General features: G+C 38.6%; 2 protein-coding genes and 1 long non-coding RNA gene across 3 annotated transcripts in view; 2 read left to right on the forward strand and 1 right to left on the reverse strand.

Moving 5' to 3' along the window:
• The first annotated feature begins 1430 nt into the window (after positions 1 to 1430).
• On the forward strand, positions 1431 to 25700 carry LOC139722684 (uncharacterized). The gene is made up of 16 exons (XM_071633978.1): positions 1431 to 1445; positions 1499 to 2758; positions 4221 to 4427; positions 9633 to 9763; positions 11849 to 11933; positions 12752 to 12919; positions 13253 to 13354; positions 14683 to 14854; positions 15410 to 15455; positions 18688 to 18774; positions 19860 to 19993; positions 20567 to 20774; positions 22187 to 22449; positions 23523 to 23660; positions 24581 to 24721; positions 25516 to 25700. Exons 1-16 carry the CDS (start codon positions 1431 to 1433, stop codon positions 25698 to 25700), a joined length of 3342 nt encoding a protein of 1113 aa, XP_071490079.1.
• Positions 25701 to 40056: 14356 nt separating this feature from the next.
• LOC139722719 (uncharacterized) lies at positions 40057 to 43535 on the forward strand. Its single transcript, XR_011710298.1, has 3 exons — positions 40057 to 40123; positions 42559 to 42669; positions 43481 to 43535. It is a non-coding gene; the product is annotated as an uncharacterized lncRNA (long non-coding RNA).
• Positions 43536 to 58211: 14676 nt separating this feature from the next.
• LOC139722720 (Krueppel-like factor 9) overlaps positions 58212 to 65509 on the reverse strand; it is a 10113-nt gene continuing 2815 nt past the window's right edge. Inside the window, exon 2 of the mRNA XM_071634010.1 lies at positions 58212 to 58845. Within this exon, the coding sequence (XP_071490111.1) occupies positions 58571 to 58845 (275 nt within the window). The 3' untranslated portion in view covers positions 58212 to 58570. The remainder of the gene's footprint in view (positions 58846 to 65509) is intronic.

The raw sequence follows: 65509 nt of genomic DNA on the forward strand, positions 1-65509 counted from the left end.
CATACAATGCTCTGTGAGGCTAATCCATAAAGTCCTGCATGTATTGAATGTCATTAGAATTCTAATACACAAAAATGTGCGCATCAGGAATTACCATGCTGTCCGGTAATACGTGTAACTGTATATCTGTGAACTCGGGATCTAAGAATTACATGTTCTCTCATACATGTAAAGTGGGAGTGGTATCTACTTTAAGGCGAATAATACGACTACGCCAGTGGCCCGATGTGCTTGATATCCACGGATTTCCAGGAGTTTCGGGAAGTGTACATCCGTGGAAAACATCAGTCAAGTCATCAAGCGTCGAGTCCGGGTCATGGGGGTCAATTGTCAGCTGACAGGGTCGAATGTGTCGGTCATATGACCCCCCAGTCCGGTTAAAGTTGCAGTCTCGGTCTGGTATGTTCGGTCGGTGAGAGAAAGGGAGAGTCAAAGCCGACTCTCCCAAAACCCAATCCCACTACACATGTATTTCATAGCAGGTTTCTCATTAACCCACAGACAAACACACACAAAAAAAGAGTTGGAAACCTGCAGCCCCATCTGACCCAAAACTATCATCCCTTTAGAGTTTAAAGACTGCTACATTTTCTAATTTAATGATTTATTCACGGTATACATTATAGGTAACTGGATAATACAATGGACAGCAGTTCTCCTCTCCCCTCCATACAGTATATATTCATTATCCTCTGTTTTATTTCTTTGATTTTGCTTATTATTGTATTCATTCTGTTTTTAATCTGCCGTTATTCTTCTTGCAGAGTTGCAGCAATTTACTGCAATGGTGATCTAAATTTAACAAGCTGTGCCTCTTTTACAGACCACCTTGTTTTCTGCATTTTCTTAGTCTTTTAAGCTTTGTTGCTTTGTTCATGAATTTGCTGACATTTTATTTATGAATATGAATGTACTATTTTATCCTACTGGAAGATAAAATAAACTTGAAACTTAAAATAATCACATGTTTGACTAACTATGTCTATAGCAGGGGTAGGACTTGAAGATGTGTAAACAATTCTCTTCCAGTCACTTGAAACTGCTACTTTTCTTCCTTTAAAGTGCAAATCCAGAATTATAAGAAACATATTATGACTTCACAAGCACCAAATACTTGTACATAGTTTCTGCACTTTTGAGTTTAAGTTTTTATGATTGAAGACTTATTTTGATTTTATCAACCTTCAGATCAAAGCATGACAGAAGTGTAGCTCCAGGGATCTGCACCAAAGAACAACTGAATTCAGCAGGCATGGAGCCACAGAAAAGAGGAAGGGGCCGACCAAAGAAAGTATGTGTGTCTGCAGAGAGGAATAATAGCCAGCATAGAGGAACGGAGCACCAGATAAAAGAGACAGCACCAAGAAGGAAGAGGGGTCGTCCACGAAAACTGCCAGCCCAACCATCACCCGAGGCAGAAAAGGTGACTGATGTCATATCACAGAGTGAGTATGCAGAAGAACCTTGTCAGAGCTCTAGAGATTGCGTCCCTGTCCAGTGTCACCAAACCTCGGTACCGGACGGATATGATGAACGTCCAGTAAAGCGGAAAAGAGGGAGGCCTCCAAAGTCTAAGCTCTTTTCAGAGCAAATATCCCAGAGTGACAATTTCAAAGGTATAGCCAGAGACAATGCAGATGGCAGTGATGAACCTGATCTTCATCCAGCCCAACCATCACTTGAGGCAGAAAAGGTGACTGATGTCATATCACAGAGTGAGTACGCAGAAGAACCTTGTCAGAGCTCTAGAGATTGTGTCCCTGTCCAGTGTCACCAAACCTCGGTACCGGATGGATATGATGAACGTCCAGTAAAGCGGAAAAGAGGGAGGCCTCCAAAGTCTAAGCTCTTTTCAGAGCAAATATCCCAGAGTGACAATTTTGAAGGTATAGCCAGAGACAATGCAGATGGCAGTGATGAACCTTATCTTCATCCAGCCCAACCATCACTCGAGGCAGAAAAGGTGACTGATGTCATATCACAGAGTGAGTACGCAGAAGAACCTTGTCAGAGCTCTAGAGATTGTGTCCCTGTCCAGTGTCACCAAACCTCGGTACTGGATGGATATGATGAACGTCCAGTAAAGCGGAAAAGAGGGAGGCCTCCAAAGTCTAAGCTCTTTTCAGAGCATATATCCCAGAGTGACAATTTTAAAGGTATAGCCAGAGACAGTACAGATGACAGTGATGAACCTGATCTTCGTGATGATGCAAGGTACCAGAAAAGAAAAGAAGATGGTGTCGAAGTAGCTGTCCATTGTAGAGGGGGGAGAGGTAGAGGGAGAGGAAGAGGGAGGGGGAGGGGAAGGGGCAGAGGAAGAGGAAGAGGAAGAGGGAGAGGCAGAGGCAGAACTTCAGGAAAATATAAAGAACAAGAAATCCCAGGAATATTGAGTGAGTCAATAGCAGGAAGGAGCAGAAGGAGACCAAAGTGGCTGATTGAGGATACAGGAGAAGATGACACTTTAGATGATGATGAGGAGGAGGTGATTGATGATTGGGAGGAAGATGACGCGAAAGTTTCCGTAAAACAGAAGACAAAAACATCACAAAAGAGGATCAGTTTGGGATATGACTATACAAAGAAGTTCTCCAGGTGTAATGTTAATGAGCAAGACTTCAAAGACTTTCAAAAGGAGATAGAAGAGTGGGAAAAGAGCTTTGCTGTCCATGGCTATGCAACATGTCCACTGTGCCAACTCCAGAGGAACTCCATGAAGGTCATTGTGAATCATTTCAAGAAGTGCAGGAGCATATCAGTAAGTTCTGTTAAGCCTATAATCTCCCTTTGTAGAGGCAAATACAAATTGAACTAGAAAAGCACTCTGAGAGTGCAGACCTCCGCCAAGCAGCTACTTTCCACCAATGATCTTGCTCTTCCCAAAGAGATTTTAAAAGCTCTTTGGGCTCTTCCATAGAGATCAGTGATTTCCACCCATAGGTATACATGCTGAAAAATTGCCCTTTTTCCCAATATAGAAGCCTTTGTTACGTCATAAACCCTCAGCTGCGCGGCGCGCCTCGCCCTAGCAGAAAGCAAGGCAGAAAGTGGAGCACACACTTTAGTGCGCGTATGTTTACCTCAGTTTTGCGCAGCTTGAGCTCCCAAGTTCATTGACCCTACTTGCTAAAATATCAAAAATCCTTCATAAATTTCCCCCAAATTCTCCAATCACTACCCAAATTTAATCATCTCTTACTTGTGTCATTCTCAACCTTTCCTGTAAGTTTCATTTACATCCGTGCTCAACTTTTTGAGTTATTTTGCACACAGACAAACTAACAAACAAACGGTAACGAAAACATAACCTCCTCCCTTGGCGGAGGTAACTAGATGTAGGAAGAGATAAATTGTTTGCAGTCATCTCTGCATTGTGTGAATCATGAATATTTCAGTGCAAATTCAAAATCACAAAAGTATTTAAGATATTTTGGTGATTTAAGTTGGTTCAACAGTTAATTTTCAATAATTCAATCCCAGAGTGTGTGATGATATTCATACATCTGTAAACATACTGAAGCGGCCAGAATGTCTGTCCTGCAGAGGAGACTTGTCATTACAAAGTAAATGTCCATTAATGACTTAAAATATGTTTCAAGCTGACCTAAGACGGGTCATGAATTTACTCAAGCTTTGACTCCCGTGCGAACTTAACTCGAACAGTATTGACTCGTAAGCAAACATGGAGTACAAATGTGGAAAAGTGAGTTTAACTAGCATACAGAAGCCCATTTTGATCACTATATTTCAGGAGCAGTGTTCATGTTATGTTCTGAGTGATCAAAGGTCAAGGTCAAACACTGTACTCTGGTGTAAAATGCCATTGTGATTCAGGGTTTCTGCCAGGAATTCACAATGGTTTTGATTGATATTGAGATTGACAGAATGGTGTACATGGTTAATATTGATTTGCACTGACATGAATGACAGTTTAAAGGTCATTATATTTTAGCTGGAGTTGTCTTTCCAGCCACAACTTAGATGGACAGTTCAGTTGGACTGTACTTTAGTGAGAAGAAATAAAGAAATACATTCTTGGAAAAATCAAGTTCAATATCCAAGGTCAGAGTTTAAATCAGTTCAACTTGAAAACATGTTCTGATGTGTTAGGTTGATGTAGTGTATCTATATTCAAAGAAACAATTGAACAAGCTCTTCTGTCAAAATAATGTTTTAACAATTTGTATTTTGTTTCCTTCCTATCATCTGACATCATGAAGTCTGAGGAAAGAGCAGAAATAAGTAATGACCAGTCTGAGAGCCATCGTGTGCGAGCTTTGTTGAAGACTCAGAAGCAGGTTGTCTGCCCAACAGAGGACTGCAAGCAGACTTTTGTCACTGTCTTTGGATACTTGTACCACATCAAGAGATGTGGGAAACAGGCTGAGAACAGACCCAAATTCATCTGTGACTTCTGTCCAGACAAGGTATTTTATAAGCATGGATATCATTTTGTAGCAAAGAAAAAAAAGACCAGAAGTTAAGAATGTGATTAAAAGCTGTTCTTAAATTCAATGATGTTTCAGCTCACCTTAACCAAAGGTGCAAGTGAGCTATTGTGGTCATTCATCCTCCAGCTTCCATAATGCATTGTTCTTAAACTTTCTACATTTTCATCTTCTTAAAAATCTCATCAAGGATTTTCAACAAACTTTGAACATATGAGTATCCCTAGGATGACAGGATCTAAATTTATTCAATATGAGCCCCAATGGGGGCCAACACCTCCTCCCCCCCCCCCCCCAAGGAATATCTAAAAGTGTTGTTCTCTGGAATCATAAGTGATAGAGCTAAGTTAATGCTGTGAGTAAGTAGATTGGTGACTGTCATATCTAAGTTTATTCAATATGAGCCCTAATGGGGACCAACACCTCCCCCCCCGTAAGGAATATCTGAAAGTCTTGTTCTCTGGAATCATAAAGTGATAGAGCTAAGTCAGTGAGCATTGAGTAAGTAGAGTGGTGACTGTCATTTCAAGTTTCTTCAATATGAGCCCCAATGGGGGCCAACACCTTCTCCCGAAGGAATATCTGAAAGTCTTGTTCTCTGGAATCATAAAATGATCGAGCTAAGTCAATGAGCATTGAGTAAGTAGATTAGTGACTGTCATTTCAAGTTTCTTCATGGCAGATCCAGAGGTGCACCCTCATCCCCCACCTCCATCCCTCCAGGACCTGTGTTTGTGTGTGTGTATTGGGGGGGGGGGGGGGCAAACTGGAACTAGGGCCCAGTTTTCAAATTTGTGTGTTCTTGAAACACATGGTCAAATTTGTCAACAGACTTACTTGGTAGGCTTTATTGCTAGTCTGGTGAAAGAATATATTTGTACAAATGAGCATCATGCCCCCCCCCCCCCCCCCCCACCCATAGTGACTACAGAGCCCTTAAACTAGAGAATCTTTGAAAAACAAAGTCTATAAAATCAGAAGTACTCTCAGTAGATATATTAGAAAATGTATTTTCAAATCTGACATAGGGGCCATTTTTCGCATTTTGATTCCCTTTTTTAAAATGCATAGTCAAATTATCTACAGGGGAAACTCGGTATAACGAACACTGCTATAACGAGATATCGGTTATTACGAGGAAATTTTCCCGGTCCCAAATTTCCTTCCACACAAGTCTATGTGAAATGCTACTCTTGTAGCGAGATCGGCTATAACGAAATAACTGCTATAACGAGATAATTTTTGTGATTTCCAAACAAAGAAAAACATAGCCAATCAAACCTGACATAGCGAGGTAAAGCAAAATGTCTTCGGGTAAAGCTTTACTTCGCCTGTGCTATCATGTTCCGAGATTGTAAAGCTCGATGCGCCAAAAACTGTCTTGTACACACATATTTTCTTCAGTTCACTCTACAGCTAGCACCGCATGTTGTACGTGTATACGAAATGTGTGTGTGTGTGATACATGCAGAAAATGTGGTGGGACGGAGCATGTATACATGACATCATCATGACGTTTAGCAAGTGTGAGGCAATCTGATGCTGTGATTGGCTTTCTACGTAGGGAATTCCCCATCTTCACACACATGCAGTCATAATGTACATACAGAATGTGTCACACACACAGACACACAGCATTGTGCAGACCATATTCAAGCTTTCCACACACAACACACACCCATACCATAACCACACACCAATCCACAGGCGATCTTCACACAATCGCAAGCTATATAGATTTACAAATTCAAACATCTACAATTAATATGAAAAACATTCTTGATATCGGATTTCATTGGCGAAAAAACATCTTTTTACCTATAAAGGTGAGTAAGTACCTCACACTCATTACCAAGTTAGCAGTATTGATTGAAAAATGATGGGTAGTCCCACATGTGCAAATTAATGTCTTTATGTTATGCTTTCTTTTATGCCTACTGATATAACGAGATATCGGCTATAACGAGGAAAACGACTCGGTCCCGACCATCTCGTTATATCGAGTTTCCACTGTACAAATATTCCAGGTATGATTGCCAATGTGATAGAACAAATGTAACCATGCATCACAAAACGAACAAAAAGTCGCACACACTGATTTTGTGTGAGGACTGAAAATAGGTAAAATGGGTCAACCTAGCCGATCTAGACTTTTTCATATTTTCTGAAAGAGCAAGTCTTCTTCTACATTATGCTAAAATTCGGGATCATAAAATGGGCAGGAAAGTGTGTTTTTAAGTAGTTTATCTCGAACATTTTTTGGTAGAATAGTGTGATTAGGTGGGGACTGTGTCTTTAGAGTCCCTGTTTCATTTCTTAAAAACCTTGTACACACTCTTCACTTTCAACTCTATAACTTTTGACAGGATGATGCTAGAGCTTGGAAAATTGGAATTGATTATGGACAGAATGTGTTGATAAGGCATGCTCAATTTCAATGTAATCTGATAATCCCTTCATTGTTGTTACTCCAGTGGTTTACATCTTGTTTTTTGTCGCATTCATCTCACAGCCAGCATGGCTTGGTAAAGATTAAGCGCTTGATTAGACACTGTACTTCCTCTTTTCTCAGTTCATACTTTTCCCGAGTGTGTGCTTTCTTTCCAATATTTAGATAGGTTAGGAAAGTCCATTTGATTTGAGTTATACATCATTTTAAAGCTTAAAGTCTGCTCTTTCGGAATATGCTCTTAACTAAAATTTCATGTCTGGTGACTTTTTGGCTGTTTTTTTTTTTTTGTGATGCAGGGTCACAAATGGAAGCCATATCCCCTGGACGCCACAAGGCCCCAAAGTTATATGTTCTTCTTACTTAATAGTCTACAAGAATGTGTGGAATGTAAACTGTTGATGATCAGATGATTGCTGGAGCCACTGGGTCTCTTATTTTATCTATTTATTTATATATATATTTTTAGATTACAACATTGTTCTGTGAATTACAGCTGTATGTGGTACATGCATTGTTTATATCACTACATTGTACATGTTTGAGAGATAATCGGTGACCAGCAAAATGTGGCAGTTTGTGGAGACATATACATATATGACTACTTCTACTTCTTTTTGGTTGAGGACTCTTTGCTATACCACTCTGTGACTCAGCTTTACCACATTATCTCTCCAGAAACTACTGATATTGATGTGAATGGCATACTTGGTACCCTAGTGACTGCATGGCCACAGCTGATGCAGTTTCCTGTGTTTGCCTGTCACCTGGTGTCTAATTTTGTTGAGAATATGTTCGTCTCTGAATGGGCATTATCATATGTACATGCATCAGTTGCAAATTAAGTGTTACCAGAGCTTTAACTCGGCTATCCAACAATGCTAGCAGACCTTTTTTTATGCCTCCGCCACGAAGTGGTGCCGGAGGCATTATGTTTTCGGGTCGTCCGTCCGTCCGTCCGTCTGTCTGTCCGTACGTCCGTCCTTTCGTCCGTCCGTAATGAATTTTGTGGACAGGGTAACTATCAAAACCTTTTGAGGTATCCTAATGAAACTTGGCATGTATGTGTATTAGGGGGTGAAGTTGTGCCTATCAACTTTTGGGTGCACATGCTCAAGGTCAAAGGTCAAAAGGTCAAGGTCAAATACATAAAATCTCACTATTTTCACCATATCTATGCAATGCCTGAAGATACTTTCTTGAAACTTAGTATATACATGTAGTAACCAATTGAGATTCTCTGGTGAAAGTTTGGGTCATGAGGTCAAAGGTCAAATGTCAAATGGTCAAGTAAAAATATTAAAACTTCACCTTTTTTTCTCTGTACCTTGGAAATTGTTCAAGGTATCTTCATGGAACATAGTATATATACATGTACTGACTGGCAGTGAATATCTAAAGAATTTAGGGTTCATGGGGTCAAAGGTCAGGGGTCAAAGGTCAAGGCAACACTTCAAAATTTTACTATTTCCCTCATGTTTATGCAATGCCAGCAGGATTTTTTTTTTACACTTGGTGTATGCATGTATAACCTAATAGAGATTCTCTGGAAATGTTTTTTCTTTTGTTTTTGCCTCAAACAAAGGTCAAAGATAAAAATGAAAGTGCTGAACTAAGTTTTTCCTCCATATCTCAGAAGTGGCTCAAGATATCTTGAAACGTACTACATATTTATGCATGTTCTGCCTGACAGTGATTATCTTATGAATTTTAGGGTCAAAGGCCAGATGAAAATGGTAGCAATTTACTATTCAATACAGAAATTGCACTTTTTCTCCATACCTTGAAAATTACTCAATGCATAAACGTATGAATGGGTCAAAGTCAAGTTAAAGTCCTTAATCCCCATATTAATGCTCTCCTATTCATCCAATTAAACCTAGGTCAAGGAAGGTAAACATTCAACACATTTGTGACAAACTTGTCCTTTTAATATTTTGCCAATTTTGTGAAAATGTAATCACACATTGTCCACATGTACTATCTAGACCTATTAGGAGAATCATGCATTATGGCGGAGGCATACCAGTCGCCATAGCGACATTTCTACTTTTTTTTTTGCGTAGCAGCCACCTCATGGTTCCATGACGTTTGCTCCTGTAACAATTGCTCCCATGAAATATCTGTATGCTACGTCAAACAAAATTTCTACCCACAAGCATTACCCTAACCCTAATCCTCACATCAACACTAAATATAAAACCTTATCACAATCCTAACCCTAACCATAAGTCCTTGGAGAAAATAAGACTGGAGCAATTGTCGCAGGAGCTAATGTTGTGTCACCCCTCATCACACACACAATAAGATCCCCAGTTCAAAGAAAAAGTAACCAAAATTAAAAGTTATATTCACACTGTAAACTTACTGTGAATACTTGCAACCTCTTTGCAATTGATTTACATGAGACACTGAATTGTAGATTCTAGCATTTGCTTATAATGAGGGTTAGTGTGCCGTTCTATCAACTTTGTTGTTAATGGCTCTGCATAACGTGGTATCTTTTCTTCAAGGTTATAAGTTGTCTTTTGAAATTACAACAAATGTTGTGTTATGGGCAGAAAATTTACTTCTCAAGAGCTGTTATGTGGAGTTGTAGGGAGATGATAATTTTTTAAAACAGAACAAAATCATAGGAGGTGTGATTGGTCACACTACTCTTTGTTTGCCAAAGTCTGTTCAGGAAATTTACTTGTATCATACTTCAACTCCTGCTTCTTTATTTTCCCCACTAGATATACAATTCCAAGCCTGGCCTGGCCATTCACATTCGGCTATACCACAGTGAACCACAGCCAAGCACAAGCACAAATGATCCTATGGCTGAGAGCTTTGATCCATGTCGACCCAGAAAGTCAGCCCTGAAGTAAGGTGCCATTAAGTTGTCTAGAATCAAGTAGGATTTACAATGCAATATGTGCAATATTCAACAAAAGTTGAATTTGTGAGGGGAAGTTTGTCTGATGCCTTTGTCAGATATGTTGTACAACTGTATATGAGCCCTGCGTGATACATACCAGTAGTTTGTTTGGAAACAATGTAATTTTGGTTATATCCTCACAAGAATGGATGATGTTTTCTTGTAAAGCTGCATGGAAGGATGACAGAAATTTGTGTCTATGTGTCTTTCTGTCTCTCTGCCACCCCTCTTTCACTTGTTTTCCTGCAAAACTTTTGTCCAAATATGTTTTAGAACCCTTCTATAAAGTTTCCAGTACTCAGCTAGTGTAATTAGGATAATGTTTACATTGGACTGTGATATTTCAGAATGTGTTTGTGGGGTTGTATCATAGTGTCGTTTGTTTTGTTTTTTTTTAAGAGAGCTGCAAACTAGTATTCAAGATAGATCATTAGAGATTCAGGTTGGAAAAATGGTTTGATATAAAATGTATAATACACAACAGGTAAATGTGTGTGTAAAATTGACACTGGAAATTTAATTGATTACAATTTGGCATGATACATGTAAGGTGAAAGTAGAAGCCAAGTAAATCTATATTATTTTTAAGTACAAGATGAAAAAGTGAGATGATTGGATAATCTCTATAGGGCAAGTTTTGGGCTTTCTATGCAGCCATTTCCACCAAGGAACAAATGTCAAAAGACTTTCTGGTGTCAAATTCAACTGAGTTGATTGTCATGCCTTATTATATCCTCCGAACAGAGTTCGGAGGATACTATGGATTTGGCCTTGTTGCGCCGCGTCCGCATCCGCGTCTGCGTCCGCCGCAGAGATTTTCTTGTGAGCGCTCTACTGGCTGCAGTTCTTCTTCGATCATCTTCAAATTTGGCATGAAGTTGTATTATGGTAAAATGAAGACGCCTATTGTTTTTAGTGATGGCGCCCTCGCTTGTTCCATCTTTATACATGAATAGGTAAATTTAACAGGGTCTGCTTGTGTGTGCGACACTGACCTTGTTTCTTGACCGATTTTTTTTCAAATTTTAGTCAAATCTATACACCTATACCTATTCATAATGCTGCCCTCACTGTTCCACCTTTTGTAGGGTCGAAGGTCACCCTGATCATGTCAAAATTTGCAAAAGTGCTTATTTATGCAATAACTTGATTGTTACTCAACGGATTTTATTCAGACTTCCCTTGCTTTGCTAAGGAGGTGTATGGGTGGTCATTCTACATGAAGGACACAACAGTTTGAGGTGACGGCGCCCTCAGTGTTCCGACTTGGATGCCAATGCTCATTTCTTGTGTGTGTGCTCTATCAGCCACATTTCTTATCAGATTTTCTTCAAATTTGGCAAAAAGGCGCATTGTAGTGAAATGAAGATGCCTGTATTGTTTTTGGTGGTGGCACCCTCGCTTGTTCCGCCTTTATACATGAAAAGGTAAATTTAACAGGGTCTGCTTGTGTGTGCGATGCTGGCTTTGTTTTTTGACCGATTTTTTTTTTCAAATTTGGTATGTAAATGTATCATAGTCAAATCTATACACCTACACCTATTGATAATGCTGCCCTCACTGTCCACCTTTTATAGGGTCAAAGGTCACCCTGATCATGTCATATTCCTTGTATGTGCTATATACTAGCCTCATTTCTCTTTGGATTTTATTGCATCCTGCGACAGTTGTCATATACAACATTCTGGCCTAAAAAGTAATCCAGATGGGGTATGGGAGACGGGTTCGGGGGATACATGTTTATGTAATCTGATGTCTGTAGTATTTGTACAAGAATTAGATCCTTTTAGAGTGCTGTGAAACAAAATTTTATAACGGAATGAATGATAGTCCACATTCAAAACATTATCAGTATGTGAATGATTTTTGTTAAGAAGGGTCAATTAAGATAAAGCATTTCAAACATTGCTGAAAAGGCCAGTCTGTGTTCTAAAGTTGTGTTTGCAGTGATTGCTATTGATCATACTATTGCACCATGACAGCACTTCACCTTGAGAATGGTAATTTCATGATTTCCTTTGCCTTCTTCAGGGCCATAGATAAAGTGAAGCGTCTGACAGATGACATCATGGACTCCAAAGATGGTCAAGACAGTCACAATAGAAAAGGCTTGCATGTGAGTTTGATAGTACACAGCTTCATGCTGTATATACCTTGATTGTTCTGAGGATGCTTAAAAGAAAATGCTATAATGGCTCTCATGATGATAACTATACACGGTATTATATGTATTTATTCATGTTGGTCATTTTAGTTCATATTTAGGCCACTCATATCATCTCACACAGAAGATTTTGTTGTGATTTTTTTTTTTTTTTTTTTTTTTTTTTTTTTTAGGAGAGGTAACTGTGCAAATATGGCTTCCAACTATGGAAGTCAATAAAAAGTGATTTTTCATGAAAATTACACTTTCCATCAACTTGATGCTGACATATGTTAGTGGTAGCACTTATTCCCCCTGCCTTGTGAAAGCGATTAGTCAAGTACTCTTTCATTTTGCTAGAAAAGTGAATTTTTTGTGGAATTCCTTTTATATTTTCTTTATAGTGTTGTCCACTCATACGTCATAACCTCTAGTAGTCTCCTCATCCAGCGGTTCCAACACCAAAACTTTAAAAATTCCTAACTTTTGCATCGATTGTCTGATTTTCCTCAAACTTTCACTGATGTGTTCTACTATTGTTAATGCTTTTACTAAATCCTCATTTCTCTTTGGGTTTGCATTCCCTTTAATTGCAATATTCTGTAAAATTATGTGCTTAAAGTCTGTTAGCCAATGAATGTATCTACCCTCAGAACAGAAAATGTTCTGTTTAAGTATCTCTCTCTGTCTGACTGGCAGGCCTCTTGCATAAGAGGCCAAAGATTATGCCATTTCTAAATAATCCCTGTTTGCAATACTTTCATACGCATGTCATTTGTATTTATATACAGGATCTTTATAGAGTAAGAAAGTCAGGATCTACTCCTTCCCGTGACTTGGTTGATAAATGGAATGAAGGCCTGAAGCAGAGCCCCCCAGAGCTGCCAAAGTGCCCCTTCTGTGCCAAATGTGTCAAGGCAGTCCTGATGATGACTGTTCACTACAAAGGATGCACACAGGTACTTTTTATCATCTCTCTGTCGTGAAGAGTTGGAGGCATTATGTTTTTTGGTTGTCCATCTGTCCAGCTGTCCATCCCACATCTCAATGTCATGATTTAAGAAAAAACACCTTTATTATTTTTTTGTAGCTTGTCTATATATGCATCATGATTAGATTATTATCTAAATCTGTGAAGTTCAACTTTTAAAGTTTATTGAATATCAGGTAAAGTGGCATTTTCAGCTGTTATTTAATCTAGGAGTGTTCAGTGGTTATGATTCTAATGTCTCGAGATGAAGATTGTTCTAATCCAGAACCTGTATCATTCCCTTTGCATGGCACTGTGACAGAATCCTCATCATGGAAAGAAGACATACACCTGCTCTGTGTGTGACACAGTACTGAAGACACTCCCTCAAATCAAGAAGCACATCATGCAGAAGCATAGCAAGGTAACAACGAATGTTTCCTCAACATTAATTGAAGCTTAACCCTTCCAACTCCATTACTCCCTTCAGTAATATCCTAGAAGACTGCTGCAATCCATCAGTTCCTTGGAAATATTGTAGATTTTGTTCTCTTTTCTTTTTTTTTTTTTTTTGGTCTTGTCGTCATCAATTAAATTGGGGTGTGTGAATTTCACTACATATCTTGTATTTGGAGAAAGACTAAATGGGACTGATTGAATTCATTTGTGCGCAGATCGAGGTACAACATTTACACAAATTTCATGTGAGAAGAAAAACAGGAACTTTAATTTCCTGAAATTTGATGCAAATTTAGGGTTTGGCAATAAATTTGGCAATTTCAGAGGCTTTTGATAATCCTGCAACTGAAACTTTTTCATATGGACAACAGGATGCACAAAATAAAAGAGATTTTTAAAGAAACTTGATCTTGTAATGTATAAAGACTTTACCAAACATGTGGTTTCTGGGACTTGAAATGTTTACAGTCATATTCAGGATTAAGCCAAGTGATCACCCTGAGAATGAACTTTTGGAATAAACTTTGGAGCAAATACTACATGTCTTATTCTGTTAGTTAGATCTATAAGATGATGAGTATGGTTTCATTGCAATATTTTTCTAGTTCCCATTGGTATATCAATGAAAGTTTTGAGCGTGTCTGCAAATGTATATTTTAGCATACCTTTCACAGTTTTTGCTCAATAGCTGTGGAGATGTAGCTGCATTATACCACACTCGTACACCTCTTTTGTTTGTTGCATTCCTTTTAATCATGATAAGTGAAACATGCATGAGACGTGGATGAGAGTAAATTGCATTTGTTTTTAATGATTGCTTATGCAATATGTTTACAGACCTGTAAACTTTGGGACTTATCCATAACGTGCAATATCCACACAGACTGTATTATAGTAGTGTCTGAAATGATTGTGACATTTTTACTTATGTGCAGAAGTCCATCTTTTTGAAATTTTCATTACCAAGAGTTAATGAAGTGTAATGTTCAATTCAAAATTTAACATTTCTTGTTTCATGCAAAATTGTGTCTTTTCATGTGTTAGCAATCAATCCTCTCAAAATATAAAGGTTTGATAAGTATCTGTGTTATTGTTTCATTTATTCAAAAAGATGTCACAGAATGTTGATAAAGCACCTTTACTAAAGAAAAGTCGAAATATGTGTAATTGAATTTATATTTTGTTTTATCAATATTCTGTCTTACTGTCTAAGTCAAGCTAAAAGCAAATGTAGCAAATGAAATACATCACACTTTCTATTTAGTTGCTTTTGACTTGCTGGTTGCTATTCAGGAGTATGAAGCACACACCACTAAAAAGAGTACTAAAGGTTCAGACTCTTCTTCAGGGGATGATTGGCAGGATGGGACTGAAGAAGATGAGGAGGAATACCAGGATGAGGATGAAGATGAAGAAGATGAAAACTATGGCATTTTCAAGGCCAAGGAACAGGGAAGAAGACCTGGTACATGTAACTACCAAAACTATGAAAAATTGTTATGCAGCTTTGTGTCATATTTTCATTCCGTATAGTGTCATCCTCTCTAAAGTCAGTTGACCCCACAGTAGCGTGTAAGGGAATATATAGAAATCGCTCTGAGGTCAAGTGGCCAAAGAAGGTCCACTACTTTGCCATGGTAACAGCAAGTTATGGCCCCAAAATCAGGGGCTTGTGGATCTAACTACTCCAGTTTTCAAGCAATTCTACAAACTTTGACACACAAGCAAAGCTCAATGTAATGTTGTGCAAGACACATTTAGCAATAGTAACAGAAAGTGCATTGCCATGGTAGCAGTACATTATGACCCTCTAAATCAGGTAAATCTACAGTTTGTAAATGATTCAGAAGGAATTTGACACACATGGTGATTGTGATATAAAGTTGCGCAAGACTTTTTTTTTCTTTTCTTTTTTTTTGACTAGAGTATTACTAGGAGCCATGTTGATGAAGTCATGTCTTTGTCCTAAACAGGTAATGTTTTCTTGATACCATGTCATGCATTGTTTCTCCTTTTGCAGCTTCTCATCGTAATCGCAGATCTTTGAAACAGACAGCATATTCATTGTAAGTGCTAAAGATTTCATCATGCATATTGAGATTGCTTTGAACTCAGTAAACTTTACTAACAATTGGTGGGATACTGAACCAGTTGAGCACTGCACACCATGAAGTAGAGAATGATAGAGGCTCTGAGGTACTAGGTATACAGGAATATCCTTACCATAACAATGTTCCTTGTAAATATTTGTCTAGGAATTTATATAGCGTAAGTACATGTATTGGGTATTTCTGAGCATCTTTTATGGCAACAAAGTATTGTAGCAGTAACCATTGCAAAGCTGTGAAAATTGTTCACAGCTTTTTTGACAGTGGCCCGTTGCATAAAACTTACCAAAACTTACTAAATTGTCATTGTCAGAAAACCACAAAACCTGCAATAACTTACCACCTCTGAAATCAATGTTTTATTATACCCCCACCCACACATAGTGGGTAGGGGGGGTACCCGTTATATAGGAATCACTCTGAGGTCGGGTGGCCGGTCCGTTGGTCGGGCGGTCGGGCGGGCGGGCGGTGGGCGGGCGGGCGGGCGGTTGGGCGGTCGGGCGGTCGGGCGGTCGGGCGGTCGGGCGGTCGGTCCGTTGCAAAATCTTGTGGGTCGAACTCCTCTCTCATTTTTTGAGCAATTGACCCCAAATTTGGCATGTTTAACCACTATCAAAGGTAGATGTGCAAGACACCTTTTTCGTTAGTATCGCATAATGCGTTGCCATGGCAACGGCTTATTTTCGTAAAAACTTGTGGATCGAACTACTCTCTCATTTTTTGAGCAATTAACCCCGAATTTAGCATGTGTGACCACTATCAAAGGGAGATGTGCAAGACACCTTTTTCGTTGATATTGCATAATGAGTTGCCATGGCAACGGCAAATTTTTAAAAAATCTTACAAAATGTTGTGGATCGAACTCCTCTCTCATTTTTTGAGCAATTGACCCCAAATTTGGCATGTGTGACTGCTATCAAAGGTAGATGTGCAAGACACCTTTTTCATTTGTATCGCATAATGCGTTGCCATGGCAACTGCATATTTTCATAAAAACTTGTGGATCGAACTACTTTCTCATTTTTTTGAGCAATTAACTTCAAATTTGGCATGTGTGACCGCTATCACAGGCAGATGTGCAAGACACCTTTTTCATGAGTATTTCATAATGCGTTGCCATGGCAACGGAAGATTTTCATAAAAATCTTACAAAATGTTGTGGATTGCACTTCTCTCTCAGTTTTGTAGCAATTCAGTTTGAATTTGGGATAAGCGATCAATGTAATGTATATTTGTGCAAAACACCTTTGATGTGTGTGGTAATAAATCTGTTGCCATGGCAACAGCAGTTTTTTTTAACCAATCATACAAAAATGTGTGGATTAGCTTAACTCCTTCAGTTTTCAAGCATTTGGCTTGAAAATTGGCACATGTGACCACGTAGATGTGCATACTTACTCTTTCGTCATTGTTGATCAATGTGTTGCCATGGTAACGGCAAAGTTTGAATGAAAATCATACGAAAATATTGTGGATTCAGTTAACTCCCTTAGTCTGAGAGCATTTGACTTGAAATTTGGCACACATGACCACTATAGTATATAGATGTGCAAACTTAATCTTTCGTCAGTGGTGAGCAATGCGTTGCCATGGTAACAGCTTTTTTTTAACCAAAAAACATACAAAAATATTGTGGATTCAGCTAACTTCCTTTAGTCTTCGAGCATTTAGCAAGAAATTTGGCACACATGACCACTGTGGTACGTAGATATGTAAACGTAATCTTTCGACACTGTCGATCAATGTGTTGCCATGGTAACAGCATATTTTTTATGAAAATCATACAAAAATATCGTGGATTCAGTTAACTCCCTCACTCTTTGAGCATTTGGCTTGAAATTTGGCACATGCAACCACTATAGCATATAGATGTGCAAACTTAATCTTTCGTCAGTGATGAACAATACGTTGCCATGGTAACAGCATCTTTTCACGAAAATGCATACAAAAATATTGTGGATTCAGCTAACTTCCTTTATTCTTCCAGCATTTAGCGAGAAATTTGGCACACATGACCACTGTGGTACGTAGATGTGTAAACGTAATCTTTCGACAGTGTCGATCAATGTGTTGCCATGGTAACAGCATATTTTTAATGAAAATCATGCAAAAATATCGTGGATTCAGTTAACTCCCTCTCTCTTTGAGCATTTGGCTTGAAATTTGGCACATGCAACCACTACAGCATAGAGATGTGCAAACTTAATCTTTTATCAGTGATGAACAATATGTTGCCATGGTAACAGCATCTTTTCACTAAAATGCATACAAAAATATTGTGGATTCAGGTAACTACCTCAGTCTTTGAGCATTTAGCTTGAAATTTGGCACACCTGACCACTGTGGTACGTAGATGTGCAAACTTAACCTTGTTGATCATTGTGTTGCCATGGTAACAGCATAGTTTGAATGAAAATCTTACAAAAATATTGTGGATTCAGGTAACTCCCACAGTCTTTGAGCATTTGGCTTGAAATTTGGCACATGCAACCATTATAGTACAGAAATATGCAAACTTCATATTTCATCATTGTTGAACAATGTGTTGCCATGGTAACAGTGCATTTTGAATGAAAATCATACAAACATTTCAATTCTCCTAACTCTCTCTGTTTAGAGCATTTTGGCTTCAAATTTGGCACATGTTACCCCTACATTACCTAGATGTGCAAAAAAATCTTTTGTCAGTGTGGAAAATGTGTTGCCATGGTAACAGTATATTTTGAATGAAAATGATACACTAATATTATGAATTCAACTAAGCCCCTCATCCTATTAGCATTTGGCTTGAAATTTGGCACATGTGACGGCTATGATATATAGTTGTGCAAACTTCATTTTTTTTCTTAATGTCCAACATTGTGTTGCTATGGTTTCACAATTTTTACTAAAAACCATAGATATCGTCAGTTTATTTATCTTGCTCACTCAGTTTTTGAGCACTCGACTTGAGATGTGGGACATGTGGCTAACTGTGAGCGATACATTTATTCACTGTTGAACAGTGCATTGCCATGGTAATTTTTTTTTTCATTAAAAAGTAAAAAAAATTAATAATCCTGGTAGAGCTAATTCCCTCAGTTGTGGGTGGGGGTATATTAATCACAATGAGTGATAGTTCTAGTTGAACTTATGATAGATTTTAAAATAGATATCAATTGAAGGATACACAATTATGCTTTTCTCACAGACACCAGGAGCGATTATGCAGTATGGATGAAGTATTGTTTCACAACGTGAGGAGTCAGATGACATCATGGCCACAGCTGTCTCCAAGGTAACCGTAGCCTTATCAACATTTGTGGCAGATTTAATACTCATGGCTTTGGCAAAAGTTATCTTATACACACATCCCAGCGGTGAGTTTTTCTTCTCAAGTGTACTGAATTTTTTTTTCCCGTAGATGAGACATCTTAAAATTCTGTGTCATGTGATTTGAGACCATGAAGATTAAATGCCAGAAGTCATCTCCTCCTTCCATTTCTTCTGGCTCATGCTGTTCATGATACAATCATTGCCATGTGTACCGCCGTTCTCTGTGCCCATCTGTAATGGATTGTCCTTCCTTTCCCTCCACTCCCACCAAGTGGCTCTCCATTATCAGGCTGTCCTCTTTCTGGCCACTCCCTGTTTTCCTGTCAGCTCCATTTTCACTGTCTGCCTTTATACATTCCCTTTATCTCTCCTTTCAACATATCCACAACTGTGCTTGCCTGTCTCTAGTTCCTTTCTTGACAGAATCCAGTCTTTCCTGTGATCTCTTGTACTTCAGCCTGTCTTTCCTTTTAAGGCCCAGCATTCATCTACATATCTTCATGTCTGCCACAGCAAGCTTTGACTCATGATATCAATCTACATCCCAAGTCAGGGACCTCTTGTATCTGTATTTGCAAAGTGTTTTGGTTTGTGTATATCCATGCCATGGTACAGAGATGTTTCATATTTACCCTCCCTGGAATGTCACGCTATGGGATGTCTGCACCAGATATGCTGTGAATGAGTAAATGGTGCCACGTTATTTAAATCTTGAAGTAATGTTTAGTATGACATTCTATTAGCATAATGAGGATTGTAAATTATGTTTGCGTCCAGTGCTTATCAAACTTGGGGTTTTGTTTCCTAGTTTTGAGAATAAAATTATTTTTTATTCCTGTACCAGTCATCTTTCACTGAGCTCTGGAGTATGAAACTAGTCATGATATATGTATTTTTTTTTTAATGACACTGTGCATCTTATTGATGAAATTGAGTAAAAAATTTGTTATCTGTTCATGGAACACATTTTGGCATTGCATTAATACTTGCATAAAGGAGACTGGAGGATAACATGTACCATAAATCTGTGCTTGTCTTAACTTACAGTGAAGCTGCTCAGTATCAGTGTAGTGAGTATGCAGGAAGTAAGACTGGGGACAAGTTGAACGGCATCAAGACTGAAGGCAGTGAACCATCATCAATACCTCTGTCTGGAACTGAAGAAATGGTTGCTAAAACAGGTATTGATTCCTCTTTCTGACATGCCTATGTAGTAAGCCAGTAACAGTTCAGTGATATGCCTCCCAGTTTCAATATGGCCTGTTATGTGCTGTCAAGTTTTGTTGCATTCACCCAGTTTTATTATGGCCTACAAGGTTTCTCATTAGCACCGGAACTGCCATGGCAATTTTTTTGACAGTGTAAAAATCTGACATGGCATCCATGGCCATCACGGCCTGTTACATTTGCACATCCCGTCCCACCACATTGCCACCGTGAATTGCATGAAACAGAATTCTTGCAGTACTTGTATGTGAGGTGGATACTGTGTAGACCATTGGATATTACACTACATGTCAGTATTAGAGGAAAAGTGCTTCCCAGGTGTTAATTGTACACAGTTTACTTTGTTATTCATTCTGATTTTCAAGATATTTGACTTTGTTCTGCATTTCAGAATAACATGATAATGTGCGGGGGGAAAAAAACGGATGTGTAACTATACCTGGAAGTATGTGTCACACGACTGCATTTATCTTGTCTTGTCAATAGAAATGCTTGTCTCTCATCATGTATTATGAATAATACTGCAGACACCCACCAACAGCATACTGCCTTCAGTGCAGAGGGTCCCATCTCAGCCTTAGCCTGGTGCCCCACCCCTCTTGACCAGCAGGCAGTGAATCAGTATGCAGCCCTTGCTGTCAATCCATGCAAGGACCAGATCAGCTACATGTATGACTCTAACCGTCTGCCTGGCCTTGTGCAGCTGTGGAGCTTTGGACCACTCTCTTCTGACTGGTAAATGAGTGTGAAATTCCAAATACTGTATGTGCTGTTATTTTCGCATACAGATTAGTTTGTGAATGAGGAGGTCATAGACATTTTCGCGAATTGACAAAGAGGCAGGACATAAGCGCACTACTACCTTAGCGTATGGTGACATTTTGGCATGTTGTTAACTTCGCGGTCCAACTGAGATTCGCGAAATTCGCAAAAATTAAACCCTCACGAAAATAACAGCTTATACAGTAGCAGTGTTTATAAGTGATACTAGCAATATGGATTTAGGAGAATGAAATCTGTGATGATCACATAGGTTGGCATGAGCATGTTGGAAAGACTGACAATATGTATAGCAATTTGTAAAAAGATAAATGTGTCACAGTCATTTACTTAATCATAGAAAAAAAATAGAAATAGGCTGATATTAGTGATCTGCTTTCCACGGTGTTTTAGAGATATTCCTTTGCTGATACCACAAGTCACAGTATTTACAAAAATGTGTTTATCATGACATACGTTCATTTGAGCCACACATTCACATTGCCTTCAAAATGCAAGAGTAGGCAGACAACTAGGTCGTAATGTTTGTGTTTTATTCTAATTCATCTTTGTATTATGATAATTTTTTATGCTCCTTCTTAGCTTAACCAAACGATTGACTTGTATTTCATATATTTTTATGTACTTCATCATAGTTTCATGTGGCAAACCTAGCCATCAATGAAGAAAAAAGAAGATTAAAAAAAGAAATCAGAATGCAGCAAGTTACCCTGAAATTTACCATGCTGTTGTTGTCCATATGCAGGGCTCCACATTAACGTTTATTTTTGATGGCCCAAAGGCAAACATCCGACCTTTTTTGGTGGCCCGATCAGGCCACCAAATTCTTCATTTCTGAGATTTTGGTTGCCCGACGTGCGTTTTTGGTGGCCCCGGGCCACCGGGCCACCGTTAGTGTCGAGCCCTGCCATATGGTTGGTCTTTGATGATGTCCACAATAGATAAAACTGTAGAACAAATCACACAGCCCCCATTGCAGAGCATGCAAATAGAATCAAATTACATGATTGTAGCAGATGGTCAGCAAGTTGGTTGCAATCCATATTGAGCAGTAGCCTCTACCGTCTCCTCTCTAGTCTTTTCTCCATGATGCTACATCAGTGATCTAATGAAATTTAAAAAGAGTAAGAATTGACACGCTTGATAACGGTCACCTGAATACCCAGAAATTGCTATGATTACCCTGGTACACTCTCAAGATATCATGCTTGGTTTAAAAGAACCTTTAACAATGTATATATGATACTGAATCTAATAATATTTTTTCTTATAGTAATGTCACCAGATAGGATTGAAAACTTCAGATCTAACTGAGTAACAGGTAATGTGACCATCTTCATGTGATGATGTTTTTTCTTCTTTGTCAGGGCTCAGCCCAAACTTGAATTCAGCATAGCACATGATGCTGGCTTGGTGAAAGAAATTGCTTGGTGCCCATCTGGATGCTGGGATGACCCTAACCCAACACACCCCCAGATTGACCAATCACAAGACTCCATTCCGCACTGCAACAACTCTGACCAGCGCCTTGGGGTGCTGAGTATGGCATGTGCGGAAGGCAGTGTGTTGGTTTATAGCATACCACATCCAACCAGGGATGCTGAGGATACAAAAGATGTGTCACAAAGAGGTGAACATTCACTTTCTACTTAATTTCTCTGCTGCAGGAATCTCACAGAATTTACGGATGGATGCCCAGACAGACTGATGAATCCTACATTTATCTTATGATTCAAATCTTCTTCAGCATATTGAGTGCTTTGTATTGTTCATTTTAGAATATTAATTACTTTCTGTAACTGTAGAGGCACAATTATGATGCTTTTTCTGAACAAGTCACTGCACAAAAAAAAAAAAAAAATACAAATGAAAGAGGAAAGATGGATGAAACTCAAATATAATAAAAGCTAAGAATTTTTATTAAAGAAGGTACCGCCATCACTGGATTAGAAGAGTACAACAGCTCATGGTGACATCACCACAGGACAAAATTAAAAAAATAGGAAGAAAATTGAACATATTTTGGTTTTTCTAGTATAATGAAAGAGCACTTACCTCTTTCAGAAAGCAGAGGGAATGATATTGCTCCTTAACATAAATATGTCAGTTACAAATCAAGAGAATGTGTACATTTCATTTCAAAAAATATTTGTGGAATTCTATTTATTGTCACTGGGGCGACAAGACCTCATATCTACAAATTGTTCAGGAGAGCAAAGAAGCATGGCAGCCAAAGCTCTGTATCAAATGGGAGAGCCTTTCTTTTGACATGCCATGGTGGCTTCATTTTTGGGATAAGGCAGCTAGGATTCGGACAGGACATCACTTCACTGATTATCTGACCATTAATCCACAAAAGTCATTTTCACCAAAATTTCAGTTATAAGGTCTTGTCGCAACAGCGATGTTATATTTCTTTATTGCCCTGCCATTACATCACAAACTGTAGTTGTCGTCTCATCCAGGAGTAGCGACACCAAAGATCTCCGTCCCTCCCTCGCTCTCTCTCTCTCTCTCTCTGGGGCAGTGTGATGTACAATTTTACAAGTATGAAATCACAGCTCAAAGTGCTCAAAATGTAACGGATAAAAAGTAACTTTCTGAGAATTTTCCAAATATGTAATTTATGAGAATTTTGTTCATACACTGTAGCTTCATCACTCATACAGATCTGTGGAATGTATTTATATCCTTTGTCTATAGTGTACAAGCCTGTGCCAAATCTCATCCTCAAGCCAAAGCATGATGAAGGCAACGCTAAGGTGTCCTTTGGTGCATGCCTGTGTGTTGCCTGGGAGATGCGTAAACCACATTCCAGAGTAGCTGCAGGTTTTGCAAACGGTACCATCTAAGTCTTCATATGCTTCCACCAGTCCTATGCATGTACCTCTCCAGTCTCATTTTGCCATACAGATTTCAATGTGCTATGATTTTATGCATACACATCCCCCTGCACACATGGTAGTTGTTCTTTTCAGGCAACTGCTATCAAACTAAATGTATGTATAGTTGAATGAGTCTGGGCAGACCACTGGTTCCTGGTAAATCAAGTTTCGTTGAGTTTGATGCTGAAGCAGGAAATATTTGAGCCAAGTTACCAAAGACAAAGATTTACCATCAAGGCAACATCCTTCTCTACAAGATTCATTGTCCCAGCAGCTTTCAAAAATGAATCAAGTACTAGTAATTATAGTGATGTCTATGAACATTAAGTACTTTTCCCCCTTTTGAATGGTTGCAAAGTAAAGACATCAACATCTCTTATGTATATGAGCATTCAATGAGACCTGAACACACCCTTTTATCACTGCAATTTCTCTACTTGGTGCATTATGTTTTGACCCTTTGGCCCATATTCACATAGATGGTTTAAATTTAGTCCCATTGGCTAAAACAAGCATGAAATACATGAAGGCATATCTTACATAATTTTATGGAGTATCTATGCATGGTTATTGCTTGATGTCTGTTGATGTATGTGATCTATCACACACGTATACACAAAAGAAATGTTCATAGACTATGAACCGTTATATTCTAAGCATGGACCAGAATGGCTTAATATGTATTATTGTACTTGTTTGCAGTCTGAAGGTTTTGAATGTGTCGATCTATGAATCATGCCACTTAAATGTGAAAGTGGACTCTAAAGAAGGTATTACATGCAAACAGTGCAAGTCCAAGGTCAATTCATCTTTGGAGTGGAATTACTCTCCAAATTCTTCATAATGAGTATGACTTCTTTCTAATATTTTGATCAGGAGCGATAGCTGTGTGGAATCTGAGCTACACATCTCCATTGTTGCAAACACCATGTCCTGAGGGTTCTTCCATTGTCTGCCCACTGCTTGTCATCAATGCCCACACCAATGTTGTCTTTTCAGTGGTGTGGTTACAAGCTGGTGAGTTCCCACATTTAGAAGTTAGTGCAAATTATGCTGGTTTAAACAGTAAGTGCATAAAACGTCCAGATGTATCCATCCATTGATTTGCATGTGTGTAGCTGTACCTTCCTTTGCGGCTAGTGCATAATGGCTTTCATCTGGTTTGGTTGTACAAACTCACAAAACACTCAGAGAGTGCACAGTATTTCTTAGTAATCTGCAATAGTAGCATCTTTTTGATATATACTCTATAGCACTTAAGAAAATGTGTTAAGAATGTACCTGATCAGAGGCTCTGAAATGAGTCACGTGTGCTCTGTGTATTTTTATGCTAATGCATGACGTGCAAGAAGTGCACAGGAAAAAAGCATTACTGCACTGCATGTTATCAGCGATAGATACCAATTGCGCTGTGCAGCTACAGTAGCTGTGCGCCTGGCATAAACCCAAAAAATTACTGTCATTCACATGCACAGCAGATCAAAGAGCAGCCCCATTTTATTGCAATACAGAGTTTTACCAGAAGATATTACATATCATAGACCGATTTCATCAAACAAATAATGCACAGGTTAAAGCTCATGATGTTAGTAGAGATGCAACACACTCAGGTACTCACAATGTTGTGCATTTTGCAACATTGTATGTACCCTCGAGTGCACTGCATCTTGACTACTGCATTCTCACCTGTGCATTATTTGAATACTTGACATTCTCATACGAGGTCAATCTGTTCTTTTCTGTTTGTATATGTCTATTCTATTTCTTTTTCTGTCTAAATATTTGTCTGTCTCTCCTCACTGCGCATGCAGACAGCAACATCATATGCAGTAGTGGTATGGACCAGCAGTTGATATATTGGGACTTGCGTCACCCAGCACTTCCCCTCAGCACCCACCGTGCCCACAATACCTGCAAGCATCAGGCCCTATCCCACCTGAATGGCGTTGTCTGTGGCCAGGACAACTCCTTGTCTAGTGCTAGATTCAAGTTGTAAGTGAGAAATTAATTTAATTAAATGAAAAATGCAGTTCTTGGAACATTTCACATTTCCTGGACCTTATGAAATATCTCCTTTGAATTAAAGTCAATATTATGCAGTGTTATATTTACACATTCAATTCCCTATGATATTTTTGATGTGCAAACTAAATTTCACAGCTAATCTCTGAAAATACATATTAGGGCAACAAGGCACAATGCAGAGTATGACCAATAGGATTTCATATTCATGAGCATTTGTCAGGTGGCGTGGCTGAGTGGATAAGAGTGCTTGTCTCTTGACATGACCATGGTATGGGTTCGTGGGTCCAGCCCACGCCCAGCCCGACATGTTTTTCCTTCAGCAAGGCACTTTGTCCACATTGCTGCTCTCCACCCAGGACTTTAAATGGGTACCGGTAGGATGAGCAAGTTTATGTTGGTTGATCAGCATGTGTGCACCTATGAAATGGCTGTGACTGGCTGGAATGCTCCCTAGGGAGTTGAGAGTGAGGATATGCTGGTATAAAATAATGTATCCAGTGACTGGGGTAATAATAGTCTGTAAAGCACACTGAGATACTTAACAAGTGTGAAATGTGCTAAATAGAAACTAGCTATTATTAGGTGATACGCTATCAGCGTATCACCTATTGTGATTGTCAAAATTTCTCTTTTTTTTTATTCTTCTTTCTTTCTGCCACATTTTGTGTCGTCAATATCTCAACAATGACATTACGGAATAACATGACATTTTCAGTCAACATGTCTCATAACAATATCTAGCCACAATAAGGTTTTCATGACAGTAACATATCTATGACGTCATCTAGGTGCCATTTTGTGATTTTCGGACCTTGTCACATGATCGATCATAACTTCATAACTAGATATCATTTCTGTATCATTTTCGGTGGACATAAAGTTCAGGTCACGCTCTATCTTACATTTTAACGCTAGTTACCCAGGTCATCATTACGCGCGCGTTTGCGCGCGTCAAAATTTTAAAAGGCTCAAAACGACTTCCCAATGGGAAATCTCGAAGTTTCAGACAATTTTAAGCGTTTCAAACATTTTCTCGCGTGCGCGTCCGTCCGCGCAATTTCGCGCGCAGAGGGCGTAACTAACATGAAAATGCAATTTTTTTGACCGATTTGGATTTCTGATACTTTGAGTAACAATATTCATTGATTTCCGATCGATTTTGACCTATAACAAAGGAATGCACTGGCGTCAAAGTTGAAATTCCGCGCGCGCGTCTTTCTGCAAATATAGTGAAAAAACATGTCTTTGTTTATTTCGCCATAGCTCTTTAAATCGTCCATTGACCCTATATTTCTCTTGCATATTACAAAAGCATATGAATTGGAAATAACGTTTCAAGTACCGATATTGCCAGGAAAACTCATGACGTCATCATATCATCATCTGAAATCAAAAAAGTGGAATTAATTTTTTTGAGGTACTGTTTCTGACATTCATTTGCTCGTATCTCTATTGTTTAAGCTTAATATTACCCCAAATTCAGATATGTTTTGCTTTGAACATTTGCCTTTCAAGTCCATGTCATGGTTTTAAAATTTGATGACGTCATCATACTTTAAATTGTGATTAAAAGTAAAGACACAAAATCGGACAAGTTTACGTGTTATGTCTATGGGAGGTGATTTTTTTAAAAACCATGCATTGACTTGACAACGTTTAAGCACCTTTATCTCAGCTGATTTTGCTCCATTTCCTCTGAAACTTAAGTATGTTGTAGCTCAGACAATAAGCTGCAGTCATCATGTATTTTATATTTTCAAATCTCCTCATTAGGTCGACAATTTTGTAGGTAAAAACTGAAAATGAGAATGCAATCTGTACGGAACAATTCCCGATTGTTCTTTGCAACTGGATATTGGTCGAATCCACGCGGCCACTTGTGGGAAGTTGAATAGCGCCATCACAAGTCAACGCTATAACGACAGTGTTATTATACATTTAAGTTTCTCATTCGATCTTCAGGACAGCCGTATGGCGTAATCGCTTAGCGCGCTGGGCGTTCATAACGCCATACCGGAAGGAGAGAAGTTCGACTCCCGCAGGACTTTTCCCGTTCTTTCTTTTTCTTTTTTTTTTCGGCAGTTCAGCTTTACTCCGATGTCATTTATCATATTATTTTATCAAGTGTACGTAACCCGTGAACACGGCTGCTCTATTTCCCTTGTTTTGTATTGGAGTTTGGAGATTGGGTTTGCTTCATTAATTTTGTCACACTTAATGTTGTAAATTGCCCCTTGTTACAGTGTCCCGCTTGCCACCTTTCGTTTGCTCTTTCCTTTTCTCTTCATTGGTTATTGTTATACTGTAACAGGATAGGTAGGAACATGTACGTTTAAATAACTTGCAGGAATGGGAGCTGAATTGATTAACTCTAGTCCAGGTGTATGGCGTCTCGCTCATCTCTTTGAAATTCCAGATTGTTATTGTTTGACCTAATAACGGAGTTGTAGACAGGTTTTATGTTACTATAGAGGTATCTTGTGCCACATGAGTGGAAGGCATCACTGTTTAGTGGTAGTAATGAACTTTTTCATGTTGTATATGGTATAAAGAAATAAATTTCACATCCAATCTTCGGGACAGCCGTGTGGCTTTATAGTCACTTGGCGCGCTGCATGGTCATTACACACCACCTTAGGACGAGATGTTTGAGACCCGCAGGACGCTATTATTTTTTTTCTCTCTCTTTCTTTGTTTTTCTTTTGGCAGTTCAGCTTCATTCCGATGTCATTACCCCACGACACACAGTCACTCAAGTTCCCCCTTTTTTTTGTCGGAGGCTGGAGGTTGGATTTGCTTCATTTATCATACGTGATGTTGTAAATTGCCCTTGGTATACAGTGCCCCGCTTGCCACCTTTCGTTTTCTCTTTCCTTTTCTCTACGTTTGTTCCTGTTACACTGCACAAGACAGGTCGGAAAATAATTTACATAACACAACCGGAGCAGGAATGGCAACTAAATAAATTAACTCTAGGCCAGGTGTATGGCGTCTCGCTCGTCTCTTTGAAATTCCAGGTTGTTATTGTTTGACCCAATAACGGAATTGTAGACAGGTTTTATGTTGCTATAGAGGTATCTTGTGCCACATGAGTAGAAGGCATCACTGTTTAGTAGTAGTAATGAACTTTTCATGTCCCTCCTTGTCAATTATAGTGTGTTCAAAGGGGTTGTGTGTCTATCTGCCAAAGAAAAGGAAAACCTTATTTTCGTCATGGCTATTTCTCTATACGTAACCGTAGGTGATGAGTATTGTTGGTATCTGAGCAGTGAATAGCACAGCATCAGGCTAAAATCCCCCTTAGTTATACGCGCTAAGCGTTCAATTTGATATATCTTTATTTATGTAGTCAATCACTGCTAATGGAGTTACAGAATTATGTTATGACACCTTTCACTGAAAGTTTGTAAAGCAAAGTTTATAGACAAGGCAAGCAATTGTACATGAATAATACCAATGATTTCAGAGGGAAATTATGGTATACCTAAATGTAAGGGTATCATTGCTTTGGAATTGCTGAGACAATATCTTGGCACGAGGGCTTCCACCTCTAATAACTGATCCCTTTGAAGATGTGTCGGTCACGGGTGATCGTCATGATTCGTCTTTCACGTAGAAGCTTCCGTTCCACACTCTTAGTTCGAGAAGACTTACCATCATACTTCAAATTGTGATTAAAGGTAAAGACTCAAAATCAGACAAGTTGACGTGTTATGTCTATGGGAGGTGATTTTTTTTTTTTAAACCATGCATTGACTTGACAACGTTTAAGCACCTTTATTTCAGCTGATTTTGCTCCATTTCCTCTCAAACTTAAGTATGTGGTAGCTCAGACAATAAGCTGCAGTAATCATGCATTTTATTTTTTCAAATCTCCTCATCAGGTTGATAATTTTGCAGCTAAAAACTGAAAATGAGAATGGAATGTGGACCAAACGATTCCTGAATCATCTTTCACATTATAAGCTTACGTTCCTCAAATTTTCTCGTCAAGACGTACATGGCCGAGAGGATAAAGGCGACGTCACAAGAGACGTGATGTTGCACACGTACGGGTTCGAACCCCAAAGGAGCACGAAACAAAATACTTATATCTTTTGCTTTTTTTCTTTTATGGAGTATTCACCTTCGTCCATGTAGAAATCACGTTTTCATGTAAACGTACACACACACACACAGGCACACACACACACACACAGACACACACAATATCCCTTTGTTTTGTGTTGGAGACCACATTGCTTTGACAGGCAACTTGGACTTGAAATTACAAATGTTAAAGTGAAGATGACTCTTAAAAGACCGCATGGCCATGTTTGATTTTTTTTTTTACAATATAAAGACCTATTGGTAAATATTCATTCACATATCCTTTCCAATCAACTTACTTGAACACGCCGACACCACACGAAATTTTCAATTAGTTGCATGACAGAAACAATTTCATCTGAATTATGTAGGACTGTATAAAGAATTGGACTTCACGAATATTTCTCAATATTACTTCAAGTCGCTACTTAACATTATTTTCGTTGTCGATCACTGAAAATGAGAATGGAATCTGGTTGAAACGATTCCCGATTTATCTTTGTAACTGTATATTGATCGAATCCACGCGGCCACTCGTGGGAAGTTGAATAGCGCTATCAGTCACTTGACGTATATAGCCAAAAAACTGAATATCAATGTAAATTTGTGTTGTGTATAGCATACATAGATAGATTTAAGTTTCGCACAAGATCATCGGATCTTCCGTGTGGCAGAATCGCTTAGCACGCTGCGTGTTTATAATGCCCGACCGGAAGGAGAGAAGTTAATCGAGTCCCGCAGGACTTTTTCCTTTTATTTCTTTTTTTCTTTTTTTTTCTGCAGTTCAGCTTCACTCTTATGTCATGAACACAGCTACTCTATTTCCCTTGTTTTGCATTGGAGTTTGGAGGTTGGGTTTGCTTCATTAATTTTGTCACACTTAATGTTGTAAATTGCCCCTTGTTACAGTGTCCCGCTTGCCACCTTTCGTTTGCTCTTTCCTTTTCTCTTCATTGGTTATTGTTATACTGTAACAGGATAGGTAGGAACATGTACGTTTAAATAACTTGCAGGAATGGGAGCTGAATTGATTAACTCTAGTCCAGGTGTATGGCGTCTCGCTCATCTCTTTGAAATTCCAGATTGTTATTGTTTGACCTAATAACGGAGTTGTAGACAGGTTTTATGTTACTATAGAGGTATCTTGTGCCACATGAGTGGAAGGCATCACTGTTTAGTGGTAGTAATGAACTTTTTCATGTTGTATATGGTATAAAGATATAAATTTCACATCCAATCTTCGGGACAGCCGTGTGGCTTTATAGTCACTTGGCGCGCTGCATGGTCATTACACACCACCTTAGGACGAGATGTTTGAGACCCGCAGGACGCTATTATTTTTTTTCTCTCTCTTTCTTTGTTTTTCTTTTGGCAGTTCAGCTTCATTCCGATGTCATTACCCCACGACACACAGTCACTCAAGTTCCCCCTTTTTTTTTTGTCGGAGGCTGGAGGTTGGATTTGCTTCATTTATCATACGTAATGTTGTAAATTGCCCTTGGTATACAGTGCCCCGCTTGCCACCTTTCGTTTTCTCTTTCCTTTTCTCTACGTTTGTTCCTGTTACACTGCACAAGACAGGTCGGAAAATAATTTACATAACACAACCGGAGCAGGAATGGCAACTGAATAAATTAACTCTAGGCCAGGTGTATGGCGTCTCGCTCGTCTCTTTCAAATTCAAGTTGTTATTGTTTGACCCAATAACGGAATTGTAGACAGGTTTTATGTTGCTATAGAGGTATCTTGTGCCACATGAGTAGAAGGCATCACTGTTTAGTAGTAGTAATGAACTTTTCATGTCCCTCCTTGTCAATTATAGTGTGTTCAAAGGGGTTGTGTGTCTATCTGCCAAAGAAAAGGAAAACCTTATTTTCGTCATGGCTATTTCTCTATACGTAACCGTAGGTGATGAGTATTGTTGGTATCTGAGCAGTGAATAGCACAGCATCAGGCTAAAATCCCCCTTAGTTATACGCGCTAAGCGTTCAATTTGATATATCTTTATTTATGTAGTCAATCACTGCTAATGGAGTTACAGAATTATGTTATGACACCTTTCACTGAAAGTTTGTAAAGCAAAGTTTATAGACAAGGCAAGCAATTGTACATGAATAATACCAATGATTTCAGAGGGAAATTATGGTATACCTAAATGTAAGGGTATCATTGCTTTGGAATTGCTGAGACAATATCTTGGCACGAGGGCTTCCACCTCTAATAACTGATCCCTTTGAAGATGTGTCGGTCACGGGTGATCGTCATGATTCGTCTTTCACGTAGAAGCTTCCGTTCCACACTCTTAGTTCGAGAAGACTTACCATCATACTTCAAATTGTGATTAAAGGTAAAGACTCAAAATCAGACAAGTTGACGTGTTATGTCTATGGGAGGTGATTTTTTTTTAAACCATGCATTGACTTGACAACGTTTAAGCACCTTTATTTCAGCTGATTTTGCTCCATTTCCTCTCAAACTTAAGTATGTGGTAGCTCAGACAATAAGCTGCAGTAATCATGCATTTTATTTTTTCAAATCTCCTCATCAGGTTGATAATTTTGCAGCTAAAAACTGAAAATGAGAATGGAATGTGGACCAAACGATTCCTGAATCATCTTTCACATTATAAGCTTACGTTCCTCAAATTTTCTCGTCAAGACGTACATGGCCGAGAGGATAAAGGCGACGTCACAAGAGACGTGATGTTGCACACGTACGGGTTCGAACCCCAAAGGAGCACGAAACAAAATACTTATATCTTTTGCTTTTTTTCTTTTATGGAGTATTCACCTTCGTCCATGTAGAAATCACGTTTTCATGTAAACGTACACACACACACACAGGTACACACACACACACACACAGACACACACAATATCCCTTTGTTTTGTGTTGGAGACCACATTGCTTTGACAGGCAACTTGGACTTGAAATTACAAATGTTAAAGTGAAGATGACTCTTAAAAGACCGCATGGCCATGTTTGATTTTTTTTTTTTTTTTACAATATAAAGACCTATTGGTAAATATTCATTCACATATCCTTTCCAATCAACTTACTTGAACACGCCGACACCACACGAAATTTTCAATTAGTTGCATGACAGAAACAATTTCATCTGAATTATGTAGGACTGTATAAAGAATTGGACTTCACGAATATTTCTCAATATTACTTCAAGTCGCTACTTAACATTATTTTCGTTGTCGATCACTGAAAATGAGAATGGAATCTGGTTGAAACGATTCCCGATTTATCTTTGTAACTGTATATTGATCGAATCCACGCGGCCACTCGTGGGAAGTTGAATAGCGCTATCAGTCACTTGACGTATATAGCCAAAAAACTGAATATCAATGTAAATTTGTGTTGTGTATAGCATACATAGATAGATTTAAGTTTCGCACAAGATCATCGGATCTTCCGTGTGGCAGAATCGCTTAGCACGCTGCGTGTTTATAATGCCCGACCGGAAGGAGAGAAGTTAATCGAGTCCCGCAGGACTTTTTCCTTTTATTTCTTTTTTTCTTTTTTTTTCTGCAGTTCAGCTTCACTCTTATGTCATGAACACAGCTACTCTATTTCCCTTGTTTTGCATTGGAGTTTGGAGGTTGGGTTTGCTTCATTAATTTTGTCACACGTAATGTTGTAAATTGCCCCTTGACACAGTACCCCGCTTGCCACCATTCGTTTTCTCTTTCCTTTTCTCTTCATTTGTTCTTGTTATACTGTAGCAGGATATTTAGGAACGTGTACGTTTACATAACTAACATGAATGGGAACTGAATTAATTAACTCTAGTCCAGGTGCATGGCGTCTCGCTTATCTCTTTGGAATTCCAGGTTGTTATTGTTTGACCAAATAACGAAGTTAAAGACAGGCAGGGAAGGAAGTGACTTGATATTGCTTCATAATGAGGAATTTCGGGCAACACCTTTCCAAGTGTAGTGATTATGACGGGGTTCTCTGTCGTTTATTTTCGTCATGGCTGTTTCACTAGTTAGCCATAGGTGATATATGTTGCTGGCATCTTGGAGAATAGAACAGATCAGTACCAAACTGGAATAGCCCTATAAGCAATGTGGTAAGCGTTCAATTTTTTGCATTATCTTTCTTCTTTAAAGTCAATCACTACTGATCGAAATACACACTATAATATGACACGTTCCACTGGTAGTTTAGGAAAAGGGAGTTAATACACGATGCAATGATAAATGTGCTACCATTGATTTTAGAGACGTCATTGTGGTGTGGTACTGGTGATGGTAAGGGAACCATAGATTGCTTTTAAAGTAATGAGACAATCATTGGACCTTTGCATCAACACCGTATTCCCATCTAGAATATAATGCGGCGTGCGGCGTTTTTTAAAATCCTGACGTGGACATTTTCTTTTTCTTGTTTTTAATTTACGAATGTTATATCTAAATTTGTTTCTTTCCCCTAACATTTTTTTTTGTTGAATATAAAGTTGGACGTTCCTTGACCGAGTCGAAGAGCAGCGATTTAGTTACAGTTTCAATGCATCTTGTTTACCATCTTCTCTGACATTAAATTGATGGTTTTTATATTTGACATTGTCTGTCTATTTGCCTGTTTATGCTCATAAAACACTGCTATAACAACTAATACCTTTGCTTCACTTGTCACACGCAATGATATGGATTGCAGTTGTGCATGCAGTTTTACTTCTGCCACCTCTCGTTTTTCTCTCCCCTTTTCCCTCACTTTGGTTTTGTTATACTGCAGATGGGAATGATTACACTAACATAACCCAACTTGAAGTAGGAATGAGAACTGAATAAATTAACTCTAGGCCAGGTGAATATAGCGTCTCACTCATCTCTTTGAAATTTCAAGTTGTCATTGTTCGACCAACGGAGTTGAAGACAGGCTTTATGTTGCTATAGAGGTATCTCGCGCCACATGAATGGAATGCATACGCTGTTTAGTATTAGTAATGAATTTTTTCATGTCCATCCCTGCCAATAAAAGTGAAGTGTGTTTGACGGGGTTCTGTGTCATTCTGCCTATGAGAAAGGAAAGTTTTATTTTCGCCATGGTTGTTTCTCTATGCGTGGCCGTGGGTGATGGGTGTTGTTGGCATCTGGGCAGTAAAGAACCGAGTATCATGCTATAATACCCCCCCCCCCCCTTAGGTTCTAAGCGTTCAATACGGTGATATATCTCTCTTCTTTATCATGTCAATCACTGCTGATGGAATTACAGAGTTATGTTATGACACGTTTCACTCAAAGCTTAAAAAACAAAGTTTATGCAAGATACAAGCAATGGTGCATGAGTCCTATAGGCCATTGATTTTAGATGAGAAATTATGATATGCCTATAGTAGGGGTGTCATTGATTAGGAATTATTAATGACACGATTAAGCACTCCTTCCACTTCTAACTCTCCCCTTTGAATGTGTGTCGATCACGTGAGATCGTCATAAATTATCATTCACGTATAAGCTTTCGTTCAAAGTGTACTCTTAGTTGGAGGAGACCTATAGTTACATGGTTAAAGGCGATGTCTCTTTCGCTGGAGCCGTACGTTTGGCCCGTTTTTCTTTTGCCCTTTTCTCTTTAATTGAGGTATCACTTTCGTCCAGGATAAATCACATTCTCATGTAAACAGACTCACTTGCTCTGTATCCCTTGTTTTGTATCGGAGGCTTCATTGGTTTTACTGCTGATAAATCTCACAGGCTTGTATATAGCTGTAAGAGCTCTCTGAACTGATCATTATGATAGCAAGATTAGAGGGAGTCATATTGGTTATGTAAATAATGGTCAAAGGTCATGTTTTAAAAGGCCACTGTTAAAGCCAGGATGGTTATAAACACTTAATTGTCATGTTTTATTTGTACGTGCCGAGGATCCCTTGGACCCCGTTTACAGTGTGAGGCTCGGCCGCGCCGAGCCCACCTTCATTTCGGTGTAAACGCGCAAAAGGCCAAATGCGGGGCCAAATTTGGCCTCGCATTAGGCCACGCTCTGGAGGTGGTCTCGGCCGCGGCCGAGCCGCGGTCGCGCCCGGCCTTTTTCTCAGTGTAAACGCAAACTGGGCTAAATGCGCGGCCAATTCTAGTCTGGCTTCCAAACCCTCGCCTGTACTATTTCGCTATTCAGGATATTAACCACTGCAACGTCGAAAACTAGTATAGTTGAAGGTGGTTTTGTCCTGCAAAGGATTTTCTCCTTCGGCAAAAGCCTTTGCCCGAACGGCGACTTCGTCGCCACGGAATTCAGTTGGCAAAGGATCTGAAAACCAGACAATACCAAATTGCGTTTGTTTACAAGTAGAGCGCCACTACGACAAAATAATAAAAGGTTTGAATCAAAAGCGCGGTCGAGTCCGGCAGTGTAAACGGACTAAATTGCGGGGCTCGGCCTCGCAATTGAGGTTGGCCGCGGCCGCGGCTCCGCCCAGCCCCGCACCGTTAACGGGGTCTAAGTTTATGCACTGTACGTACTCAAAAAGTCCGTAAATCAACTTAGTCGCACACGCACATAATTTCCACCTAGTTTGTGTGACAGAAAAACAAATGTGATCTGAATAATGTAGGCCCAAAAAAGTTCAACTAAGTATCTCATTATAACTTCCAGGTGCTATATTGCATTCTTTTCTTTGTCGATCACGGATAACCGATATCTGATGACCCCAAGCGTATCACCTAACTCGTCTTTAAAGTGACGAGTTTCATGTCTCGTTTTTTATTCTTCTTTCTTTCTGCCACATTTTGTGTCGTCAATATCTCAACAATGACATTACGGAATAACATAACATTTTCAGTCAACATGTCTCATAACAATATCTAGCCACAATAAGGTTTTCATGACAGTAACATATCTATGACGTCATCTAGGCGCCATTTTGTGATTTTCGGACCTTGTCACATGATCGATCATAACTTCATAACTAGATATCATTTCTGTATCATTTTCGGTGGACATAAAGTTCAGGTCAGGCTCTATCTTACGTTTTAACGCTAGTTACCAAGGTCATCATTACGCGCGCGTTTGCGCGCGTCAAAATTTTAAAAGGCTCAAAACGACTTCCCAATGGGAAATCTCGAAGTTTCAGACAATTCTAAGCGTTTCAAACATTTTCTCGCGTGCGCGTCCGTCCGCGCAATTTCGCGCGCAGAGGGCGTAACCAACATGAAAATGCAATTTTTTTGACTGATTTGGATTTCTGATACTTTGAGTAACAATATCCATTGATTTCCGATCGATTTTGACCTATAACAAAGGAATGCACTGGCGTCAAAGTTGAAATTCCGCGCGCGCGTCTTTCTGCAAATATAGTGAAAAAACATGTTTTTGTTTATGTCGCCATAGCTCTTTAAATCGTCCATTGACCCTATATTTCTATTGCATATTACAAAAGCATATGAATTGGAAATAACGTTTCAAGTACCAATATTGCCAGGAAAACTCATGACGTCATCATATCATCATCTGAAATCAAAAAAGTGGAATTAATTTTTTTGAGGTACTCTTTCTGACATTCATTTACTCGTATCTCTATTGTTTAAGCTTAATATCACCCCAAATTCAGATATGTTTTACTTTGAACATTAGCCTTTCAAGTCCATGTCATGGTTTTGAAATTTGATGACGTCATCATACTTTAAATTGTGATTAAAGGTAAAGACGCAAAATCGGACAAGTTTACGTGTTATGTCTATGGGAGGTGATTTTTTTAAAAACCATACATTGACTTGACAACGTTTAAGCACCTTTATCTCAGATGATTTTGCTTCATTTCCTCTGAAAATTAAGTATGTTGTAGCTGTGACAATAAGCTGCAGTAATCATGCATTTTATTCTTTGAAATCTCCTCATCAGGTTGACAATTTTGCAATTTAAAACTGAAAATGAGAATGGAATGCGGACGAAACGATTCCTGATTCATCTTTCACGTACATAAGTTTACGTTCCTCTAATTTTCTCGTCGAGACGTATGGCCGAGTGGTTAGAGGTGTCGTCACAGAAACGTGAGGTTGCACACGTACGGGTTCGAACCTCACAAGAGCACGAAAGAAAATAATAATTTTTTTTTTACTTTTTTTCTTCAATGGAGTACTACACCTTCGTCCATGTAGAAGTCACGTTCGCATGTAAACACACCTATACGCACACACTCACACAGTATCCCTTTGTTTATCGTTGGAGACTGCATTGCTTCGACTGCTGCAAAATATTGCAGGCTGGGCTTTTCAAGCTGATCATGGTATATTGTAACAAAATGAAATTTGTTCATATCAATTCAGTAACACAATGTAGTCGTGGTTACTTTGTGCTGATTTTATACATGTAAGAAGCTATACATTGTAAAAGAAGGTATTTGAATTGTTCCTTTAAGTCAGTCTTCTGTATTGATGATTATTTGTCAATTAGTGGTTTTTGTGGAGTTTCAGATAATGATAAAAAGTATGTATGATAAGTGCAGCGATACTTTCTACAATTAGTTCAAAGTTGTGTTACAGAGGTTTGATACATACATTTAGCATTGTGTTTGTGTGTCCACGTGTGTATACAGGTTGGCCATATGGCACATTCTAGACAATAAATCTTAATTAATTAGCAAACGCGATCAGCTATGGAACTGAATATGGTACTAATGTATGATGTTCATGATTCTCATTAAACTGTGACGAGTTTAAAGAGATAGCTTAACTGTGTGTAAAAATAAAGCAATAATAAGGAAATTTTAAGGGAATTTGATAACCATGCCTATAATAATTTCATACAGGTACTAATAGCTGCCTCATATTCGTGTGGTTGATCGTCATGTCAATAGCAAACTGACAACGTACGATTAATATATTATACATTAAACAACTGTCTTTCAAATCCATATCGATGTTTTCTAGTTTGATGACGTCATCATACTTTAAATTGTGATAAAAGTAAAGACACGAAATCGGACAAGTTTACGTGTTATGTCTATGGGAGGTGATTTTTTTTAAAACCATGCATTGACTTGACAACGTTTAAGCACCTCTATCTCAGCTGATTTTGCTTCATTTCCTCTATGTTGTAGCTGAGACAATAAGCTGCAGTAATCATGCATTTTATTCTTTGAAATCTCCTCATCAGATTGACAATTTTGCAGTTTAAAACTGAAAATGAAAATGGAATGTGGACAAAACGATTCCTCATGTATCTTTCACATACATAAGTTTACGTTCCCCATATTTTCTCGTCGAGACGTATGGCCGAGTGGCTAAAGGCGACGTCTCAGAGACGTAAGGTTGCGGGTTGGAACCCCACAAGATCACGAAACAAAATACTTAGCTATTTTACTTTTTTTTCTTCAATTTTGTATTACATATTCGTCCATGTAGAAATCACGTACGTATATAAACGCACCTATACACACACACAGACACACACACACACGCCATATCCCTCTTTTTTGTGTGTTGGAGACCACATTGCTTCGACTGCAGCACAATTTTGCAGGTTGACTTTGTCAAACCGATCATAGTATGTAATGACGACGACTGAGGTGTTGTACTTTGAACAATTGTCTTTCAAGACGATGTCATTGTTTTGTAATTTGATGACGTCATTACACTGAAAATTGTGATTAAAGGCAAGGTATCAAAACCAGCCGATTATAGGTTTTATGTCTGCGGGACGTATTTTTCCCAAGTTGCCAGAAATGGCATAGCGACCTCAGTCGTTACAAGGCCGCTTTTCCGTCTAGCAATGCAATAGATGTTCACACGGCCACGTTGGTTAAGTGGGCATTGACTTTCCCCCTGTTATATCTATACATTGTTTTTTTTGTCTTACCATTTCCGTGGATGACCCGTGGCCGAGTGGTTACAGAAACGGTTTCGCATGTACGCTCAATATAACTTCAAGGTGCCTATATCACATTCTTTTCTTTGTCGATCACAGATGACTGTCATCTGATGACCACAAGCGTATCACCTAACTCGTCCTCAATGTGACGAGTTTTCATGTCTCGTTATTATTGTTATTATAATATATGCTGCTACCCTAACTTCCTGCCATGGTATCAAATCTTACAATACTTATTAATCATTTCATGAAGTATAAGCACACTGTTGTTCAGTAGTCATTGACTGTTTGTAGCTGAACTCAAAAAGAATAGACAGACTTAATGCCATGAATAGTGATGTCTGTGCCAGTAACAGAAGTGAGACATAAATTTTGTATCATTTGAGTCATATTGTCTCTCACATTCATTTTTACAGAAATTTCCAAGATGCCTGTAGCCTCCGCCCCAGTAGTGGGATAGGGTCCTTCAATATCTGGATTATGGTGAGTGCACTTTGGCATTACCCGACGGATCTGAGATATCTATATAGTATGGATGTCACAAGTGTTGGGACACCATCTTCTATTTGGAGTGTTTTTTTGTGATCAAAAGAAGATTTTATGACAATTGATGATTCCTGGGATAGAAAAGTGACAAAGTGAAGAGTAGAGGCTGAGAAGAAGCCCCAGACAAAAGGGATTTAGAAGAGGATATAGCTAGTTTCATCTTGACATCAATAATATCCTAGCTTAAGAAATTCATACACTGTTTGTTTGTTTGTTTATTCATTTTCCATCTGAGAAGATGGCTAGATAACCCATATTCAGCTATCATAAGCTGGTCTTCCAGGGGGTCCAGTTGGATGTGAGGTGGGACCACTTCACCGGGTTAAATATCCTGCTCTTTGCGATGAATGAATGAAGCGGGATCTTTTATGTGCATGAGTTGTTACTGTCTCATACACGGGACCTCCATTTTATGTCCTATCCAAGGGACAGAGTGTTTTGCCTCTTGCTAGAGGGGACGGTATGCTTACACACAACATTGCACAGTCCAGACTCGGGTTTGAATCCGGGCCGCGTGATCGTGAGGCAGACATGCTACCGACTGAGCCAACTCACAGCTCACTGTGTGTTGTGATCTCATGATTACCTGCCTCCTACCAGTCAGAGAGAAAGATACATTATTTTTCTTCACAGCCATATAGACTAGTAGGATGCAATCATGGGTGGTAGGGAAGTAGAACCATTGAAAATAAGATTTGTTTTATGTCTGCCATATGCTGTATATGACATATGTTTTGTTAGGTATTTATTTTCATGAATTTCACAAGTCAGGTGTTGTACTTGAATTTAACAACATGCGAAAATATTATTGTTACAATGGAAATTTTTGCACAACCAGAAACTAGCACTAAAGTAAAAGCACGTGAATATGTTTGGCTGCCATATAATCCAGTAGTTAATGTCTTGAATCCGTGGAATTAAAAACATGCAAAACTCACCTTACCTCACCGGGCATGAATAATTATTCATACAAAAATATCCACTTATACAGTAACTGTGATCCCAACATGAATGCGACGTGCATGCATACATTTCTCTGTTCAGTGCTGTACTCCACATTTTGCCAATTTAACCACTTGCAAAATTGTCAAGAATTCCTGATGAAAAGACAAAAAAATTTGACTCGCTAAATATATGGCATATATGAGTCTAGGGCAATTACACCCTGGGCAATTACCCCTGACCCTTCCCCTGACTCTAACCCTGAACCTAATCCTAACCCAAACCCAAACTCTCACCCTAAACCTAACCCTAACCCTAATCTTCACTCTAAACCTTACCACTGACCAGTATCTGGCGGGGGGGGGGGGGGGGGGGGGGGGGGGGGGGGGGGGGGGGGGGGGGGGGGGGGGGGTAATTACCCTCAGGGGGTAATTGCCCTGATATGGGCATATACAATGTTCTTTTAAATATAATGGCTTACATTAACAAACATGGCTATACTAGATGGAACGTACCTGCATGAAAAAACCAGCCTACAGCCAGCCATTTGAAAGCAGTCAACAATATTCTTGTCTACATTTATTCTGTTCTTTCTGTTTTTACATCTTATCTTCTTTCACCCTTGCTGTATCCATCGTAGAGACCATTGCACACCTCAGGACTGTTTACAGTCAAAGAGAAGACCATCCTGCAGGCTCCATTAAGGCATATCTGAATATTTTGGTGGAGGCTTCTCTCAGTAGATTTGTTTTATATACCGCAGTGTCCACCCTCCCACCATCTATACAGCAAAAAACATTCAGCATCATGGCCCTATGTGGTGTAGCACTTCTATTTCTACATGATGTAGAGGTTCCACAGAGTCATTGCGTGGAGATGGCAAGAAGGGGCTGCAGTTTATACCCCTTTCATACCAAACTTCTCCAGACGTCACCCGAGCGCACTCTAGACGGACGTCTGGGGTGTGATTCGTTAAGTAAACACGAGGTGCGGGCAGAGCACCGTTTCATACCAGAGGCTAGTCTGTAGTGCACTCTAGCGCGCTCGGTGAGCTGCGGAGACCTTTCATGCTGGAACGACATCCAGTGTTCATTCACTGTTCGTCCACTGTTCGTGCTAGACGGTCTAATACGCATCACATCCACTGTTCACCCGGGTGTCTTTTTCGGGCTACCTTTCATACCAACAGTGGTCTAGGGTGAACAGTGGACGACCTCCGGACATCATCCACTGTACAGCGTCTGGTATGAAAGGGGTATCAGACTATCTGAGAAACAAGTGAATGTACAGAGGGGTCAGCTTTGTCTCCCCTAGAAGACTTCAGTATCACAGATAGTACAGTAGACTACAGGACTTGTATTTAACAGTAGTCTCTAGACTACAGTACTTTTATTGAAATGGCTAATTGCAGTTGGCATTGTTCTTTGCAGGACCTGGCATACTCTAATTGGCTGCATTGTGTTGCTGCATGTGATATTTCTGGCTTACTGGCTGTCTGTGTGCTTCCCTGGAACTTCACGAGATCTAAGAGCAAAGCAGAGGTACCAGTAGTAGACATCATATACTTCTGTATGCTTGAATTTCCTGTAATTTAAATTTTGGTCTTGTAAAAAAGCATGACTGTCTTTTAGTTGAATCGAGGGCAAAGATATTGATATTCTTACCCTTACAATGTAGAAAAGACTCTGAAATTGTGAAGTGTGGATATCACATTGTGTACACTGCAGTTCATTAATGAGCATGGGGGGGGGGGGTCATATATTCATGTTATAATGATAGTTGGCCAACATTTGGCAACTATGACCTTAAACTTCACAATAGAAAACCTTAACTGTCATTACACAAAGATAGTGTACACAGTTACAGATTTATGGGAAGTGCATGGTGGTATACATGTATACTATTACAAGTTTTCATGTAATATGTAGTGCATAAGACACTGCACACAGATCTCTGAATAACATCAACCTTTTTAAGCTAACAGGTTCGAAAGAAATATCATACTGTTTGTTTTGTTGTGTATATCAAGCTATGCAGGTATATAAAAAACAAGAGAAATAAAGAATTGTGTCCAATGAGATATGACATGTGACATTTCTAGAGCATCAGATTGTGGACTAAACGTTTTGAATATGAATTTTGCCATAAAAATGTTTGAGGTTTCGAAAAGAAAAGTTTCTCCTACTTAATGGAAACCAGCATTGTCTGTGGTTGTGGACAGTGTCCATGAGACTTCTAGCCAGAATCATGATAAAAAGAAATGAATTCAGTGTAAGTAATCAGAATAGCTGCAGTGAGTCGCAAGAAAGCCTTGCATTATCAATGTTGTTTTTCACATGTTTTTATATGTAGACATTCGAGCTGGCAAAAGGTGCCACTGGAAAGAGTGACATAGAGAAATATTTCATCCAGAAGGAATCACCGAATGTAGTGAGTAGGACTCCTTCAGCCCTTACTTCCTTTGTACAAAAGTATTGTTTCATCTTTTTGATATTTCAACTAAACAGAGAGGTCACCCTTTTTTAGACAAAGTGATTAGCTACTAAATAACAGGGAGATATTAGGGAACTGATATGGCATGTTTAAAGGACAAGTTCACCTTCATAAACAAAAGGATTGAGAAAATGCAACAATATTAGTAGAACACATCAGTGAAAGTTTGAGGAAAATTGGACAATCGATGCAAAAGTTATGATTTTTTTAATTTTTTGTGTTGGAACCGCTGGATGAGGAGACTACTACAGCTTGTGAGTCATATGCGTACAACAGTATAAAGAAAATGTAAAAGAAAATTCAACATATTTTCACTTTTTTCACATAATAAAAGAGCACTTGACTTGCCTCTTTCTAAAGGCAGGGGGAATAATATTACCCATAACATTTGTCGATAACGAGTCAGAGGAATGTGTACTTTTTTCAAAAGATGGAATTTTGTGAAATTCTCTTTATATTTTCCTTATATTGTTGTACGCATGTGATATCTAAGTTATTCATACACTGCAGTAGTCTTCTCATCCAGCGAGTACTGCACAAAAACTTAAAAAATTCATAACTTTTGAACGGATTGTCTGATTTTCCTCAAACTTTCAATGATGTGTTCTACTAATATTGCTACATTCTCTCAATCCTTATGTTTATGAAGGTGAACTTGTCCTTTAAGTGACAAGCTTCTTCATATACTTTCAGAGATGCCAATTGTTACTTTTTTGAAGTATTTTGTACTGTATTTGCCAAAATACTGCATATTTGATGGAAAATAGTGTTTTTTCCAAAAATTGTTAAAGTATGCATGTCTATTGCAGGAAAGGTAAAAATACTGTTTTTCCACCAAAAGTAAGTCGTTTCAGCCTTTGGAAAACTGCAATGCTGTTTTCAAGGTTGGCATCCCTGTACTGTATTGCTTTGGCACCATATTTAGTGTGTGTGTTTTGAAAGAGAAAATAATGTGTTTGTAATGAGCTCCAACATGAGAAATTCAACAGAATGAGTAGCCTCTACACAATGACAGTGAAAAAAAAAGAAAAAGTAGGAAAGCCTTAAAGGGATTGTATAGGTTTGATTGGGATGAGGGATTCAGATTTAAACTTTTTGCAAGATTATTAGAAACCACTTACAAAATATGAAAGAGCATATAATTCTAAGAGGAACTCTTAGAAGTTTATTTGATGAAAATCAGCTTTGAAATGGCTGAGATGTCCAAAAACAAAGTAAAACAAAGTGGTCCTAATAAAAGATGGTTGCTACCTTGTATTAGGACCTTTTTGTGTTTGGATATCTCAGCCATTTCAAAACCAATTTTCATCAAATTAACTTTGATTTCCTCTTAAAATTGTATGCTCTTTCATATTTCATACGAGGTTTCTCATTATCTAAAAAAAAAATGGAAACCTGAAGCCCCATCTCAATCAAAACTAGAGAAGCACTCTAAGAGTACAGACCTCCACTATGCAGCTCATTTATACCACTGATCTTGTTCTTCAATAGTCCACCATACGTATGCATGCTAAAAGTCGCCCAATTTACCAGTAGAGAAGCCTTTTGTGATGTCAGTACTCATCAACTTCAAGCTGCGTGGCGTGCCTCACCCTAGCAAAAACTAGAGCACACACTTTAGTGAACGTATGAAAATTTCAAAGATGAGCAGTTTGAACTCCTTCATAAAATCTACAAAAATTCCCGGATCACTGCCAAAATTTAATCACCTGTTACTTGTATCTTTGCAGAGGTAGCTATTGTATTATCCCTTTAAACAAAGTTTGATTGAATTCACCACAAGAACAAATATTGACCCTAATAAACAAATCTCTAGTGATTTATGGCACAGACAGTGGGATGGAAGGCTTAAATTGAAGGAGATTGCTTGTCTCTGCTGGGATGCCACATTAAAAATAAAGCTTGAGAAGTTTGGAAGAGGTAGTAAATTCAGTTGTGTGATGTGTCTAACTTTGCTTACTAATTGGCAGGTGGATTGGAACCCAAACCAGGGCTCATCACGCTGGCTGCTAACAGCAGGGGAGTCTGGCATAGGCCGCCTGTATCATGTCAGTATCACCTGATGGCCAGATGGACTGCATCGACCATGACACTGGCTGGAAGGAAGGAGATCCTTCCCAAACAAACAAACAAACAAACAACTTTAGTGTGCCATGGACTGCCAAGTCCCTGGTACATCCTTTTGGCTCAACATGAGGCTGTCTCATGTTGCTTGCAGAGAATGCATATGTCCTTTTATTCTTCCTATCATGTCACTGTCTAATGAAGGTTAGCAACTGCAACTTAAAAAGGACAAAGCATTTTATAGAAACAGCATTTGTAGCTGTTCACTTGTGAGAGAGCTAAATGCCACTATCAGTGTGAGGTATTCAGGAAGAAATAAAATGCTGGTCCTGGAACCAAACAGTGTGTTCACCAGTTTCTCTTTATTATCGTCCTCAATAACCCAAGTATAAAACATCATGAAAAGTAATAAAAAGCAATGAAAATAAAACTATTCATAAACTATGCTGAGTTATGGGTATGTTGTCCAACCACTGACCACTGACCGGAGCCCAAGTGCAAAGCTAGATAACAGGTATCAAATTTGTCATGAATAAGGCAGCATTTTGAGAATGACTTCACATTTTATGACCATGTCTGTATTCATTCTGCAGTGAGGATGATTTTTAAACCAGGGTTAGGGCATTTACTGTTAGTAGACTTGTCAAAAGCTGTTAGCAAAGTTTGAGTTATCTTGGCTATAACCAAATATATAGCATACCCACCATCCATCATAATTGTGAGTGAACATTTTCATGCTACAAACTCATTTCTGCAGAAGAATGCCATTTATTTCACCCAATCCATTGTCTGTACATCTGTAACTAAATTGCAAAGTCACTTTCAGGTGCAGTACTACTTCTGCTCTTTGCATACCTTAACCTGTGTCTACACCTATGTGGTTATGAAGGGACAACAAGGTCTACTTTAGAGGGTGCTTCAGATAATCATATGTGAGGAAATGCAAATCCATGTGTGAAATATAAGAAAGCTGTATCACACACTTTCTAGTTGAGATATTTCTGTGTTTACGTGTGATGCAGTGATTTAACGTCACTGTCATTCAAGACTAACTATATGTTTGCACAGGGAAATCTCATGGTAACAATGTCAGATATAGCGAGAGTCCATGTGAAACTAGGTTCATCATTCAGCCCAAATTTCCTGTACATGTGAATAAATGGTGATGTGGGATTCCTATCATGAATTCATTTTCAAACCCATGGCTACAGAAGAAGATATTGTGAGGTAAATGGAGATAACACATATTCAAAGTTGCTTTTCCTTGGTCATAATTATCCTTTTGTAAATTTCTTGGTGTTATGGCAATTCAAAAATAAGGAAAAAGTGATGAATTACTGTAGAGGAAAACATTGCTTATGCGGCTGTTATAGTAACACAATATTTCTTTGTTTGAAGCATAGTTTCTTCCCTGCTTGCAGTTGTCGGCTGTGGATCAATTAATTCCATAAGTTACATGCTGCCATGGTGCCTAGAAGTAAGAGTGAATAGTATGTGGCTCTGATGGGAACCTTCCATATACATTCTGTATGATATGTATTGGACTATGTAATGGTACATGGGCAGAACTTGTATATTTGTGAGCGTGCATCACAAAACCGACAAAGAGTTGCACCCCTTGATTTTAAATGAGGACTCAAAAAAGGTGAAATGGGTCAACCGAGTCAATCTTGAGTTTTTCATATTTTCTAAAAGAGCCATCCTTTTACATTATTCTTTAGTTTGGGACCATAACAGAAATGAGAAAGTGTGCTTTCAGCAGTTTTTCTACAACCCCTTTTTTTTTTGGGGGGGGGGGGGGGGGGGGGAGTAGGAATGATCAGGTATGCCTCAGAGGCCCCTTTTCATTTCTTCAAATCCTTTGCACACTCTTCACTTTCAAGTGTAATAACTGTTGAAAGGATAATGCTCCTGCTTTGAAAGTTGCCAATAACAGGGACAGAATGTGTTGATAGAGCATGCTAAATTTCAGTCTAATCTGACTATCCCTTCATTGTTTGTTGCTCGGTTTACATCCTTTGTTACGTCCCTTTCATCACACAGCTAGCGTGGCTTGGTAAAGATTAAGCACTTGAATAGACCCTGTACTTCAGAGCCTCTTCTCTCAGTTCACACTTTTCCAGAGTGTGTGCTTTCTTTCCAGTATTTAGATAGGTTAGGGGAGTCCACTTGAATTGAGTTATACATCATTTTAAAGCTTAGAGTCTGCTCTTTCTGAATCTGCCCCTACCTAAAAAAATCCATGTCTGGCAACTTTTTGTTGGTTTTGTGATGCAGGGTCACATTTCATAATTCCTTCACTTGTTTAATTCCAGATTTGAAGTCCAACATACACTGGCCCCATTCACCACATTAAAACAAACATTACTCTATTTATGATGTGTAACAAAGTGTACAATATATTCTTGCTCATTAATAAAATATGCTTGCTCAAGAGCTGATACGGTGTGGGTGTGATTTTAGTCCATACTTCCTAACTGGAGTGAAATATGTGAATATCAGTTATAATAATGAAAATGTTGTATTTGTGGTTTTCCTTGCAAAACACTTTTTCATTGAGATGTTGAAGTTGACCCACAGACTGGAAACTTTGTCAAATGGTGATGATGATGATGATGGTGATGGTGATGATGGTGATGGTGATGGTGATGGTGATGGTGATGGTGATGGTGATGGTGATGGCGATGGCGATGGCGATGGCGATGGCGATGGCGATGGCGATGGTGATGGTGATGGCGATGGTGATGATGATGATGATGATGATGACGATGACGATGACGATGATGCTGTCAGGGCCCTGTCATTTCATAGTTCCACTGAAAGTATTCAGAACTTATTGTCATGACTTATAGAGGAAAATCAAGTGGATTTCTGAAACCCTTCTCAGGCAAACACTACAGGGCAATGCATTAAGTCTTGAGCTCTGTCAGACATAACCTGGGTAAGCCTAGCTAGTGTATTCACAGACTTGAACGACTATTTCACAGAGCAAGAACTGCCTCATACAGAAGACCATCAAACATGACAATCAACTTGTCCAATTGTTCAATAGCCTGTTCCCGACTACTCTGTTTCAAAATAAATTTGTGTGCATATCTGTGCGATATGTATAGGACTGTATAATGGTGAATGGGCATGCAGAGCTTGAACATTTCATCATTTCTTCACTTACCGGTAATCAACATATAGGATAACAGTAAAACACACACACTGGCCCCATTCACTGCATAAAAACAAATGTTACTCTATCTAAATTGCATAACAAAATGCACAATATACTCTCGCTCATAAGTAAAAACACTTGCACAAGAGCTGAAGGTGTGATTTTGGTCCATACTTCCTAACTTATGTGAATGTATGTGAATATCAGTCTAATTAATGAAAATGTCCAAGTATTTGTGGAGACCAGTTTTCACCAGACTTCACTGAGACGTTCAAGAGGGCACTGACTGGCAACTCTGTCACTGCTCAATCCTAGATGTGTTGATCTCTGAATGTTACTCGTTCCTCCTGCTAATGCAAGATTTACCAAGAAAGTATGCCAAGTTCTAACTTGTTTTTTTTTTTTTTTTGCTGTTTGTGTGTCTGTGTGTATTGTATGTATGTGTATACAAGTGTGTTTATAAAAGAAAGTACTTTTACATTGACACAAGTGCCATTAAACGTGAAATCCACAGGGGCAAGAAAGAACAAAAACGCCAGCAGCAAGTATGTGCAAGCATATACGAATACGTAAGTATATTACCGGTGCAGTGTACAGTAAATGAGGAAATTTTTGCAGTGTTTTTCACGCGACCAGAAACTAGCAGGAAAATAAAAGCACACAAATATTTTTGCTTGCCATATGTTCAAGTACATACTGTCTTGATTACATGGAATTAAAAACATGTGAAACTCTTCTTACCTTGCCGAGCACGAAAAAATTAGTAGCGCGAAAGTATCCACTTTTACAGTATACAAAATGTATCATGTAGGCACTTAAGTTAGCTATAGGCCTTCAGAGACTCCAACCCCAAGCACCTTCTGATCTGGAGATTCTCCCGCCTGTAACCCCTAGCAAACGGGAGACTCCAAGTTGATGTGCGCGAAGCGCGAAGTTCCTTGCTCTCTCGTGCTATCTAAGGCTTATTTTTCAACATGCAATGACAATAAGTAAGAAATCCTTTCCAACGGGAAACACAGAGCCAGGGCGGGAGAAATTAAATCTCAAGCGGGAGAACGGGAGATTTTGCAAAAATGGGCTTTCGGCGGGAGATCTCCCGTCGAGAACGGGAGAGTTGGAGTCTCTGGGCCTTGAATGAGTCATTGACACTTCAGTCATGATTCAGTGGTGATTTATTGACACTTCAGTCATGTGCTACAGAGCATCACATTGTACATATATGTCAATGAAATCCATTCCTTGGCAAAGGCCTTCAGCAGAAACCTTTAAAAAACAGTTTTAGTTCTCCAATTTTAAGCTCACCTGGGCCAAATCTCTAGTGACCCTATCGCGATCTTTCATTGTCTGGCATTGGTTTTGCATAAACTTTTTACATTTTAAGCTTCTCCTTGAGATCCTCCAAGATAGATTTTCACCAAACTTGGCAGGCAGTCTCAATGCCCCCCCCCCCCCCCCCCCCCCCCCCAATCAAGCCCAGAAATTGAGGAATCCGATCCAGAAATGTTCCCCTGGAGGCGGGGGGACAAATTGTGGGGCCATTTTTGAAGATTTTCGTCTTCTTTTTGATGGTCAAAATTTCACTTGGCAGGTACACATATTATCATCAGGATGATGGAATATATATTCTATTTATACAAGGGGGGGGGGGGGGGGGGCACATCCCCCAAATTGGAACATCTGTAATCAATACAGTGGAAACTCAGTATAACAAGATCCTTGGGACCAAGACAATTTGTTCTTTATATCAGATATTTTGATTTATCAGTAGTCAATAAACAATACAAAACAAAGGAAATAAATTCATTGGGACCAGAGAAATTAGTTTGTTATATCAGGTATTTTGTTATATCAGATCTCTTTTTCTCAAGTTTCCACTGTATGTTACAAATTAGAAATGATAATGCTAGAAGTACATTTGTGAGTGCAGTTTTAAATTTGTTCATGTCAGATCCCGGGGAGGATATATATTTCATCTTTCTGAACATGTGACAAGTGGTCAAATTTGTTGCCAAATTTTTATCGCAGGTATTATCACTAGAGTGATAGAGTACATATATGTACAAAAAGGGCATTTACACCTTTGGAGGTAGATCATTAACATGAAAATGATACACAATCTTGATCTGTTGCAATATCAAGACGGGTGTTGGGTACTACATGTACATGTCTGGTCTTTGTGCCTATGCTTGATTTTTCTCCCAAGAGACATGTAAGCACTCAACAAACAATTATTTCTCAAAAGATGTGTTTGCAATTTACTGAAAAAGTGGAAATTTTCGTGGTGTTCAAATTTTCACGCAGTTTGCGCAACCAGAAACTAGCGTGAAAATAAAAGCACGCGAATATTTTTGCTTGCCATATGTTCCTGTGTGGGATGTCTTGATTCCGCGCAATTAAAAACATGCAAAACTCTTTAGACCCTGCCAAGTGCGAAAATATCCACTTTTAAAGTATCAAAATGTGGACTGTACTGATTTGAATGGTTGTGTCAGTCGAGAGTGTAAAATAAGCTCAACACAATCACAATATAGATATATATATATATATAACAATATATATATATATATATATATATATATACCAGGTATATATAAAATATACATATACACTGTATAAGCTGTTATTTTTGTGAGGGTTTAATTTTCATGAATTTCGCGAATCACAGTTGGATCGCGAATTTAACAACACTCGAAAATGTCTCCATGCACTGTGTAATAATAGAGCATTAACGTAAGCATCGGCGCCGGTTCGCGAAAACAGCACCGTGTGAAAATGTGTATGACCTCGTTATTCGCGTAAATATCTGTGCACACGAAAATAACAGCGTATACAGTATATATATGTGTGTGCGTGTGTGTGTGTGTGTGTGTGTACTGACACATTAATTGTAACGTGAACTTTTCCATGTAAATGACTGCTCCATCATACACAACATTTCAACATATGAGGCAGGTTGCAAAGTACCAGACACGAAGCAACTGTTTGCTCTTATGAAAGGTAAAACCAACTGTGTATAGTTTATTGTCTTCTTCCAACTGTGGCTTTACATTCTTCAAAATGCAGCATACGCCCCTCTGACAGAATCAATCTCAGCATTAATTGATCATAATAATGTACAATAAAGTTTCTACATGAAGAACTGATGGAAATGTAATTCCCTGTCATATACCAGCTATGAGGTTATTTTTTCTAATTTGCCATTATAAAACTCTGATTATTATGATACACTCTATAGTTGAGGTATGTCTTCACACAATGTTGGAGAATCTCCATCAATCCCCTACAACTCCTAAAGTAACTCACATAAATGGCACACGTGATCGGAACTGACATGAGACACACAAACAGTCATGAAACTGAAAACATGGAAAAAACTATAAAGTATCATCAAAATTGTTACATACTCAGTCTTTTGGAGCCAACAGGCATTTTTTTTTTTTCATACCAGCTAATCTCCATTCACACAATTGCATATTTGAGCTTGGATGTGGTCAATGTGAGTCTGTCGATACCCACCAAGTCACTTCCACAACAATCGGCATACTTTTATCTCTTGAATCATTCTCACATGAAAACTTGCCAAAATGATTCACTTGTACCATTTTATCTCTGTTCATTCTTCTTTACATATCTGTTTTTAAACTGCTGAACTCCTCCTAACATACCATATTCAATCAGCTCTAATGTCAATAAATAAATGGTAATAAATAGATTAAAGAGGGTTTGTACAGTTTATCAACAATAAATGTGACATTCACATCTCACTGTCTTTGCGTGACTGACAGTGGAAGGGGCAATATCTTAGGCTACCAGACAGATTCAATCTTCTGGATTGGCACAAGAGGTTTTGCCAATGCGCTGCCACAGTTGGTTATGTACACGCAGTAAATTTAAAATGAACCATATGATTCCCTCAAGTTCTAAGAAGTAGCCCTCAGTTGCAAAATATTGTGGGATTAATAGACAGAAATGGGCTCCATGGAGCAATTTCAAAATCAAACAAAAACAACCAAAAATAAAACACCTATTGATAGGCATACATCTAATTTTGGGTAATGTGTAATCTGGTGAGCCAAATATTGAAAATTTCAGCTGAACAATATTGCCCATACTGAAATCCAACGAAAACTGTTAAACAGGAAATGTACAACATGTACCTTTTGCTCAAAAGAAACATAGTGTATTATGGTTGCTATTTTGAAAGCAAGCATTTATCCATACATTTTTAATAAATTTTAGCCAGAAACCGTACACCATTATCTCACATGACAAACCTTGATGGAAACTGGAAGAGCTGGCATGAGAGAGTGTCAAAATGAATCTGCACAGCAAATTCTTCTAAACACAGTGTGACTGAATTTCAAAGAGAAAAACTGACCGATGTAGGCTTCTCTGCATTCAAAGACAGGAATATAAATATACTTCAAAATTTTAATTCATATGAATTTAGAGAAAGAGCACAGACAATTCAAGCCATTTTTTCTTTCTTTCACATGGGTATCAATGGAGTACTGTAATTACACAGATTAGACTCTTGTTGGTTTTCGATTTAACAAATTTCAACTGGAAGCTCTTCAAACATTAATCTTGCTCCATCTACTCACATTTGTCACAAGCACAATTTCATTTTTAAATCAGATACTTGATGAACAATTCCTCAAAACCCTCAAAAGCTCTGCTACCTATTTTGGTTTGAATAAAAATGCTTCACACATAACAGTGTCAATTTGAATAGGATATGAAATAAAGAAGGTACAATCCTGTACAGTGCACTCCCGTTATAAGGAACAGGGTTATAATGAAATTCTAGTTACAACGAACTAAAAATTCAGGCCGCAACATCATTCCCTCTATGTATTTCTGTTGTTTATTTGTTTGTTTATAGCGAAATTTCGATATAACGAAAGAAAACTGCCGGTCCCGAGGACTTGGTTATAACGGGAGTCCACTGCACTGTATCACATTTGTAAACAAGTGACAGCAAAAGTTTTCATGATTTCATGAATGAATAACACCCCTTCCCATCAAAAATGAAAATAAACAATCCCCCACCCCACAAAAAAAAAAAAGAGAGGATAAAACACCCATTTTCAATCCATGTATTCGAGGGCATACGCCATACCCAGTAATCCTCTTCATACATTTAGAATTGATCTGGATATCTGCCCTGCCCTTTGTCTATAATATGACAGAGTTGAATTATTTCAGAGCACAACAATAACCCCTAACCTTCACCTGCAAACTGAAATCAGCCTCATCACAAAAGTCATATTCATAGTCATATTCAAGATTTTGGCTCATATCTAGACAATTCATCATCCTCTTACTTCATTCATTAAAGAGGCTGATGTACATGTAATATGCAAAAAAAAAAAAAAAAAAAGGAAAAAAATACCCTAAATATTCAACCCTCTTACCTTTCACAAGATTACTTTCTTCATATCAATCATGTACAATTGTACCTTCTTTGATAACAATACAGCAGGGATGCCAACGTTGTTAAGAGAATTGCAGCATTATGAGGCCTGAAAGGGTGTATTTTGGTGGAAAAAGAACATCTTTACCTTTCCCACAATATACATCTGCAGTAATACAATCTGGGCAAAACAGAATTTTCCATGAAACCTGCAGTTGTTGTTGTTGCTGTTGTTGTTGTTGTTGTTGTTGTTGTTGTTGGTTGGGTTTTTTTTTGTGCAAAAACAGTACAAAAACACTTCAAAGAGAGAGGGAGAGAGAGGAACAATTGGCATCTCTGGTACAGCAATAGCTCATTGCTTTCTTCCCTTACACGTGAATTTACTTTGTAAATCTTGACCCTGAACCCTATTTTTACTGAGGATGGAACCACAATTTTAAATGATTGATTATCATGTCAATCTCTATTCTCCACCCAATTTGAAAACATGACAATTTAGGACTCAAATGCATTTTCTCCAGGCATCCTCGGAGAGCCCATTCCCTTTCGCACTCTCCCTAACCCCACCCCTCCCATCCCACCACACCCAATCCCCCCCCCCAAAAAAAAAAAAAAAAAATTATAAAAAATGACTTAAAAAAAAGAATTTTACTTTATAGATGTGTTTGCTTCTGCTCTCCTTCAGTACTTCTTTCACTTCTTTGGTACCATTCATCATGCACTCTTTGGAGCAAGCGAATCTGTCAGTCCTGTTCACTTCAACAAGCTACCTTCATCGCCGTCGACAGGTACATGTAATACTTTTGTTACCAAGTTTTATCATGAATTATCATTTTAGTTCTGACACAAAGACTGCAACTAAACAAAAAACAAATAATGTTTACACAGCATACAACAACCAAAATAAATATATAAATACCACACATCACAACACTGTATTGACTGACACACTCATGTTGTGCAATGCACACTAGCAATGCACACTAGAAAAAAAAAAAGAAGCCTAATTTCTATATAGACTGTACTTTGTCCTTAACTATATTGTTAAGGGCAATGACTCAATCATGTCATAATGTAACAAGCATTTCAACGATAACAATGAGGAAGGAACCTAAATTTTAAACATCTTCAAGATCTTAAATAGCTACCGGTAGTGCTCGCCACATCTCATACATGGTACGTGTACATTACCAGATGAGAGTCATATTTTGTTAATGAATATTTTTGCTAAAAAATCAAATTAGCCAGTCCCTTCATGTGACTACTAGAAGGCTCCTTCAGAAGTTCCAAAAGAAAAAAATCAATGCCCATATGGCTATATTTCACAGGAAATCACATCTTTCTTTACAAGACCATCGTATAAGCCATTCTGATTTTGTAACAAATGCCATCTCAAGACAAATCTAGTGGAAATTGGAAGTGTTGCAAGAGACAGCAGCATTCATCAGCACAAACAACAATGAAGGCTACAATCACGAGCACCTTGTCATGATACAAATAATATATCAATGCCTGCTGTACTGTGAAGATCACAATACACAAATGATTAAATCCCCTGGTTCATTACCAAGCACTTCTCTTCATGTGGCCGATCAACAAGGTATTTGATTGCTGGTGATGACATCTACTTTCTTATCATTTGTTTTAATATAAACCTAGCACAAAGAGGACTGGCATCCCAACAAATTGTTCAATGGCTTTCAGATGATGACTTTAATGGATAAGACTTTGGTCTCGGAGGAAAAAATGAATAATAACCAAGGAATAGCAATACCAAATAAACTATCACTTGAGATCTTGATTTTCAAGAGGAAAACGCCCATCAACATTCATTTCATAGCACGTTCATGTAGATGAAAGAAAATGTTATTTTGTGTGTGTCAGTAAGTGTGTGTGTGTGTGTGTGTGAACAGTATGCTGCAACTCAACCTGTATTTAAAGTGTAGAAGCCCATTTTGCACACTCTCGAGATTACCATTGACACTTGTGTTGACAGCAAATGGCATCAGCATAGCAAGTGCTGAATTGTACACACAAGGCTTTCTCCTGGTTTTTGCAACACAGATGATAACACTCTATAAATATTTAATGCTTCTTGTATCATCCATTCCACTTGAGTTTAAAGCACTTTTGTTTTGGAGTAATTATGAAATGTTCATCATAAATTGTAAGTATGCATGATGTCCATGCCTTCAATGTGATTTACAATCTTACTTCAATATTTTGCAAATGAGGGCTACATGCACTTTTACATACATAAATTCATCTCTATATAGTAAAGAATATCACAGTCAAACTTGGAAATGATACAGTATGCTAGTCATGGCACAATACAACAGTCAGAATATAAATGCAAAACATTGTTTTTCAAGTTTTCTACTTTCATAAATACTTGTGAAGATAAGGAAAAGATGTAAAAGGTTTTTCTGAAGGCCCGTGTACAAGAAGTCCATCATTGATACAATATGACTAAATAGATACGTCTTGTTCATGGGAGACTCTTCAATGTGTAGTTAAGTCTATAGTCACTTCAAAGGCAATACATGTATATTGTTTCAGATAGCAATGTTCTATCAGCATCATCCTACCAAAATGTACTTACTGATTGGTGTACAATATAACAAATTTAAAATGCATCAAAACTACTGCAATACTGTGATTATATAGCTCATCATTATTCATTTTAATTTAAGATATATACATACAAGAACTGATTCTACTGTAATTACATTTTGCATAAAACGTGACAATAGCAAAAATAGCAAACTTTATAGATCTCATAATGCTTCCAATATGGCCAAATCATAACTGCATTGCAAAGAAAAAAAAAAACAGTTTCTTCAAGTACAAGGGAACAACACAGTAAGGTAAAAAAAAATAAAATCAAATAAACAGTCATGATGATTGTATGCTATGTGACTTTAAATACAAAGGCCTAATATTATCTGGTAAAGCATCCCAATAATTTTGCAAAACATCACAAAAATTTTTCAACAGTACAAGTTTCAACAACATACTGTACTGTATACCCTGGTATGCATTTTGTGAGCACAATACATTGTATATGTTGCAATGTGAACTTGAGTAGTTCAATTTGTGATCAAGAACCAGAGTGATGGAATGAGAGATAGTATCATCCCGACTCAAGACAAAAAAAATGAACACTTTCTCACCTGAGACCATGTATACGGTATTCTTCTGTGATTATAGGAGGCAATATTTTTGTGACCTGTCAATTTTGCGAGTATCAGTCACCTATTACATTCATGGAAATAAATAAACTTAGAAATAGATGGCATAACAGCAGCTACATGGTATATTCAGACGTAAATGCCAAATATTCTTGATTAAAATAAACTGAATAAATGAAAACAAATAAACATAATCATTTCACTTATCCACATCTTCATCAGTACTCCTTAGCCTTTGGCAAGTTCTTTTATCATTTCACTGGTCAATATATTCACAAATGTGTGGGATTTGTGTACTTGACAGACCATTCAAAACATTCAAACATTAAAAAATTAAGCTACAGTTTCCTAAAGATTTTCATCATGAAAACCATACTGAGTGTACACGTATATACCGTTTAGCACCAGATCACACTACATTTTGTACCACAGCATCACAAAGTAAGTGCCACATTCATCCCTGTGTAGTCACAGGAAAATGGGAAAAAAATTCACATACAGAGCTTGCTTTACATACTCTTGCATTCGTATTCCCCAAAAATAATCATCTAGGCATCACATGTGAGCTTCCCTTACACTAAATACTTAGAAAGGAGCATAAAAAGTATCTTTCAATCATATGAGAGATGTCTATTTTACCACACTGGGCATCACAGGTTTCTCACTCCGAGGACAGTGAAGGGCAATGCCAAAGTGTCTCAATTTTGTAGTAACACAGGCAATTTCAGTGACATTAACTTAACATTATGCTTCCATATCAATCTTGTTTCAACTATATCAGAATGCAATTTAGATCCTCCATAGTTGCCATTCACTTTGTGCAAACACAATGACATTAAGCACAAGCTACACGTACAATTTGTACATACAATTCAATCCGACATCATATGGACAATGAAATTACTCTTCAATCAAAAAATTGCAAGGTGTCACCATTGGAGGGCCCAAACACCATCCTCTGAATCTGTTGAAATGTAGCTTGAAACTGGACAAGGTTATTGCTAGTGGATTTCTGTTGCAACGTGGGGATGAACACATCCTTTCTTTTTACCACAGGACAAGCAAGGGTGAGATTGGGAGTGGGTAAACCGAGGAGGTCTGTCCTCTTATTTTGCTCAAGGAGAATGTGCAGGGCTGGAGCATGGGGAATGACTGCCCTCACTGGCCAACGAGCTGGCTGCGCTTCCCGGCCTCTTAATCATACTTGGGTGGAACTCTGCATGTCGTCGGGCGTGCTTCATGAGGTGGTCACTGCGCATGAAACGCTTCTCACATAGTGGACAACCAAAACGCTTTTCCCCAGTGTGTGTCCGGTAGTGTCGAGCCAGCTCGTCTGAGCGGGCAAAACGCTTGTTACAGTCCTGCCAGTTGCAAGGAAATGGTCTTTCACCTTTGGAGCAAAACACACACAAGAAAGATTTGATTTTAAAAGTGTCATTCATGTATACAGCTCTTAGCTTTTCAGGAAGGGGGGGGGGGGCTTGTCAATTGTTAAGTGACAGCTGACATACACCATATGTATTACTGATCCAATTTGGCATGAAAATTGAAACACATTTCGTGCAAAAATAACTTTACTAAGTCTATACTTCATCTTTTTTAAAGAAAAAAAAAGATTATCTTGGGTTTGAATCATTTTTTATCTTGCTCCTTACTATTCCTTTGTCTGTGCATACACTTTTGTACATGCACAGTACATATCATGGTGATTGATTAGCATAAAGACAGAAGGAAAGAAACATAATATGGCATCTCAAAATCAAAATGAAAAATGATGTAACTGTCAACTACTGGTACTAATAACAAAGGCACAGCATAACTACATTGTACTTCAGTACAGAAGAAAAAAAAACCAACAGACTAATCTTGTGCATGTGTTTTCTAGTCTTCACAGATTGACAACAACAATTAACAAGATGAGGAAAGTTTCCCTCTTTTCAATGATGGCATCAGCTACAATGTAGCTCACAAAGATGTTCCTATCCTACAGAGTGTGTGTGCATGTACATAAGAGAGAAGAGTACCGGTATCAGCTCAGTATTATAACAGAGCACAGGCAGCAGGGCTGACAAACAGGCATTGCCATGCAGGCATTACATGGTGCCATAACAGTAATGTAGTAAGGCTTTGCAATCACAGTTGCTCAAGTGAGAGGTCAGCTTTAAACACACATTGATTACAGAAATAATGATTATTTTGTCAACTATGTGTCTTGCACCAATGTAATCTTGCAATAATCTTGTGAGCATAAACTACATGTAGCAAAATATCCCTTCTTATGATGTGCTACTGTAACAGGCAGGTATACAATACAAGTATTAGACCATTTCAATTCTGAAAGTCATTTCTGCAGCATCTCATTCTTACAAAGTGTATGTTCAGTAGGCCACCACCACAACATACTGTACAATTCCTCACTGCACAAATCAGTCAGTTTATACTATGTGCAGTAGCCAGTCATTAGACAGGGCTTGATTCTAGATTTTTAGTGTTTGCCCACTTGCCCAGAGAAGGTAAGTTCAATAGATTAATACTAGTTAAACCTACTTGCCCAATCATGAAAGCAAACTTTCGATTGTAGAAGATCGTCCTCCCGAAAGCCAGCCAATTATGTGCAGAATTTGTTTGCATCAAAAAGTAATTATTATCCAGAAAGGCGAAGCTGGAGTGATTGCTAACATGTCCAGGAAGCAACAAGTACACAACATGAATTCAAGTTGTATTGTATGATGTGTTTATGGTACACATCAGCATTTACTGTAGGTCCAGCTGTCATCTTTCTCTACCCAGCTGCCCCTCTCCCTTCCCTCATAGCACCTGTGATTTGAATCTCCTTTAGATTTTTGATATCATCAATTGACAAATATAAACACCTTGCTCAAGGGCAGTCAAGGCTTATTTAACAAGTCCATCATCAGCCTTCCTATACTATAGTACTCGAAGTTGTTGTTGTTGTCGCGGCCTTTATGTATTTCCTGTTTTATTTCGGCGTTGCTGGTTTCTCTATCTCCTCCCGAGCCGTCGCCTCCGGGCAGTTGCGACCGGTGCCGTCGGCCGCAGGAGAGTATCCTACATCGAATGGCGCGGGTTTCGTCCCCTCTCCCCCTCCGTGTCGACGTCGAGGACGAAAAAGAAAAATTAATTAGCTACATGCATAATGCATTTTTGTGCGTGACGAAAGAGCCGAGCGTTTCAATATTCACGGAACCTGCGCTGGCCTCCTGCTTTCTCGATCTTCCATCTTTTAGCTTGCAGAGACGCTGGGGGATACTAAAGATGATGGTGCAGCGAAATCGCTGACATCTTCCGGCGGACGCGCACGCACACACACAATGTACCTCGCAGAACTCTATACACACTCTACACTGTGTGTATATATAGTTCTGTGATGTACCTTTGCCTCCGCCTGTTACGTGTACTGAATGTATTGACGATGGTTACACGAATCTGTGTGTGCGTGATATGGACTACAAGGGCATTTACGTACAGTTCGCCATTTATATTGGCGTCCCCAAATGAAAACAACGAACGTTGGTTATGTAATTGTATTTTGCACAACTGCAGAATACTATATGCAGCTCAGGTACGTCATTTAGTTTGCTCGCCGTTTGCTCTCAAGTCCGGTGTCATTGTACGCAGACTGTTTAGGACGCGGCTAAATATATTTGCCGATCGTACCCTTACATATCACATTACACGCGCAGCTGTGTCCATTCGTTTACTGCAGAGCTGCTGTAATCATACATATTCATAAGATGAGCGGACGTAGAGGAAAACCTCGCTTTGCCGACCGCCTATTTTTAAAATTGCAAGTGGAAATAGAATGTGTGGTTCTATGGTCTATCAAACCAAGTTTTGGTGACAAAAAAAGAGGGAGCAAATGAAGACGAATGCAGTGATGTATATATTCTTCTTTCTTCCATAACATGGGAAAAATATTAAAGAAAAAAAATACGAGGTCGAGAGAACCTACTCCCACGGGTGCCTATTAAACCTGATGACTATGATCTCCCCCTCCCCAAATAATAACAATGATGATAATAATAATAATAATGATAAGGATAATGATAATAATGATATAATAATAACAATAATAGGAGCAATAATTGTAGGCCTAATATTAATTATGATAATGTACAATCTGAAGCAGATGTAGTTCTATATTAATATGATATATCAAGCCAAGTTTGGGTGATTAAAAACAAAAAGGAGGGAGCAAAATTATGAAGACGAAAATATCTTATTTTTCTCTCATAACGTGGGGAAAAGAAACATTGAAAAAAAAAACACAAAACAAACCGAGGCCTTGAGACCAGCCGTGGATTCCCGCGGGTGCCCGCGTGGATGCAAGAGCAGGGGGTAATCAAAGTCATAGTGTTAATATCTTCCCGTTTCGACGGGAATAACCTGTGGGCAGAACTTTCGGGGAATCTCATTTGCATTTTTGGTAATTTTTCCCTGAATGTTTTTGTTTTTTGCCCTGCGGAGGTGGAAATGTGTGTGTGCGTGAGGGGGGGGGGGAGGGGTGAGGGGCAACAAGACAACTGTTGGACTTCAACGGGTGCAAATAACCCCTCGAAACTCAAGTTCTATAATAAAAGCAAGTAGTGGCGGGAATGATCCCTACCAATGGACTGGATCGCCTGGCATATACTACAAAAATGTATTATAAAATTTCTGGGAAGGGTGGTCATTTAGAAGACAGCACAATTAACGAAAGAATGAGAAGACTTTTCTTTTTATTTCTTCAATAAAAATGTGCAAAATCGTATTATGAGAAAAAAAAAATAAAACCCCTCAGACCCGTGGATTTCCACGGGTGCTGCTAGTTCCTGTATAACAATCTAAAGAAAAAAATGAATTAACACTAAAAAAGAAAAAAAAAGAATGTTAGGGAGTTCTACATATTCCACTTTCATATAAATGCCCACCCATTTTGCTGTTCTACTTTGTTGTGAAAGCAGTTTATAAGCTGTTGGTGCCGGAGGCTATTTCATGTACATTTGTATGTACACTTGTACGTTCACTAAACTGGGCCGTCACAAATTCAAGGTGATGTCACCACCACTTACAAAAAGAAAACTACAAAAAACTATACATCAATTGAAAGAGAGAGTAATGACCTTTCATACAAGATGTAAATCAGCATCATGTCATGAATTATGTAATGTCATATGATTTTAATATTTTCGTATGATCTCCATATAAATTCGTGAAAATCATATCATTTATTCAAAAGAAACCATTATTCAATCATAATTCAAAAATAATTATCAATTTTGAAATCTTCATAATGCAAGCTTTCCATCGGTACATAACTCATAGGGTATAATGCTTACAAATATGAAGAAATATCGAATAGTAACTAAAAGATCTGGCTCTGCGGACTAGTGTGGTCTATAAACTCATAGACGCTACGGATGGGACTCCAGTAAAGTACATGTAGGCCTATCACGTACAAGTACGCGCACAGCAGTGTTCAATCTCACATAGATGTAGACCTATTCTGTCAGCAGCCTGCTGTAAACCTTGAAAGTGGATACCAATCCTAATGAAAAAATATCAGTAACAGGAAGTGATGCAAAGGACTGTGGGATATCAGGTCAGAGTTCACAAGCATAATAAGCTACAATGACATCATCGTCCAAGCCATTTCTGCACGGATTATCTCATAGATCGGCGTTTCCAGCTTTTGCGTGAACTACGGGATATCCCGTAGATCGGCGGATATGGGTAAAGGTTTTTTCAATCTTTATTTTTGGGCATGTAGGTTTTCCTACGAGCAAGTAAAAACATGAATAGCAAGAAATCTACATGTGTACTTGACCCAAGGGCACGTGAATAAAAAGGGGGCAGCAGTATGGATCACTGCATCACATGTACATAAACATGATAATGTTGATGATAAAACATATACTTATGTTCATTTGTCATATCGTACATGCAAATCCTTTTAAAGGACAAGTCCACCTGCAATAGACATGTGAATTGAGTGAATGCAGCAATATTAGTAGAATACATCAGTGAGAGTTTGAGGAAAATTGGACAACCCGTTCAAAAGTTATGAATTTTTGAAGTTTCTACTCAGTCACTGCTGGATGAGAAGACAACTACAGCTTGTGATGACATTTGTACAACAATATAAAGAAAACAAAGAAAATTAAACATATATTTTCACTTTTCTCGCAAAACAAAAGAACGCTTGACTTGCCTCTTTCAGAAGGTTGGGGGACATTAGTCCCCCAGCCAATTACTTAAAGGTGCATGGTCCCGGTGTTTTAGTCAAATGCGTACGCGGGCGCACGGCGCAAGTTTCCTATAGAGACCTACGCTATCGATTTGGCCCACTTCCCCGTGTCCGAAGAAGTCCGATCCACTGTAATCAGTGGTCCGATCACAGTTCGGCTCATGATTTGGCTGAGGGGGATGACAGCTTTAGCAAACTTCTTTTGTGATGTCATAAGAAGCACATATGCACGCACCCTGGCATTACTACAGACTGCGCGATGCGCAGAGAAGACAACGAAGGCAACATTACCTAGCAACACCTACGCACTTTACTCTTGATGACAGCTCAACTTCGGTAATCTTCGTATCAATGCTAACGGTGATCGGCAGTATCATCAACAGCGCCCTCTACACTACCGGGACTATGCCCCTTTAACATACATCAGTGAAAGGTTGAGGAAATGTGCATTAAAAAAAAAAAAATTGTGAAATTCTCTAATTTTCTTTATATCATTGTACGCATGTGACATCATACACTATAGATTCATAACTTTTGGACAGATTGTCCAATTTTCCCTTAACTTTCACTATTGCTGCATTCACTTTATCCACATGTACAATACATGTACATATGAAGGTGAACTTGTCCTTTAAACGAGTCGACTACAATGAGTAACAATATGGTGCCCACTGTCAGCAGTTGGCCAGACTCTCTTTCAATAAATATATAATGGCACTGCTCAAAGTGATTTAGCAGATTCTTTTATGATAGCTTTCATGTTGTTGAATATATGTACATAGGTATGTCCATGTACAGAATTGGTAAGCTCAGATTTTATGCTATTTCCAAGTTCCCTCATAGCTTATAAATTCTTGGGTTTTAAGTATATTGTGTTTGGTCAAAAGGGCTGAATTATAAAATTTCAAAAAGCATTATCTTTACAGGAATAGCAGTGCAAATCCTTCAAGGAGTACAAAACAATAATTCTACATCCATTAGCACAAGTTCCCTCACAGCCTGTTATGTTCTGTAGTACAGTACTCTCAGCATAATCAGGTAGGCTCGGGCAGAGCGTTTCTTACCCGATTAAGCGGAGTACCTGACTAACAGTTCAGAACACGTCTAATTCACAATTGACACACACAATGTGTATACATGTACATATCTTTGCATTGTACACTGCACCAAACACCTACACTGTATGCTTAACACGCATGCTTGCACGGCACATTATACATGTACATACCTTACCGTACACTTGCTCAGTCACGAGCAATAATTTATACTCTTTTAATGGACAAATACATTGTATGTCTTCAGAAAACTTTGTCGTTTGACCATAGACTCCTCGCCACCACGCAGATATTTTCCGAAATGAACACGTCTCTTTGCGTGCACTAGTCATGTAAAACGTCAGGTTACTTTTCGAGAAGTGACTGGGCAAAAGCAAAATTATGGAGCTGGTGCATGGCCTGATTTTTGTGGCAAACTTCTCGTTTTGTGAATGCTGTTGCGGAGCGAAAGTGGAGCGCAAGAGTGTTCAACTCCTGTCTGTCTATGCAGTTGTGAGTGCCAGCTACATGTGTATTGTTTGTTTACCTGTGGCAAGTCGGTACTGGTACATGTGTTTTCATGTTTAATCACTCCCCAAATGATCGGACTTCTTTGCAAATTAAGCAGAGAATGCGACTAGCTGTGGAAAATTTGACATTCATGATTTCTTAAAGTGTTATATCTGCGATAAAATCAGGTAATTTTAATGTGCATTGGAAGTGATTTTGACATTACTACCCAATTAAACGGAGTACCCGTTTAAGCGATACCT

The sequence above is a fragment of the Diadema antillarum genome, unplaced genomic scaffold (assembly GCF_040938485.1).
Source record: "Diadema antillarum isolate AM-2024a unplaced genomic scaffold, OU_Dant_1.0 scf00000170, whole genome shotgun sequence".
NCBI classification, from domain to species: domain Eukaryota; kingdom Metazoa; phylum Echinodermata; class Echinoidea; order Diadematoida; family Diadematidae; genus Diadema; species Diadema antillarum.

Excerpts from the sequence above, each read along its gene's own strand:
- LOC139722684 (XM_071633978.1), top strand. Across the intron at positions 14,855-15,409 it reads GGAACAGGGAAGAAGACCTG|CTTCTCATCGTAATCGCAGA; the intron begins GTACATGTAACT and ends CTCCTTTTGCAG. Across the intron at positions 24,722-25,515 it reads AGTGGTGTGGTTACAAGCTG|ACAGCAACATCATATGCAGT; the intron begins GTGAGTTCCCAC and ends CTGCGCATGCAG.